This window comes from Cyanistes caeruleus, chromosome 5 (genome assembly GCF_971803275.1).
Source record: "Cyanistes caeruleus chromosome 5, bCyaCae1.hap1.1, whole genome shotgun sequence".
Taxonomy (NCBI): Eukaryota; Metazoa; Chordata; class Aves; order Passeriformes; family Paridae; genus Cyanistes; species Cyanistes caeruleus.
The window spans coordinates 5,706,123-5,772,214 of NC_141705.1; the positions used below are offsets into that span (position 1 = coordinate 5,706,123).

The following is a 66,092-nucleotide window of genomic DNA, read 5'->3' on the forward strand; positions in this document are numbered from 1 at the left end:
TTTGAACTGCCTTGGGACCATCAGTTTCCATTCCCAGGGAGTTGGGATGGGGCAATCACTGCCATGACACACAGACCCCTGTTTGGAATGGGCAATGAGGGCTGGAGAAACAAAGGTTTGAAAGAAAATTTTGGGAAGAGAAATGGCAGGAGATGGGGATGCAACAGGCTGGATCCTGGATGGGGGCTGAACTGTGAGCACAGTTTTCAAAAGCTGCATCTCTAAGCCTGGCCTCCAAATCTGGGAAGTACCTGAGCAAGGATGCTGCCAGAAAAACCAGGAAGGACATTTATCTCCAACATCAGCAGCTTCCTTCCTTCTCCCTGGCACAAACTTGAGGACCCCTTTAGCAAACCCAGCACCCATTTGACTGACTGAATATCCTCATTAGTGCTCCTGACAGGGTGTAGCACAAACCCAAGATTCTTATCCAGGCATTTTTTTTCCACCGTGGTTGTGATTAGAATTTAGCAATATGCTTTTTCCTAGTGATGCTACCTTGTATATGTGCTCTGAGAACTCATCTAGACACACCCCCCATCAGTGCAGCAAAACACAGCAGAGCAGTGTGGAAATCAGTTTGAAGAGCCCAACTCCAGCATGGGAAGACAGGAAAATGATGCTTTTTTCATAAGAGAAAATTATCAGTAAGGCCACGAGGTTAATTTTTAAGTGGTGTAAAAGCACACATTCTCCTTGAGAACATCTCCATTCTCATGGTCTTGTTTTCTTCAAAAAAGTCAAACTCTGTCTCCTCTCTGAGGTAAGCAAGTATTTTTCCCTATTTTTTAACTTAAATATTTCTGTCCTCTAAAATTGCCACAAGTCAGCTACACTTAGCTACAGTGGAAATCCCAAATGCTGCATGAGCTGTGATCAGCAATGCCCCACACCAGAGCAGATTTGCAGAAATTGTGGCCCATTCTACTTCCCCGTATCATCTGCTTGGAGCTTGGCCCTGCCAGACATCATTTTGCTAAATCCCACAGAATTCAGATGATGAACTCCTTGGGGCAGGTGCTGCTGTGTCTACATAGGTCCTGCCACCAGCAGGTCTGGGGATAGTTGATATTACTGTAAAATAAGTTCCTTTTCTCATTATTTTTGACACTTTAGCTGTATTTGTTAAAAAGGTCTTGCCTATCCCTCAATACTGCAAGGATGTCCTTTAAAAGGAATACCTTTTAGGTGTTGGGGAGAGGTTTCTCTACACCACCTACTCTGGGATAATTTTAGCATCAATTTAGAAGATCCAGTCAGATCACTAAAGCCACAGCAGACGGCTGTCAGCCCTTTCCAGGTCTGGGATCGGTGGCTCTCCATTGCCATCTTCAGGCTGGGAGCAGCCTTGATCCTTCCAGAAACCTACAAATCCCAAACGGACACGGCAAACTCAATTCCCGTTTAGCCAGCATTAGCTGAAATTGATGGTCAAAACCTGGAATAAGTTGTTAAACGTAAAGGAGTGGAAGGAGCTCTGCAAGACTGACACTCAGCTACCCTGGACAACATGGATATTTCCCTCCCTGTAAGTGCACAAGGTTTTAGAGAGTAAATTAACACCAACCATGCTGTTTGACACACACTACTTCTCACTGAGAGGCAAAGTTTTATCACCAAGTTGTCTTTAAAGTATACAAATTGAAACTGCCTGAGTGGTTTTAGCTCTGTAGCCTTCATTGTCCCCCTGCAAAAAAAACCTTTTTCTGACAATGATAAAAGCTGAGGTTCTTGGGAGATTTTAATCATAATTTGTACTTAAGGAGGTCTTTGGCAAACTTTTCACATCTGATAGACATGGTGGTAGGTTTGGTAGAGATGAGGTTTCCAAGGCTTTCAGGGTCTCTGATGAACAATATCACACAGCTTGGAGCGCCAAAGAGCTGTAATCACAGAACAACACAAGTAACACATCCTAAAAGGAATCAAAAAAATGTGGAACAATGTAGGTGCCCTGGTCCAACAGGGCCAGCCTAGGTGAGGCTCCTCAGACCCAGCATTGTCACTCAATGAGCATCCATGCCACTCCCCCACCTTGCCAGTCTCCAGACAGTGTCTGACCACCATCACTGTAAAAAATATTCTCCCAATTAGATCTGGCTGGAAAATAACTTTCTAGGAGCCCAGAAAATCACAAAACCACAGAATGGTTTTGGTTGGAAGGGACCTTTGAAGGTTGTCTTTCCCAACCCTCCTGCATGGAGCTGGGACAAATGCTGCTACTGAGAAGAACACTCCAGCAGCCAAACTCTCAGGTCTCACAGTAGTTTGGACCAGGACCCACAACTGTTTATACATTTTTCCCACTGCCTCAGTCCCTGAAACCCCAGCTCTCAGGGCCAGAATGGATGATCCCAGTGATTACCACAGCCACCCTAGCACCACTCAGTGACTGGACTCTCTCCATCGCGGTGTCCATCGTGCATCCTTCCCAAAGGGCAGCCATTGTGCAGAGATGGGAGATGACCAGTCCAGCCTCTTCAGGAAGATGCTGTAGCTGTCTGCATACTCAGAAACCCAGCGGCTCCTGCAGAGAACACGGAGAAGAGGATAAGGAGGGGACCTCCACCCTGTGCTTCATGCACCAGGACAAGGGACCTGCCTCCCTCTCTGCACTTGACCACCCAGCCAGGAATGTGTGTAGGGCAAACAAAAGCACATTCAGGTGGCATGGGGAAGAGGGGGAACTGCCTGTCTCCATCAGGAACAGGGCAGATGCTGCAACACACACGGCTGCCATCGGGATCAATCTCCCGCCTGGACCAACCGTTAGACAGGCACAGTCTCCACCCCAAATATAACTCCAGGATCACAGATTAAAATCTGCAATGCAGAGCTGAAATAAATCTGTGTTAGGGGAAGGTGGGGGGCATGAGGCAGCGGGGAAGAATTGCCTTTCCAGTGAGAAATGAGAGCTCAGGAGCAGTTTATGCCTGTTTGGTTCACAGTGTGCAGATGAGTCACGTTGCAAACAGCTCCTGCCCTGTTTGATTTGAGAGAGCCCTTTCCCAGGGGAAGCCTGGGCATGGAAATGATGAGACATTCCTCCTGCCCCAGCCCCATGGAGATCTTCTTTCCACTGTGATGAGGCTGTCGCAGAAGTTGTCTCCCCATTCCTCTCAACCCTGCTGCAAAACTTTTCAAGAAAAGGCTGATCAGGCTTTGGAAGTGGATTTGTCCCTGAGGGAATTTCTTTGGGCCCATTGCATAACGTGGACAAGGGAAACACCTTCCAACTCCAAGCAGCTCCAAAATCTCCCTGACCTACTCCTACCCTGTCCCCCACTCCCAGCAGCCACCCTTTGCTCCCCACCCCATTTCCCCCTTACTCATTGAAGCGGTTATCTTCAGGGAAAACGGGAGAAGGCCTTATCTCCTCTGTGTAGAGCGCACCACGGACTCCTTTCCAGTGCTCAAAATCTTGCTTGTAGGTACTTTTCCAGTCGAGGTCAGAGTAGTCTAGTGAAAGACAGTCCAAATGATTTAAAGATTTATTTTTTTTTGCATCTCTGTCTCCTATATTGAACAGTCTGAGTGTTCCCCCTACCCCTGAACTCCATCAGCTCTTTGTGCTTCCAGCACTCCTGTTGGAGTTACCATGATGAAGGGATTAACCAAGGGAAAATGCAGTAACTACTTCCCTGATGTAGATAAGGTCATTTAGAGAGATTATTCAGCCCTTATTTTCTATAGCCTGTGTGAGGGAAGCCACACAAGGCAGACCTGGAAATGATATCTTGTTATCTTCCTGTCTGGATACTGACTTGTCACCTGGTATAAATCTTCCCATACTGTCTGTTTTCTTTTCCATCCTGTCATTCACCAGGGACTAAACCAAGGAAGAGATTCATGGCTCACTTAACCCCTAATTGAGGATCATCACAACTGCTGTGATATCTTCCCCAAAAATCCCTCTGGGAGCTGGTTTGAAGAGGTACCATCTCCCATCTGACTCTCCAGAGATGTCTTATCTGTGTGTGTACAGCTTGGTCTGTGTCCTTCTGGTCAGATCTAACTGGGGATAAACATGCAGGGAAGACACACTAAGAAGAGCCACCCACTGTAGACAGATTTTCTGGGTATTTTAAAAATTACACTTTCCTATAATGAGTCATTGGTATTTTTGTTGTTTTCACTGAGGCTGAGGTTACAGGTGTCTCACACGTGCATGGCCATGTCAGGCTGTTAATGCAACCCAGCATTCCTGCCTTATGACATTATTTCCAGGGAGACCACATTGAGCAGGGCTGTGGTCCATGGGATGGGCTGTCTGGAAGGTGGGGTGAAAGAAACACCATTTACAACACTCCAACCTCTTCTAGAAAATAACTGTTTTCCTTTGCCCTGCTTCTCCCCATCAATGGACAGATGGTTACAGGGGATCTGTGAACCCTTTCTGTGTCACTCACTTTCACTTCACCCTCCTCAGTTTCTTCTGGAATCACATTAAAAAGCATAAAGCCAGGCTGAAGGCCACCAGTCATTCTCATGGGGCAGCTGCCACAGCCTCCATCCACTGACCTCTCATTAAAACAGATGAGCTCGTGTTCTTGGTTTTGTATTTATCAGCATTGTGCAGCCCTTCCAGGTACAAATCCTGGGCGAATTGCTGGTAGGTGACCAAGCCCGTGGACGGCAGTTCCTTCGGCACCAACGCCTCTGAGACGTGGGAAGAGAAGTGAATTAGTCAGGAATCACCATCAATTACTCACCCAAATCCTACCCTTTGGATAGGGTAAATTGAAGTCCATCTGGCAAAAATTAGGGGAGACCCAGTCAACTTTAGCAGAGCTTTGATGAGGTGCATCAATTTTGGGGGGTTCATGACAACAAGTTGAGGAAGGATTTATGTTGGTGCAAAGCAAGAGGAAGGAGCCCACTGTCTCCACATTGCCCTGGAGTGCCAAAAGGAGACCCTCTGCAGCAGGTCTGTGTGTGAGAGGGAGAAAAACTGCACTGCTGGGACACGCAGGAGCAGAGCAGGAAGGGAAAAGCGCAGGAGCTCAGGACCTCTGACCAACAAACCAATATGATTTTGCAGACGTCCTTTATTGTTTACATTATACACTTATTTATACATTCTAAAACTGCTGTTCACGTGATCACACATCTTTTCATTGGTGCCCCTATCCTGTCCACGCGCTCTGCATACACCCCTCAGGGCACAGGATTGGTTACAGTCCAGGTGTTCCACTGCCCTCTGTTATCTGGCTCTTGTGGTCCTGTTTTCTCGTTTTTCAGCCTCTTTTTCTTATTTTTAGAATAGCTTATGTCTCAGCAACCTTGAGAAATTCCAGAGGGACTGATAATAAACTCTAAATATAGTTTGGCTGGAGCACATCACGGCCCAAGCTGTTTGGATACATTGCTACAGAAAAGCCCACAGGACTTTTGTCATTAGCATATGACAGCTTCAGATGGGTTTGGTAAGGAGATCTTTGAAGGCCTCAGGTGTAAGTGGAGCCCATATGGAGACACATCTGTCTGAGATGCTTGTCCAGACTCTCCTATTGAGTGGAGAGAGAAACCCTGCCAGAGTTTACTTCACCTCTCTGTCAGGGTGGCATTAAGCTACAGGAGATGGCAGTGTCTTTGCTCCCCTCTGATCATGAAAGGATCCAGAACACAGGCATCCCACACTGGGAGAGATCAGCTCAGGGAACAGTGAGGACATTCCTGGCCATGTTTCCTGTTTGTTCTAGGGTACTACTCAGCAATTACACCCTCTTCACTCTCAAGCAGGAGCTCAGAGAAAAATCCCCATGCTTTAGGATGGTTGTGCATGGCTGAGTGATATTTGGTGACCAATCCTTTTGTTTTCCTGACTTCCATGAGAATTTTAATCCAAGCAAGCAAGCTATTAGATGGTGTGGCTGCAGCCTGGCTAGCAGCACCTTTGCTGCATTTGCTGTCAGACAGGCACCCTTAGCAGAAGGCATTTGAACCACTCAAACCCTTCACACCCAACCAGAGTCCTTTTCCCTCCCTGCAATTCTACAACATGGGGTTGACTGCATCTCCCTCTATCCCAACAGAACTGTGAAGATAAAACCCTTAAAGACCCTCGCTAGGAAGTGGCTCTTTACACACCAAGACGTTTCTAGAACCCCAGCTCCCTCTGCCTGTGCTTTGAGCTGGCCTGGGAGCTGCAAATTCGTGGTGACAGGGTGCTGTGCCCATGTGTGAATTCTTGCCAGGCTCAGCCCAGCACTGAGGCATCATCAGGATGCTGCCATCCATGTGTGTCCAGCCAGCAAGGACCAGGGGCTGGGGGGCTGGCAAAGGCCCAGGCAGACAGTCCCTCAGGCTGCTCACCAGCAGTTCCACCATCAGGACTTACCTTCAGTTCTAGCTGACAGAGGAGGAATGGACGGGCAACAAGACAGGTCGTGCATAGGCTCAGCAAGAATCTCCAGTTTCCCCACCCGTCCTGGTGTCAGGTCAGAGGCGTAGCACTCTGGAAGGTAGCACTTGGATACTTCTGGAACAGGAGGGAATGAAGGTTTCTGCAGAAAAAAGCCCCATGTGAATGGAGAGGCAGCAGCTAGGGAGGGCAGCTGCTAAAGCATCGTCAATTTGCCCACAGAAAGCCCAGAGTTTCTGGGGATACAGTGGCCACAGAGCAACTCTGTGGCTCTCACTGACTCACAGGAACTGGCACAGCTTCCTCTGTCTGCCCATCTTACAGCTTGGGACTGTGCTGGGCCCTGGGTGGGCAGTGGCAGGGAGGGAGCCCTGGCAAAAGCAGTGGGAGAGGGAAAAACTCCAGGGTTCATGTCAGGGAAAAGCTAAAGGGGATTCTGGTGTGGCTGCTGCCTCCAGCTGCACACCACAGCTCCAGATGCTTTTAAGGGGTTCAGAAAGGGATTCTCTTGCTGTGAGCTCTTCCAGGCTGCTGGGCCAGCAAGGACCATCCTCACAGGGTTTGTGTGTTGTTGTTTTGGAACTCTGAGGGTTTCTGTTTGTCCCTCAAACTCCAGGGTTTCAATCCCCTAATGTTTTTCCTTTTCCAGGCTGGCAGTAGGGAAGGTAGAGGCTGCAGAGCTACAGGAATTACCTGTGTCTGGGGGATTCCCCACTGAGGATGGCCAGAGCTTCTCCTGAGGTATCTCCAGAGGGACAAGAGCCTCCAGGAGACCCTGCACCAGCCAGTGCTTTCTTCCTTAACCCAAGGAGTTCCCCTTCCCCTTGGGAGTAGGTTAGTGCCCAAAATTTCACAGATAAAAATATCACAGTTGTTTTACCCACTTACACAAGAACAAATCCTATCAGGGCCAAGAGGGAAACATGAGCCTCCTGAGTATCTCATCATCACACTCCCCAGTGGGACAGCTTTCTTTGGCAGGCCTTTGGGAATTAATAAGGAGCCAAAGGGAGCTGCAACCCAAGAGAATCAGACACAGCTTCCTCCCTTCCCGTCTCCCAAGCTACACAAGCACCTCCACAGAAAGCGCGCAGCCTTTCAAAAGTAACATTTAAGTGAAATAAACAAAGGAAAAGGAGAAAAGAAAAAGAAACTGAGCTGCACGGCTTGGAAAGTGCGCTCCAGCAGGCAGGGGTTAAACCCTGCCCTGGCAGCCGGGCTCCTGGAAGCGGAGCAGCCACCTCAGGCTGGGGCTGCCCGGGAAGCCCTGGCCAGCCCGGAGAACAGCGGGAGCCCCGAGCAGCAGCGCTAATGAAGGCTGCTGGCAGCGGGAGAGGAGAGGAAGAGGAAGAGTGAGAAGAGAGGAAGAGGGAGAGGAGAGGGCTCCCCAGGCTGCTGCCCGGGCGGGGATGGCAGCGGTGTCCGCCGACAGCCCCTCTGCCCCGGCGGGCACCCTCACACAATGATTTCTCTGTTGTTGCCTCCCCGTTTTCCTCCCCAACCTCAACTTTTTTTTCCCTCTCTCGTGAGCGTACGAGCCCAAAGCACTCCGGCAGCCGAACATGCCCCCCACCACCTCTCCGCAGTGGCCCAGTGCAAACCGCAGCTGTCCCCACCGCGCTGCCACAAGCAATTAAACCAGGGCAGGCGGAGCGAGGCAAATCAGATTAAATAGCTCAGGGGGTCGCTTGCACCGCAAGGAGATTAGAAAAAAAACAACCCCAGCTTCCCCACAGAAGTCTTCTCAAGCCCGTGTGAGGGCAAGGAGCCATCTCCATCCCAAAAGCAAGGCTGTCCCGGGATGGGTCTAATCCCAGCCGCACGGGGAACGAGCGAAGCCCGAGGCTCGGGCATCGGCTCAGCAAGCACTCGGGGGTGCCCTGACTTAATGAGCGTAATTAGCATCGCTCCCCAGCAGCAGCTTTAGCAGGGTGCAAGGGGGGGTTTCCCGCAGGAGGGACGGGGAACAGGCCGAGGGCATTTGGGCCTGGTGGGAGCAGCCGGGGGCTCAGGGCAGCGCAGGCCGCGCCCGCTCCCTCAGCCCTGCGGCACCGGCCCCAAACGCAGCCGGGCCCAGAGCGGGCATCCAAGCCTCGGGCTGGGCATCCAAGGCAGGAAAAGAGCACGGTACCGGTACGTGTGCCTGGGTGGGTGAGTGATAATCGCCGTGCCAGCCGAAGTCCTTCCGATACGTGCTCTTGTACTTGTCCAGCGCGGGGGGCAGCTGGAAGGAACAGAAGGCAAACACAAGGAAACCACTAAGCTTCGGGGGAAGCCCTTAAACGTGGTGATACAAACCCAAAACGCTCCCTCATAGCTCAGGAGAGGATGAGCTGCTCTTCTGGGCCACCTGGGGCCACTCCAACAGGGCAATTCCTTGCTCAGTTAAGCCCCAGGCAGGGTGGCTGGGAAGGTCCTACACTACATCTTTCGGCAATGGTTTCTGGGGGTCTTCTTGTCCCAGGATTTCCCTTGCAAAAAACACCTTCCTCCTGCCTTCCTCAAACCTCCTCTGAGTGCCCAAATGGCCCCAGGCAGAGCATTAATACAGAGCTGCTGAAATACTTTGATCATCTGCTGAGGTCCAGTGTCACTCAGGTTAAATCAGCACATGCTTCCATCTTGTGTTTCAGTAGCATTTGCTATGTGCTTATCACATATTTAAAGAGCTGGCTAATGTCACTACTCATTCTGCAAAGCCATTGGAGAAACTATGGAGGAAAACTCTGCCAGGGGATGTAAAGCCAGAGACACCTGCTCCAACATCAGAAATCCTTGCAGTGCAAATTTCTGGAGATGGGGAGGATTTTAGGGAGAGGGCACTATCCGTGTGTTTTGTCCCTCAGCAGGTACCATGGGCACCACTGGAGCCAGGAAGGCTGGTGGGATGAGCCTTCAGACTGCCTCCAGAGCTGTTTCTGTGCTGAAACATTAAAGGTGGTAACTCATCAATGCATGACAAGGGCTGGGGGAGGTGAGCTCTGATTTTGGGTGTTACTGTGATCTCCACTGTTACACAAACACATCCACCACACAGGGGTGGCTTGGCCAGCCCAGGCGCTGCCATGTCCCTGTGATTAGGGACACTGCAGCAGCACACGGCACCTGAGGGAGGGCTCTGTGTGCCTTGCCAACAGTCACCCACTTTGGGCAAGGAGATCTTTTATATTCTCAGTCCTTTTTTTCTAACATTTCACTCTTCTCCCCCTCTGGGCTTCCCAGACCAGTGTTTGCCTTTGACCAGGATGCAGAATTCCATTTTCACCAGTTCCTATTATCTTCCCAGACCAGCAGACCCAGCCAAACCCATTACTGAAACACCAGTGAGGATGAGAGTCCTGTGTGTAGTTCACCTTCCATGGCTTTGCATCCCTCATTATATCCATGGTGACTCAAGAACCTGGATGAGAAAAACCACTCAGTTAAAAACCAGCAGACCAGATCTTCTCCTCCATCCCACCTCAGGGGATAGGAGAACTGGAGACCTGAAGCTGGCTACTGGCAGGAGGAAGGGGATTCAGATGGGGCTGAAATACTCAAATTGGCAGACTATGACTGATTTCAGCCAACTTCAACAAAGTAAAATATACCCAACCAGAATGTACACAGATGGACACTTCAGGGGATGCAGTCTGTTGGAACCCAGAAGGGATGAGATGGAGGCATCCCAGCACCAGCAACCCCAGAGTCACCCAGAGGGTGAACAGGTGTGACTCCCTGCTGGAATAGGGAGCATCAGTGATGGCATCCAACAATGCCTGTGTGGTCATTGTGTTTCCAGGGTCAAGGGAAAACTCCATTGTGACACCACTGAACCACAGAACCCTGGAGGCCTTGGTGGAGGAAGGGGAGCCTGAGGGGGTTGGTGTTGTTCCTTGGAGGCAAAAGCACCCCAACAATCATGCTGCGGAGCTGTTACCCGCTTTTTCAGCTGCAGCCAGCCATGCTGGGGACACGTGGCCAGGAGAGGGACAAAGCCTGCCCTTTGTGAGCTCTTGAAGCCCATCCTTCCATAAATCCTGCTAAAGAGATGAGCAAAAGGTGGGGAAGCTGAGGAGAAAAGGACATACTGTGTGGGTGTGCTGAGCAGAAGGAAACAGCATCCTTCCCTCCCTGCATGGAAGGATGAGGAGCTCTGCAGAATTAGGGCAGGCAGGGATCTCCACTTAGAGGGTGGCTGAGGACACCTGAACTGTCCCCTTCAGATGCTGCCATTCTCTGATGAGGCACCAGGGAATGCTCAAATGGAGTCCTCTGTTCCATGAGTAAAAGAGGAACACCACACCGGATACACAGAGCAGTATCTAGTCTTTAGAAAACAGTATTAGTATTTAGTCTTTAGAAAACACCAAGCCTTGACCAGGTTTGGATGCTTTTCACCAAAAGACTAATCTTGCCTAATTTTGGGTGTGCAGAGGGAGGACACCTCCCTCTGAGCTGATCCTTCCTGACTTCCTGGCTCATTTAGGACAATTCATGTGACCAGTGCAGATACACAGTTGGGGCTGAAATAAATCCAGAGACCCAGGTTTTGTGAGCTGAATCTCATCCAAGGGTCCAATTTCTGTAGCTGCACATGAGCCTAGTGCAGCCATTGGTTCAGAAATGAGATTTTCTGCCACTACAGCGATGCAAATAGTCGTGAATGCTGGTGATGAGCCAGGAAGATGAGATCTCAGCTCCAGGAGGAGAGCCACTCATGGACCTGTGTTCACAGGCACCGTCGGAACGAGCTGAATTCCATGAGTTATTTCTGTCTGCACACTGTTACCAGTGTGCAACTGCAGCCCAGGGATGCTCTTGCACAGGCTCTGCACTGGTGTCAGAAAAGAGGAGAAGCCCTTTGTCATCACTGCATTTTATGCAAATTAATATTAGAATAAATAATACAACAAGGAAAGAAACTATTTCCAGAAATGTGAAACTCTCATGTTCTCCTGTGCTTATATTAAAGGGATTACACTCCATTTCCTTCTTAATACAGCTAATGCTCTATGGGAAGCCCTCAGGCCAGGGATTAAAGCACTTATTCAATTAATTAGGAACAAACTTCTGCCTTAAAGTCAAACACACAAATATCAGTAAGCCCTTGAGAGTGTCTTCCTTCCAGGGCAGAGAAAATGGATCCTATTTCTGGTGTAAATGAAACCAAGCCTGCAATCTAGAATTACCAGGAATAATAAAAATTAAGAAGAATCACTTTTAAAATGCCACTATTCTATAACACAGCAGAGAAAAAACAAGACACTCCCATCATCTTGGAACTCAGCATTGGAACCCCCATAATGGGGAGCAAAATCAGGTCCTACAAGGATAATATAAATGAGATACAGTTTTAGGATGTAACATTGGTAATCAGCTCCAAGCTGCAGGCACAGCAGTGTTTGGGAATATTTGAAGTTAGGGGTGAAATTCTGGCCCTGGTAAACACAAAAAAAGAAAATGCTTATTCAGTAGGATCTGAATTTAACCTAAGGTGTCTGATTCATTACTGAGATAGGAGAAAATTTCCAAAACCTGGCTCCAAATCCTACTCTTTCTTGATGATAGCTTGATCCTTCCGTCTTCTCGCAGGCACAGCTCACATGAAATTAAAAGGCATTTTGCCAGAATAGTTTATGCAGGAGCAGCCCACTACTGCTGTTCAGTTTCTCATTTCTTCCTCCCAAATATCAAAAGATGGGGCTGATAGTTGCCAGCATCATCCCAATTAGAAGTGGATAAGAACCAAACTCACAGCTCTCACTTTCCTCTGCCTCCAAGAGAACTTGCCTCCTCTTTGCTAATGCAGATATGAAGAAAGCTGTGCCCTGCATGGCTGCTCTCTGTGTAGCTATCTGCACATCCCTGAGAGAGAAGATAGTGCTGAAGACCAAACAAACACCTGCAGGAGGAAATTACTATTAGTAATTGGTTTATTTTCACAATACTCAAGGGAGATGATGGCTCAGATTCCCAGAGTCAGGAGCTCAAACCATTCACCTGAATGGCAGTGCTCCTGTTTCTCAAGGCAATGACAACTCCAAACATCCATGAAGGTATTCAGAGGGTGCTGGTGCTTTTGGCCTCTCCACATTGTGCTACATGCATGCAGAAGCAAAGTACACATCAGCCAGGACCAGAAACTCAAAGGCAGATATTTATGTGTTTGTGCAGCACCTTGGGAGAATCTGCCAGTAGGCCCAAATGTGTGATAGCTGAGCTCAGATGCATTAAAATCAAATAGGAAGACTTTAAGTTAGAGTCTAGGACCTCACCTATAATGTAAAGCAATGAGATTTGTTACCTGACCTGTGCAGATCCTTCCTGGCATCCTGCTGGTCATTCCCCCTTAGGTCAGAGGTACCTCCATGCCTCTGGAAAGTCAATCTCACACTCTCAGTAAGACTACAGTTGCATACAGGACATGATGCAGAGATAGATTTCACCTCAGGTTGACCCTAATTTACCATTTTTGCTGTCTTTTTCCACCTGTGAAACACAAGAGTTCACTCCAGGTCTGTACTGCCCTCGTGCAAGGCACCGCTCTGGCCACTGGCAGGATTTGGGGGAAGCATCTCAGCTATTAACAATTCCATGAACAAAAACATGGCCAAGGAGGACATACCTCCCTGTCAGCCTAGCCCCTGACAAGTGCTCCTTGGGCCAGGAATAAGATTCATTGCCCCCATGAGGATGTTGAAAGAGGGAAGTGATGGGTAAGCAGGACCCCCAGCTCGTAGAAGAGGCAGGGTGTAATCTGGGAATCTCCATTCAGGTTATCACCACCAGGAGACAAAGTGCAAAGAGGGGGCTCTTCTTCAAGGGACAAGTGTTGACAGCCCATTCTGTCAGCAGGAGGTCAGCCACCCATTTGGGTGTAAAAACATGAACTTTCCTGGCAGTGCAGCAGTCCAACATGGGCACATTTCCCATTGAGTTATTTATTTCATCCTTCTCTCCTGCCTTCCTCATAAATTGGTGGGGCATTTATGCCTTCTTGTGAGCAGAAACAAGCAGCATCCTTCAGCCAAAATCGGAGGCCTCTGTTGCTCTTCCAGCCACCTAAAGCATTTACAGGACTGAGCCCTCAAAGCCAAGCTCCTTGTTGCACAGACAGTCCTCTGTGCAGAAGACAGGCAGCTGGTGAACTCAGTCGTGCTGATCCAAATCTTCGGGCAATTCTGCTGTAACCTGCTAAAACAATCAATTGTTTGTCCCTGATAATCCCCCAAAAATCATCCATCAGCAGAGGGATGGCTGAGATCTCATCACTGCCTATGCGATGTGTCCTGTGATATAAATCATGGCATATTTATGCACCTGTGTAAGGCAAATACATATAGGTATTGTCAGAGAGCCTAAATCTGCTCCCTAATGCCGTTGTTTAAACAGCCCTTTAACCACATCACTTTTCTCCTCGTTAGGTTAAGTTGCTGGAGGTGAAAAAGTCCTTCCAAAATGGTTTTCACTCACTCACTCAGTCCAAAGTAAACATGCCTCTGGGACCATTATGTGTATCAGGTATCCAAGGCTTTGTTAAGAGCTTGCCTGTTAGGTAAATTCTGCTTCTCTTTCTCTTTGGAAGAAGCAGGTTAAAATTAGAGACAGGCTCACATGAGTAAAGCAGAGCAGTGTTACAGAGAAACAGGGAAAACAGACAAAATTCAGAGCAGCACACACAAGTGACCCAAGTCTGGGGAGTCTCTTGATCTAATATAACTCTGGTTACAATATGACATTGACTTGATTTACGCCTGTCACTTGTGCTCACATTAATCAGATCTCATGGTCTGTGCTGGACATTTTCACCGCAGTCAGCAGAGCCACCTTATGGAGCTAAGGGCCCAGAGTAACAAGCAGGAGCCTTTGCTATTAGGACAAAAAGAGGAAATGTGCATCTTTAGCACATCATGAAAGCCCTCCAGCTTTGCAGGGCCACAGGGCTGGAGGAGCTCCTGGGCTTTCCTTGAGTGTCACCTTGCATTACAACTACATCTGCTTCTTAAAGGCAAGTCTGGCAGGACAATGACCACTCCAAATCTGCTCATCCAGACCCCATCCACACCTGACTGCAGTGAAGAGGAGCTTTTCCATTGACTGCTCCAAGGACTGCTGGCTGTGCCACTGGGGGATTCTCTCACTGCAGCCATTAGAACTGTTCAGCTGATGATCTAAACTTGTCGGGGAGAATAAAGAAAACACCTGCTTCCAGTGACAGGAAAAGTAAAGTGAGATCAAACAGAAGCAGGAGGAGAGAATTTAAGCAATGCAAGAGGTGGCTGCATGTCATTTCAGAAGTCACCTTTGGTCTTTGATCTGTGCTTAGGAAGCGGGCACCTCCTGGATCAGATGGCCAGTGGAGAAATGTGCCACTGAAGGCATCCCACCTTGAAGTCTCAAGTGTTTGCTTTCCCCAGGGATCCTCCTTCTACTTCCGTCGCCGTGTAAATCATCTGCCCTAAGATTTCCTTTAGAAAAGCCAAATAATACAGGTTAGGGAGCAGGGAGCAGGACTTGTGTCCTCCCCTAATGCCAGGATCATTCACTGTGATGAAGTTGAGCCTTCTCTTTTAAAACTATTGCACATGCACAGGTAGGTTCCCTAAAGATCAGGGACTTCTTATAAAAGCTGCTATGCAAAGAAAAAATCCCTGTCCCTGAAAAGCTTACAGTCTAAACACATGAGACAAATCAAGACTTTGAATGGAAGGATTTTAAGGACTGAGCACTTTGAGACAAAGCAAGCTACAGATCACACAGAAAATCTGTGGCAAAACTGTGGATAAATCCCACTTTGCTGAATCCTCACTTCTGCTCTTAACAGCTCCTTGGAGCACTGCCTGGCTTTTGTTAACAAAGCATTTGTTTTAGCAGCACACTTTGGGGAAATAAAACACTGTGCCATTTTCATGTGGCAAGAACATGCAGCATCTTTCTGAAGGCCAAGATTCATATCAGGTGTGAATGCAGATATTCACCAACCCTGGGCATGCAACAAAATAAACCCTCTGCATTTAGTTTGTTGATGCCTTCAGTGAGTGTTAACAAGTGGAAAAATCACGGGCAAGAGAGAGCCTGGTCTCAGGTTACCCCATAAATTGGTTAAGGCTGCAGAGGGGATTACAGTCCCAGAGCCATCTTAAGCACAGAGATGTCATTACGGCAAAATCAAAGGTAACCATGGGGCTTGGCAGGTAACTGTCAACAGCCACGGGAAAAAGCCAGCCTGGGAAGGAGCTCCACGTCAGGATGAAATTCAGTCACCTTTATTTTCATTTCAGGTGAGGGGTCAAGCAGAAAAGCTATCCCCAGCGGCCTTTATTTACAGTTTTCAAGGGAGCGGCTGATGAAGCATTTAGAGGAAGAAGGATGAACCTGCTCTCCCCTTGCTCAGGGAGACCAGCCTGATGACAGACAGGGGATGCTGTAATGGCACAGGAGCTGGGAAGGAGCCTTTTATGAATGAAATGGCCATGGTGCCAAAAAAAAACTCCCAGTGATTTGAACAGGGTCAGGACTTCTTCAGTAATATTTGAAGTGAGCCCAAGGAAAATATCTTCCCACCAGGACACTTTCTGTAGCACAGGAGCTCACCCCCAGCATTGGCAACAACAAAGAGCCCCATAAGCAGATTTCAAGGCATTTTTTCAACTTTTTTCTTTTACTTTTTTTTTTTTTTATCCATCCTCCCTAGGCAACCAACCTGAATTTTTAGAAAATCGCTATATTGTACTTTTTTTCCTTCTAGACATGTTGAGAATTTGCTATAAAAGCCTTGCAAGGTTTTTGTGTTTCTCTGGATCTCTTGCTGTTGAATAGAGAAGCTATAAATGGTTTTGTGTTGTCAAGTGTAATAAAGAATGGGATGAATAAAAATTCGAAAGAAAAGGTTTAAATAAAGTATATGTGATTGTAAATGATGAAAATATGGAATGAGAAATCCTCCTCCAAGTCGAGGCAGGATTTCTCTTCCAAAGCAACAGATTGCAGCCAAGCACCCAGATAACAATCGCAAGCAGGCACATCAGCCCCGAAAGAATGGGCAGGACATAGGCCATCAAACGAACAAAAGAACGGGCCCGGACGAGATATCGCCGAGCCCGAGCATCTCCGCCCTGACCACCTGTGCTGGAGAAATGGAGAAACTAGACAAAGGAAGAGGAGCCAGCCGAGATAGCCATCGGCTCCAGGATGGGTGCCACCACTCCACCCTAATGGCCCGGACCAAAATGATATCAAAAAGACATCCTGGACCTCTTTACATATGAGGAGCCTCTGCCCAACGTCTATTGACTCTATTCTCCAGTGCCAGGAAATCTATTCTTCGAACAATCAAGAACCTCTTAGCAAAGGGTGCCTGCTTGGAATTTGGCCTCGGGACACAAACTTCCTATAAAAACCCAGGCCAAAGGACTCTCAGGCGTGGATTTGGGAGCATCTATACCTTGCGTATAGACCCTGTCCACCCAGCGCTGCGCTGCTTATTTTATTGTGGTTTTTTCTCTTTGTTCGAATTTATTATTGTTTGATAATAAATTTTCTCTTTTATATAACCCGAAATTGCCTTTGCATTTATAACAGATTGGTGCCGTGACTCGGATAGGAGAAATTGCAGGAGAATCTCGCTACCCAGGACGGGTACCCCCGCTGATTTTAGCGGCCTGGTGAGCCGAGAACCTCCGCAGCACATTCCTATATCCGAACCAAATTTAGGCTAAGGAAAAACCACAATAAAAAGGGAGAAAGGATCCAGAGAGCTCGGGAAGGCGAGGAGCCTTCGAGAAAGCCGCGGCTTGGTAGCTCGTAAAAAGTCATCTGTGCACGAAGACACCCTCGCAGGAAAATAGCTGTAAGTACTGTGAGGTTGAGCTGGTGATTGGGCGATTGTGTGAGACGTGATCTGATCACGAAGCGAGTGCGGACTTCAAGGTCGCGGTTCCATCCTCCCGCGAGGGAATTGGCCGGCCAAGAAGGAAGCGATTCGGTGTGAGAAAGGTCTCTCTTTACACGATTGTAAAAACCTGGGACGAAGGAGGTCCTGGGGGACCGATCACAGGAGGCTGAAAGGGGAAGAGGACGTCCTGTCGAGCTCGGGAATTAGTAAACCCTTTCAGTCAACGGGCCTAGGCAAAGGTCCAAGAGAGAATCGAAGTGCTGAATACAAGAGACTCCAGTACAGCTAACTGCGAGGTGAGTATTAGCAAAGACTTTGATTCATCTGGTAAAGGTGGAACGAACACAACGCAAGAAAGGTAAGATATTTTTCAATATGGGACAAAGAAAAAGTAAGATGCAGAAAAAGGGTAATGAAAAGGGTCCCTCTGAGAGAGAGAAGGGATCACTAGACATCCCACCGGAAAGTCCCTTAGGATGGATGTTAAAATATTGGGAAAATTGCCCTGAGAGAAAAAAAGAAATCTAAGGCAAAAATGATCTGGTATTGTGCCGAGGTCTGGGGAGGGCAAGAACTGAGAAACCACCTCACTTAGCCTGTGGTGGGCACATTTGAAAGGTGGACGTGTAACAAGTATATTTGCGAAGTATAGAGCAGAGAAAAAGTAAGCTACAAAGAAAGAGCACAGGGAAAAATCCCTCCAATCCGGAGGAGAGATCACCAGACATCCCGCTGGAAAGTCCCTTGAAGTAAATGTTAAAACACTGGGAAGATTGTCCCCTGAGGAAAGGGAAATCGAAAGAAAAATTAATACATTATTGTATAGAAGTTTAGGGAAGACAGGAGTTGAGAAGTCACCTTACTTAGCCAGTGTTAGGCACATCTGAAAAAATAGACCTGTAATAAGTTGTTCTCCTATGTGGAGAACAAGGACCCCTCGGACCCCGAGGAGAGGGAATATGCTAAGCTCTGGTTAAACGCCAGGGTAGAGCTGTTCCCAATGAAACAAAAAGAAAAACGTGAGTCGAAAACTGAATCTTGGGAACCCCTTGACCACTTACCTCCCCCGTACCATGGACTGGCTGGGCCGTCGTCCCCAGATCAAGTGGTGCCTTCAGCACCTTCGGGCCCCCGAGACCAACCCACTGGGATGCATGTGTCTCAAGCGGGAGACTCGGTGCCGGCAGCGATGCTGGCAGCCCTTCCCCTTTCCCCGCCTGCAAACACCGTAACCACAGGAGTCTCTTCAGAGGTTTCTCCGGCACAAGGCTGGGGACAGCTCTATCCGTCCTTGCCGGTCCGGCCGCCACAGCCGGGACCCTCACACTTAACTGAAGGGGTCCCTACCGGTAACCGGGTGGCAGGGGAGTTCCCACAATCAACAAAAGGGAAAACCCCCACAAACCTCAGTTCCCCTCCTGCAAGTAGAACTCGTTTGAAAGCAAAAATGATGGGCGAGGAGGGGGGGGGAGAGAGTAGTGAGAATGAGCACCGGTTGTTCCCTCTCAGGGAAGTACCGACAGCCCCGGGAGTGATTGGATTTGTGAATGTTCCCCTTAACTCCGGGGATGTGCTAGCGTTTAAAAAGGAGGTGGGGCGATTGTTAGACGATCCTTTAGTGTGGCTGAAAAGCTGGATAACTTTTTAGGAAGTAGTATTTACACATACGATGATCTTATGGCCATCCTGAGATCGCCTGTTTAATCAAGAGGAAAGAGAAATGATTAAACAAGCCGGTATCAGAGACTGGGACCGACGCAGTCCACAGGGGACACCAGGTGACCAGAAATGGCCTAGCGTGAGCCCGAGCTGGAATGCCCAGGGAGGAGGGCAGGCAGAGCATGGTGGATTTAAGAAACATGATTGTTCAGAGAATAAGAGAGGCAGTTCCCCGAGGTCAAAACATTAGTAAAGTGTTCGGGGAATGCCAAGGGAAGGAGGAATCGCCCACGGAATGGGTAAAGAGGTTACGGCGAAGTTTTCAAATCTACTCTGGAACTGACCCGAACTCTCCCGTGGGGGAAGTCTTACTAAAAACACAATTTGTTGCCAAATCCTGAGAAGACATTAGGAGGAAATTAGAAAATATTGACAGGTAACAAGATAAAAGCCTCCAAGAGCTTCTGAGGGAAGCTCAAAAAAAAATATATATGAGAAGGGAGGATGAAAAACAGAGACTGTAAGCTAAGGTTTTGGTAGCTGCGGTCAAAGAGGTCCAAAAGCAAGAACAAACACAAAGTAAGTTTAAAACACTACCTAGAAAACAGAAAAGCACTCACAAGGCAGCCCCTACCCCACGGAGAGAGCTCCCCGAATGTTACTACTGTAAGAAAGTAAGACACATTTAGCAGGATTGCAGGCAAAGAAAAAAAAAAAAAAATGAAAAGATTTTTCAAGAAGATTAGGGCTGTCAGAGGCTCTTTAATTTGGGGACAAGAACATCCAAAGAGCCCTTGATAAAATTAAAAGTGAGTCCCCAATAGCAAGAAGTAAGCTTTTTAGTAGACACTGGAACAGAGAGGTACTCTGCAGAAATTGCCAGAGGGGTGTGTGACAAGCAAAGAAAAGTTTTTGTAATTAGAATCAAGGGGGATCCTTTCAAAGTATCTGTAATAGAGATGTAAGAATAGAATCGGAAAATAAAATTTGTTTAAGAAATTTATTGCTTGTAGAAAAAGCAGATTATAATTTATTAAGAAGAGACATGATTGTTGCATTAAGAATTAATATCGTTGTTAAAAACTCTGAATTAGTAGTAAAAATATTCAAACTGACTCCCAAAAGACGAAGAAGAAATTAACCCTAAAGTGTGGCACTCAAAAGGAGAAATAGGGAAATTAGATATCAAGCCTATTAAAATAGAAAACAAAGACCCTGAAGACCCTATAAGGATCAAACAATATCCCATCCCGATGGGAGGGAGAAGGGGATTAAAACAAGTAATTGACGACCTCCTTAAAGAGGGTACCCTGAAACCCTGTATGTCTCAGCATAACACCCCCATCCTGGCTGTAAGAAAAACAGATAGCAGTTTACGATTGGTTCAGGACCTCAGAGCTGTAAATGTTAGAACCCGAACCAGATTCCTGGTGGTGGCCAGTCCTTACACTTTACTGAACAGGCTCTCACCTAAAGATGTATGGTATAGTGTAATCGATTTAAAAGATGCTTTTAGACTTGCCCTCTAGATGAAAAGAGTAGAAATTTCTTCGCCTTTCAGTGGGAGGACCCGGACACAAACCGAAAGCAACAGCTGAGGTGGACGGTCCTCCCCCAGGGGTTTGTAGAATCCCCAAATCTGTTCGGACAGGCTCTGGAACAACTACTCACCCAATTCATTCCAGAGGAGGGGACAAAATTGTTACAATATGTAGATGACTTGTTAATTGCCGGAACGACGGAAGAAAAGGTGAAGAAAAGCACGATTTCTTTACTGAATTTCTTGAGACAGAAGGGGTTAAAAGTATCTAAATCCAAATTGCAATTCACAGAGCCCGAAGTAAAATACCTTGGTCATTAGATATCTCAAGGGAAAAAGAAATTAGACCCTGAGAGAGTAGCAGGGATTCTTGCACTCCCTGCCCCAAAAACAAAAAAGACAGATAAGACAATTTTTGAGGCTCCTGGGATATTGCAGACAGTGAATTGAAGGATTTAGTGAAAAAGTAAAATTTCTGTATGAAAGGTTAAACACTGATAAGTTGAAATAGACTGAGCAAAATGAATTTAATTTTCAGAAATTAAAGGATGCACTCATAACTGCCCCCGTACTAACTTTACTGGATACCAGTAAGAATTTCAATTATTCGTAGATGTGAATAGACAAGCAGCACAAGGAGTTCTGACCCAAGAGTGGGCAGAAAAAAGAAGCCCATAAGGTTTCTCTCAAAATTTTTATACCCGGTTAGTTGGGGTTGGCCTACTTGTTTGCAAGCAATTGTGGCAGTGGCTTTATTAGTAAGAGAAGAAAAAAAAAAAAAAAAAAAAAAAAAAAAAAAAAAAAAGGGTAACTTTCGGAGCTCCCTTGATAGTCTACATGATGTAAGAAATATCTTACAACAAAAAGCGGAAAAGTGGTTGACTGATTTGAGGCTTCTGAAATATAAAGCCATCTTAATCAGCTCGCCTGGTTTAGAATTAAGAACCACTACTGCGCAGAATCCTGCGCAGTTCCTGTTTGGAGAACCAACAGAGAAACTATTACACAATTGCATTGGAACTGTGGAATTGCAAACTAAAGTTAGACCAGATTTAGAAAATCAGGAGTTAGAAAGAGGAGAAAAGTAGTTTATAGATGGATCCTCGAAAGTTGTTGAGAGAAAAAGAAAGTCAGGATATGCTATAGTGAATGGCATATCAGGAAGCATTGTGAAATCAGGCCCCCTGAAAGCAAGCTGGTCTGCACAAGCTTGCGAGCTTTATGCTCTCCTGAGAGCCCTCCAGGGGTTGAAAGGAAAGAGGGGGATCATCTATACAAATTCGCGGTATGCTTTTAAGGTAGTACATACTTTTAAGAAAATTTGAGAAAAAGAAGTCTGATAAATACGAAAAGAAAAGAGTTAATCCATAGGGAAATCATTCGACAAATTCTACAGGCTGTCAGAGAACCAAAAGAAATATCAGTTGTCCATGTAAAAGGACACCAAACAGGATGGCAGTTCCACACCCGAGGTAACAACCTGGCAGACAAAGAGGCAAAACGAGCGGCTTTGTTAACCAATCTGCAGAAAAGAAGACTGATTCCCCAAAGCACAACACTGGGATTTGCCATACACCAAATGCAGCCTGGGGATAAAATCCTGATCAAAGCTTAGAAAGAGCTCCCCCTCAACCCTCACTAGGAAGAACCGTTTCTCGTCCTCCTGACCACAGACACAGCTGTCCGGACTGCAGAAAGGAGCTGGACACACTCACCTCGAGTGAAAAAAAGTAACGGATTACAACTCCCCCGAGGGGAAAGTCACCACACCTCCGAGAGAGCTGAAAATCAAACGCCGGCGTCATCACAAATGACAAGTGACGACCAGATAAGTTGTATTAATCCTGATTGTAATTGTTTTCCATTTATCCACTTCGAGTGTGCTTATTGTAAACAGATTTGGGTAGCCCACTGTTTAGGAGGGTACAAACCTAAAGGATTGTGCACAAAGTGTCTAGAGAAAGAACAGGAGGAGACTAGCCGTTTCTTAACACTTGCCACCTGGGCGGGGTCCTTGGAACTAAACTCTCCTGAGTGGTTCCTATTGTGCCAAAAGGGGTTAAGAGGCCAGTTAGATTCCAAAGCCAAGGCTTTAGAAATCGAGGGCCGAAAAACAATTAAAGTTTAAAGTACTGTGTAGGACAGACCCAACTAAATCGTCTCGGTGAGCTACTTTCAAAAAAAAAAAAAAAAAAAAAAAAAAAAAGGCACGCCTTAAGGACTACCAGGGCCCCTGAAGACAGTCCCTGCTGCCGAGAAGATGATAATCCCCGCCGTATGTTCCTATACGGGCGAAGGGCAAGGCAGAGGGATGCAATGGTGGGGAATCCTGATAGTCCTGAACCTAGCCGTGTGCTTAGCCGAGGGAATGAGTCCCAAGGTACCTCCAGGGGGAGAGTCCCCTAGAGAAGTGTGAGCAGTGTCAGACTGCCACAGAAACCGGACGAAAGATTGACTGTCCTCCAGAACTGCAAAAGGGGATGTGTTTTTCCAACAGCACTCAGTATAAGATCTGTAAATTAAAGGGGGAGGTCTGATGTTACCGCTCAGAGGCAAGTTTTAAAGACGGGCAGTTTCAAACTCCTGAAAGACAAAAGATCAAAACTACCCACTTCAGGTACAAGAGAGAAGTGGGAGGGATTCCTCCGATTTCAATTTATAGTCAATGTAATAAGACCATCTAGATCAGAAGAAAAAGACAATCCACCTTTGTAGCATATTTCAAAATCAATCCTATGTTACAATAAAGCGAACTTGAAAACGTGTACTATAAGTGGAAAAATGTATTAAGAAGATAGAAATTTAAAACATGAAACAAAAGCTTCCTTCAATAATGAACCAATAATTTTAGATTTGTTAAAAAGTGAAGTTAACCGGGTATGTTTACAATTTGACCAAGTATTCTGTTTCTCCAGAGATGAAGACGAGTTAAATCCTAAAAGCAAAATATCAGACTGAGAGAAAAGTGAATGTGGTTAATCTCACACTCATCCCTCTGTAAGATTGAATAAAATAATACGAATTTTTAATGTAGTCAAATTATTAGGTGGGGGACTGTAATAAAGAATTGGATGAATAAAAATTCGAAAGAAAAGGTTTAAATAAAGTATATGTGATTGTAAATGATGAAAATATGGAATGAGAAATCCTCCTCCAAGTCGAGGCAGGATTTCTCTTCCAAAGCAACAGATTGCAGCCAAGCACCCAGATAACAATCGCAAGCAGGCACATCAGCCCCGAAAGAATGGGCAGGACATAGGCCATCAAACGAACAAAAGAACGGGCCCGGACGAGATATCGCCGAGCCCGAGCATCTCCGCCCTGACCACCTGTGCTGGAGAAATGGAGAAACTAGACAAAGGAAGAGGAGCCAGCCGAGATAGCCATCGGCTCCAGGATGGGTGCCACCACTCCACCCTAATGGCCCGGACCAAAATGATATCAAAAAGACATCCTGGACCTCTTTACATATGAGGAGCCTCTGCCCAACGTCTATTGACTCTATTCTCCAGTGCCAGGAAATCTATTCTTCGAACAATCAAGAACCTCTTAGCAAAGGGTGCCTGCTTGGAATTTGGCCTCGGGACACAAACTTCCTATAAAAACCCAGGCCAAAGGACTCTCAGGCGTGGATTTGGGAGCATCTATACCTTGCGTATAGACCCTGTCCACCCAGCGCTGCGCTGCTTATTTTATTGTGGTTTTTTCTCTTTGTTCGAATTTATTATTGTTTGATAATAAATTTTCTCTTTTATATAACCCGAAATTGCCTTTGCATTTATAACATCAAGTCAGAGCATCTACATCCATGCTTGAAAAAATACCAGAGACTGTTGTGTGTTCTGAGCTCACATCCACACAACCCAGCCAGCACTCCCAGTAACAGACTGGTCCCATGGAAACTGCCCACTGGAGAAGTTTATAGCCTCTGAGCCATGCCTGGGGATGGGAGAGTACTGTAAATCCCAAAACATGCCTGGTCCCTGCTAATAACTGGACAGCACAGACTGCTGCAGGTGATTGCCTGGCCCATGGCATGGTGCTGCTCAATGCAGCAGCCACTGAGTTTGTTCTGGGCATCCAGTGCTCTCCTGTGCTGCTCTCAGGGAAATGGAAGATGACTTGCAGGGGAGTTTTTAAGTCCTCTCAGCTCACAGCTGACCAGCACGGGGATGAGGGGGTGATGGCATCACACAAAAACCCCACAAGGCACAGTTCCAACTCCTCCACAGACTGTGGGCTGCAGCCAGGCCATTCCCAGAAATCCCCACCCAGACAATGAAACAGACAACAAAGGGTGAAATTTATCCTTTTCCACATAGGCACTGGAAACCTCCCTTCACCCTTCCTCCTCTTTAAAGACTTAAACCCAACCAGCAGCCAGTTTTGCAAGGGTTAACCATCATGAAATGAATGTGGAGAGACAGTCCAGGACTGTAATCACTTATTATTTTCAGGTAATATGCTTTATCTCTGACTAATCTCCTCATCTGGAGAAACACTGACTGCAGACAAGAGTCACTGGGGTTATCTCTGATGATGGGGCTCCACGGGCTGCTGGCTGCGAGGGACCGAGGAGAGGCCAAGGAGAGGACTTCAATTATGGCCTGAACTATGCTCTGGTAGCTGAAAGGCCATTGTTTAATCTACTAGAAATCATCTATTTTAGCAGATAAAGGGATTACTTGGGTTTTCTTTTCCCCAAGAACAGCATGTTATTCCAACTACTAATGGAACATTCGGTATTTAATTAAAGAAAAAGCACGGGGAGAAGCAACACAGGCATCAACATCACTTCTGGGGAAATTCAAATTGATTGTCACCCTTTGATGCTGCTCAATCACCTCTATCTCACTCACCCTTCCTACAACCCAGATTAAATCATCTGGTTCTCTCCATCCTGAACATTTTCTTTTGTTTTTTCTAAGGGATCCTATCCAAAACTTTGGGACTATGTGATGTGAATTCAGCAGTCTGCAGGAATCTCCTGACTTGTAAAGAGCCAGGTTACGCTCTCCTTGTCAAGAGGAGATTGTGGAAATTTGATTTTGCCTCTTCCACACGCTTGGAGTTGCTTGCTGTCTGCCTGGCACTTTAGAGTGACCTGGTGACACAGGTCCCATTTTTGGAAACTCAAAGTGGCTTCATTGCTTGTGGATGAACTGGAACTGCTGCATGCAAAAATCTGCTCTTTGTCTCTTTTCCCTCCCAGTTCCCTTGTCTTTGCCATCTCCATTTTCGGAGATGTTTTCCCTCTATTTTATGTCCCACAGACTAAAGACCATAAAGGGCAGTTAAAAGTCATTCTCAAGTGCTCCTCTGTGCTCAGCAAGTACAGATTCCCTTTTTTTTATGTCCTCCACCCCTTCCATCCACAGACTGTGGACCCAAAGGGTTTCTGGGGAAATATTAGAGGCATGTGCAAATGCAGGGCATAAGGGTCCACACCTCTGTTGAGAAAATTGTCAACTAACAACAAAAAATCCAAATGAAAAGCAATAAACTCATTTCTGTTAACATCTGAATCTTAATCCTCTTCCCTTTACCAGAATAAAGAACAGGCTATGCTCAAAGAGATTATCCATCAATGCAGCAGTCAGCTCTTCCTCATGGAGATGACTTTTTGTACATGCTCCTGCTGACTATCCCAGTCCTGGCACACCCCCAAAATCAGTGACACTTCATTGCAAACACCAGCTGCCTTTTTTTGTTTTGCCTTCCTGACCATTCATTTCTTTGCACACAAAGCAAGGACAAGGACCAACTGAGTAGCCTGATTTTCTTCTTCCATAATTTTTCTGTGCATTTTGGTGGCTGTTTCAGTTGATCTTTGCCTACATGTGCCAGCTACATCCTCCTTCAGGTCTCTGTATAGTAAAATGACTCAGACAAACGGGGCTGTCCATCTTGTCCACCCGGCTGCTGCCTGTCCGTGCAGTTCTCATCCTTTCTCCCTTTCCTCCTGGTCTTTGCCTGTCTCATGCCAGTGTTTGATCTGCATCATGCATCACGGGACACAACAACCTGGCTGCAGATGTGATCATCTTCAGGGTTGTGATCATCTGTCTTTGCCCAAAGTCTTTGGTGACTGTAATTCCATCCTTTGCTTTCTACAGGCAGCTCCAGAAGTTACTGTGAATTATCAAGTCACCCTGTCTGCTACCAGTCATTGTGTTGAACCAGTTGTTCAGCTTGTTCTTGACCAGCACAGCTGACCTCACCTCTTCATAATGTTCTTCAGCAGCTTCTTACACATATCATATAGCCCTAGGACACTCCACACACCTATTGCAACATGCCAGGTCAAATGACTTTTTGAAATTGTGCAACTGAAGAGATGAAGTGCTTCTTGATATCTCTGGACTTGCCAGGGATCAGCCTCTTGCACTGGTTTTGCTGTACTGTCCCTCTTGCTTTGTAGAAATGAATCTACCATCTGGCTCCTGTGGCAAGGAGCACGGTGAGGATCTGCTTGGGGATCAGGAAACACACAACATTTCGAAGGTCTCTTGTAGGAACTCACATGCTAGGAACCCTTTTCCTTGTTTAAGGGATCTTTTCTTTCCTGATAACATACAGGTGCACTGGTTGGGCCAGTGACCCATGCCACATCAATCCATTCTCAGCCCCTCAGAATTCTTCAGTCTCCTGACCTTTAATAGAATTATAGAATGGTTTGTTTTGGAAGAAACACTAAAGATCATCCAGTTTCAACACCCCTAGCATGGGCAAGGACATTTTCTACTAGACCTGATTGTTGTCAGTCCTGTCCAACCTGGACTTGAACACTTCCAGGGATGAGGCAGGTTCTCCAGCCAACCTGTGCCAGAGCCTCACCACCCTCACAAAAGATTTCTTCCTAATATCCAATCCAAACCTGTCTTCTGTCAGTTTAAAGCCATTCCCCCTTGTCCTGTCATGACATGCCCTTGTAAAAAGTCCTTCTCCAGCTTTCTTGTAGGCTCCCTTCAAGTGCTGAAAGGCTGCAATAAGGTCACCTCAGATCCTTCTTTTCTCCAGGCCAAACAATTCCAATTCTCTCAGTCTTCTTTGCACCTTTGCTACCAAGATCTTTTCGTCAGCCTCCTTCTGAAGAATTATAATCTCCCAAACTCTGAGAATCTCTAAATATCTTGATGGCTCATCTTTAAAAACTCTGGTAATATTTTCCCCATCTCTTCAGCCTGTCCTTCTTTGAACTCAGGGAGATCTCTTCAACATTAATCCAGAAGACCTCAGGGGAAACCCAGGTCTTGCTCTTCCTCTCCTTGCTAATTTTTGTCTTCCTGTGTGCCAATCAGAGCTTTTCAGCTCTGTTGACTGTTTAGTTTTTGCACTTGCTCTTCTTTTTGCTTAGAGAGAGTCTCTAGAGCCTCATGAGAGCCTGCAGGCCCTTGCCATATCTGTCCTGGTTAGTATTGCCTTTGCCAGTTTTTGCATGTGCCAGTCAGTCACAAATGGCAGTCACTGACACGAGTGGTTCACTCCCAAGGTCAGGTTTAGGCATGCCTTGACTGGTAGCAAAATCACCTGAAATTCTTCAAAGAAATCAAGGAAGTTCTTCCTCTGCATCAGCTGTAGGAGCCATAGAGATGTGAGCCTCAGGGAACCTGCTCCACAGCCCTGAACAGAAAGGCTGATTTCTCTAAGGTGACAAATCTTGAGTTTACCAGGTTTGGTTTTTTGATTCCTGCTGATGCCTCTCTTGTGCTTTGCATCACTGCCTTAAAACAAGGATTTTCCATGTGGTGTCGCTCCCTTGCCTGTCCACCTGATTTTCAGGAGCACACAGGGTTATGCTGGAACATCTTTAACTGGCTCATTAGCAGTGAGATTTTACCCAAACCAGTCTCAGACTCCTGCTTCTGCTGGCCAAAGCTCCCATTTAGCAGCAATCCTTTTGCTGGACCACTTCCCCTCATCAGACACAGACCAAGTTGGAGAAACCAGATAGCCAAGAAGAGTGAACAGAGTTCAAAATGTTTCATTAGAGTAGCCTTTATGGTGTCACTGTGGTCAGCTCTCTCTGTGTGACCAGCTGAATTGAGCTCCTTCTCTGTCCTGCTTCAGTTCTGACCCCTGATTTCTGCTCTGACTGTCCTTTATCCTCAAGCTCCAGCTCTTGCACAGATATTTATAGACTACAAACAAATCACCCATAGTATTCCCTTCCTGTAAGCAATTAAAGAGAGTTCCTTGAGAAGCTTCAAGGCATAGCTGCACATGGTGTGGTGGTATCTGCTCACAAACATGGTCCCAGTTTTCATTTAAATCCCATAGGGTATTTATATTGTATTTAACAGAATAATAAACAACTTCATCCCTGTTATTTTACCCTGCTACTCATGATTTTATAGGTGCCATTACAATTTATTATAGCATCAATATGGAGTTATTATAATTTCTCATTTGTGTGCCTCATTCACCACAAAAGCCCCATAAGGAACAGCTGATTGTTCTCAAGAACCACAATAGCCTTTTAAAAAATTATGAATTTTTGATACAGACTCCATCATCTCTTCAATATAAGCTTTTTTTCCTAAATGTGTCCTTTTGCTTTTCCATATTAAAAGACACCCTGCCCATTTGCCCCCCATTCGCAAGCAGAGATAGCTCTGTGTCAGTGAATTGCTCTCTTCTTTATTTAACACTCCATAGCCTCAATTTTAGACTCCTTCACATTTGATAGACAAGGATCCTTTATTTTCCCCCTAAAACGATGACAGAAACAGAATAATGAACCAATTTCCACCAAATTTCCCTGAGAAAATACTCAAGGATTAATTTTTCAAAGCAAAATTCTGAGATCTTGGTTTAACCAAGATCCACTTAATAATATGGTTTATTATGGATGGTTAATTCATATATGGTTAATATATGACTTAATTCACATGACTTAATTCATATATGGTTATTATGAACCATAATAATGGTTCAACCACTTAATTTGCACTATGGTGATTTTATACCAGTTTGTAAAATCCACCTCCAAGACAGAACTAATCAAACACTTTTAGAAATCAGTTACATCAAGAGTTGCTCCCTCTTGCTGGAGAACAGCAAATTAATTTGACAAGGTCTATTTTCTGTCTACACACACTCATTGGCATCAGTTTCATTGCCTTCCTTCAAGAAGGAAATTAATCATTAATTAGGAGATGCACCTATACATTTCTTTCCTTTAACAGTGAAGGGCTGAAAGTCTGAACATCACTAAATCATTTGTCCAAAGCCTTTAAATAATGAGCCAATATCAGCTCTCTTAGTGCTCTAAAATCCTCCCAGTGTCCCAAAATTAAAGCCAGCATTAATGGCCCACACAATATGTTCCTGGTTCAGAGAGTTCTGAAACCCTTGGCTGTGAATTACCAGGACTGGCTGATCATAAAATAGTTCATTTTTGTGGTTGCTATTTAACATAACCCCTAGTTATTAACAGAGCCCAAAATGTTCTTTTGCCAGCACTTGAAACTAACACACTATCTGATTTTTTCTACTCCAGACAAACATGAGAAATTTAATTTAATACTCCTCTGTTTCCTTGTGGTGGTGGTGATGGCAGCCACTGCCTTTATCTACTAATAGTTTTCATTATTTTTACCTTAGCTGACCATAAATTTATGTTTTTCTGTTTCTATTACTCTATCCAGAGTGGAGGTGGCTTATTCAGATGAATTAGGACCAAAAGACTTTGCCCTTTACCTTACCCTATAGGAGTCATCACTATAGAATAACCAGCCTAAACTCTATTTCAAATGTCCCATTACACACAAAAAACATTTAAAAAGCACGGAGATGATTATTTCAGCCTAGGTCAATTTCTTGCTTTAGGCAGGAGGGAAGAAGCCCCTTGCTCAACATTCCTCCCAGAAAGGACACAACCCAATAGAACCAAGTCAGGCACACCTCACTGCCAAGTGGACTTTTTTTACCATTGCAAAAATAAAATGAGGAAGGGTTAAATTCGTGTGATCAGGGTGAGGATTTTAAAATACTTTTTATGAATCTTAAGGCTGAGGAGAGGCTGGAGGAATGCAGGGTGCTGAGAACTTCTGCAAACGTGTTTCCAAACCCCTGGAGTGTGTGCTTAATCCAGCCACAAACAGGTGACTTCCTTCTGTCTCCCACCAGGTTCCTTTTCGCCCCAAACCACTAAAGTCAGGCTTCCTTCCCAGTTTTGTTAAAATCACTTCAGATACACAGAGTTACTGAAGCCTGGCCACATCCCTGAGTCCCTCAAAACTCTGAAATTCCCACTTGCAACTGTCTCACTCCCAAGGTGTCTGTTTAATCCCACTTTTATTAGGAGCACAGCTCCGGGTAGTTTACAGGAGTTACAAACAATGAAGCTTTTATCAAAACTTCAGCTAATCAGTCGCTAACAAGCTCTCACTCATGAAGGGGCTAGGCTAAAGCTAAAGCTAACCTGAGGGGATAAGGAAAAAGGGGAAAAAAAGGATTGGGAAGAGGGTGTTCTCAAACCGGATTAGTGCCCCAGTCAGCCACAGAAAGTTGGGTGAGCACAGCAGCCATAAAAAAACAGCGAGAAGTGAACACAGAGCAGACACTGCTCCTTTCAGCCAGGGTGTTTGCTCCCAGCAGCCTCAAGTGCTGCAGCAGCTACGACTTGTGATGAACTGTGATTTCTTCCTTGCTTTGTGGCCAGGTCCAAGGGCTCCGTGACACTCAGCAGCGTGGAATTGCACTGAGAAAATGTTAATATAAATAATCCAAAAGGTTAACCCTCAGTTTGCAGCCTGCAGAGTTTAACAGAGACCGTGAACTCGAAACCAAACCAAGCCTGTTGTTGGTAGCCTGAACATCGTGGGATGAGGACAGCTGCCCAGGACACATCATAGAGTCTGAAAAATCAAGAGAAGGTTTGAAAACCTCTGATCTTATCATTAGGTGGCAAAGTTAGATCTCCAGAACTTCAGTCCAGTAGATGACTAGATACAGAGAGGGAGGAATATACATTATTCTCTTTAGGTAAGGGATAAAAATAACTTTAACCTGTGTACACGTACACAGAACACCTTTCCCAAATTCACAGCAGTGAAACATCTATCATACACCATCAGATATTCTCTGTTAGCCATTTGCAGGACAAATCAGGGGTTGAATGAAAAAAAAAGATATGTTCTTATACCATATTAATAGGGAGGAATATCCTTGGCTCTAAGGAAGAGAGGGATACTAGATCTTTAATTTAATTTGAGATGCTCTTAGTAAATTCCTTATTATTCTCGAGTGTGGAACCACTGGAGTACTTCAAGAGAAAATATAACTTTTCCATCTTGCCTCTGAGGATGAAGAACTCATTCTCAATTTCACTGATCACTCTGGAGAAAGATATAAAAGAATTTTTACTGAGCAGATTTAATGTGGACCATGGAGTTACCACCCCAGTTAGCCCTGGGGAAAAAGCAACACTTGGATTGCAAATGCAGCCAAAACAAAACAAACCTGCAGAAATCTGGAGCCATTGAAGGGATCCTGGTTTAGCTATCCTCCTGGTAAAGCCAATATGGGCTGTTGTGTTCTGTTCACCCAAGACATGCCCTGTGCCTAGAGCTCAGCATCCTTAGGAAACGGAGAGAGGTCCAGGTGGGTGCAGGTGTCTGTTCCCACTGCTGGGCTGGGCACTCAGGTCTGAAGCATTTTTGGGTTTCCGTGTTCAGCTGCACACACACCTGAGATCCACACCAGGAAAGTGGAGCCTGTACCTACACGTTCAGAGGAGCAGGGCCTCAGGCACAGCCCGTGTCTTCCTGCAGGGGGAAAAGTGCTTGCTGTGTGCACAAGGACAGGCACAGCACCTAAGGCAACAGCAGGGACAGCACCAGGCAAGGATGGGGAAGATCTTGCTCTCCTGCAGCACTTGGGAAGCACTGAAACATCTCCAAGGCAGCTAGCTGGAGAGGTTTGCACTTAATCCCAGCTGACTGGGCTTACAGCTCAGCCCAGCTCAAGGTGCCACGGGCTCCTCTACCCAGCACACCTCACTGCCCACTCACAGAGCCAGCAAAGCTGCTGAAACACAGCCCTAAATCTGCTCCCAGCGATGGACAGTAGCCTCAAACTCTTACCTTGAAACTGATTTCAGTTTTGTGCTTCGTCATCTCTTGCCAGCTCCCCAGTGCATTTCTTCAAGGCAAACATCTCCCAGAGGTCTCTGGAAAAAAAGCAGCATTTAGAAAGCAGAGGCAGAATGCTGGATCTCTTCATGCTCTCCTCGTGCCTTGGCAGAAGGGAGAAGCAACAGGTCTGTACTGAGAGCTGATGATGTTTCGAGGCAACCCTGCATGCTACTTGCAGGATAAATGCATTAAGAAAATTAAATGTTTTTACAGCCATCATACCATCAAAGCTTTATTCTCTCCACTCTTTAAATTAAGTGTTGGTTTGCATATCCATGCCATCCCAGCTATGTAATAACCTCTCTAAAGCTATTTTTGTTTCACATTCCTTATTATTTGGTAAAGCAAGCTGGAGTTTTCTGAGGACACGCATTTTTATTAGAGCTAATTCAGCATTATTTTCTAACCCGCTTCCTTTGTTGGAGGCAGAGAAATCAGCTAAGGGAAGCTCGAAGGCAGCACTCCATGCCTGTGAGGGAAACTGCCTTCCCTGCATCGCCATAGCCGGGCTGTTCCTCTAGATGGCTCTGCCTTTGCCCAAAAAACATCAAATCCCTGGAGCAAAAACCTCAATTTCGAGCGATACAGCGATAGCACTGACTGCTCCTCTCCCTCCTGCGGTGATCGCTCGGGTTTCAGCCAAACGGAAAACACAGATTTGTTGTCATTTTAGAGAATAATATTTTCGGCTTAGCTCTTCAGAGTCAGAGGGGGATTGCTTTTTAAAGTCTACCTGTTTCTTGTCTTTTAAATGTCCTTTCTAGCTGTGATTTCCCCGTAAACTGCTTGGTTTGGATGCCTGCTGTCCCGTCAGACTTGAAACCGGCATTTTCCAGCGCGACCCTGCTCTAAAAAAGATGAGGAGTTGTTATAAATCTTAAAGAGAAGGAAGCTGAGAAGGGAAAAGACACCTTGTGGAACGTAAAGTAAACTTTTCTCCTGCTGTTCTGGGTATCCGAATACACACGGAAAGCTCTTTCCCCAAGGGATGCAAAATAAAATCAGCAACAGGAACAGTGACGGCAACAAAATAACAACAGAAAAAGAAAAAAAACCAAACACACGCACACACACAAAAACCCAAGAAAACAAAAATACCCTAACGAACCCCCCAAACACCTCTCTTTATGATTAAAGGAGAAAACCCCAAATCCTAAATCTTTAACCCAGTCACTTTAAAGTTACTCAAAAAAAGTTTGTTCACTTGTTTTAAAACGAAATACGAAGTTGGAAATCCTTCGGCTATTATATCCCTGCTCAAATCACACGGGATGAAAATTTGGGGTTGGAAACTCGGGAAAGTTTCACTGGTTTACATGTGCTTTTATAACTATTTTATGGAAGACATAAAATGCAAAGACTTTTCCCAAAGCTCCTCTCTGCCCCAAATCCTGTTGTCAGACCAAGACACCCGGCGCTTGCAGAGAGCACTTCGTGTATACACCAGGAAAGGGCATTTTTTGGCATTTTTACCAACAGAAAACTGAATAACAACTCTATTTAAGAACGGGGGATGACATGAACATCTCATGTATCTGGTATTTAGACAAAGTCTCTAAATTTTCCCGCACCACTGACCATATTTGTGTTACACGTGTGCTTTGCCCCGGACCAAAAGATTTGCCGGAGCTGGCCCCTGTGTGGATCCCGGTATGAACACCGAGAGCTTTTTCTCTGCAAAAGGATGCGCTTTCCTTCAGGCTGCCCAGAAGAACTAAGGCGAAAGTAACTTTTATTCACTAAATCTCGCTCCGCGCCCTCCAGCCCGGTCCGCCCGCGGTACGAGCGAAGATGCCGGTGGTGTTTGTTTGTTTAATTTCGGGCAATTCCTTACACAAAGCAATTCCTTATCCAGAGCTAATGAACTGCGATCTCAGCCCCGGCTGTTGAGAGACGGGAGGCAAAACTACACTTCAAGAAGAGAGTTTAAGCGAATTCCTCCCTTGGCGTTCCCGTCGGGGGAACCTCAGCGATGCTCATCCCGCTCCGACCTGAGCGTCGGGGCCGGAGGGATCGGGGCCGACGGCATCCGTGGGGAAAGCAGGATGGCAGGGGCAGCGCCGACAGCTCCGGGCAGGGGGCGGCCGCTGCCGGGGGGACCGGACAGCGTCGGGAGAGACCCCCGGGTCGGGGAGGGGAGGACGGGCACAGCACGGGGGGCGGGCCCGGCTCGGGGATGCTGCCCCCGCGCTGCCGGGAGCCAAATCCCTGGCGCCTCCCGCAGCTCCCCCGCCGGTCCCTCCCCCATCGCCGCTCTCGGGGCCCGGCCTTGCCCCCCTCCGCCTCCCCGGCCGCCGCCGAGCCGCGCTACTGGCTGCTCCCTGCGCGCCGCCGCCGCCCGCCCAGCCCCGGCCCCGGCCGCGGGCGGGGAGTCCGGGCGCACGGCAGCGCCTATAAGGGCGCCGCGCCGCAGCCCCCCGGGAGTTTTTGGTCTAGGGCCACCGGGGCCGCGGGGCGGGGGGTGTCGCCGGGAGAGGACGGGAGCGGGGGGGAGCGCCGGCCGCCCTGCATGGCCAGGGATTATGAGCGCCGGTGAGTTGCAGCAGGCGCAGCCCAGAGCCTCGGCGCCGGCGGCCGCCCCCGCGCCCCCGCAGCCCCGCAGCGCCCAGGAAGCCCCCGACATGGCCGTGTACTGCAGCGAGAACTTCAGCGTCTACCCCCAGCCCAGCCTTCACCCGCCCGGCGCCGCCGCCGCCGCCGCCGCGGCCGCCGCCGCCGCTGCCGCCGCCGCCGCCTCCTCGGGGCAGCGGGCGGGCGGGTACGCGCTGGGGGACTACGGGGCGCCCGCCAACGCCGGCTACCTGTGGGGCATGAACAGCCCCGCGCCCTACCTGCAGGGCCCGCCCGGCGCCGCCGCCGCCGCCGCCGCCGCGCCCTTCCTGCCGCCCGCCTCGTACGGCTGCTCGCGGGGCGGACAGCTCGTGGGCTCGCCCCCGGCGCCCGGCTCGCCGTCGGCGGGGGGCGCGGAGCTGAGCTGGCTGAGCCTGGCCAGCCAGGAGGAGCTGCTCAAGCTGGTGCGGCCGCCCTACTCGTACTCGGCGCTGATCGCCATGGCCATCCAGAGCGCGCCCGAGAGGAAGCTCACCCTCAGCCACATCTACCAGTACGTGGCCGAGAACTTCCCCTTCTACAAGCGCAGCAAAGCCGGGTGGCAGAACAGCATCCGCCACAACCTCAGCCTCAACGATTGCTTCCGCAAGGTGCCCCGCGACGAGGACGACCCCGGTGAGATGCCGCGCCGGGCGGGAGGGATGGCTGGGCAGCGGGGACCGGAGGGTGGGGTGCGGACACCGGCACCGCCGTGAGAGAGGGACGGCAGCCCCTGTCCCCTTCTAAGTCGGGCGCTGTCCTGACACCGCGCTCTCCGTCCCCTCGGGGCCAGCGCTATGATGAGACCGGCTTTATCCATCCCTTCTAGTCGGATGCTGTGATGAGACCGCGCTCCCCCGTGCCCTGACCCGGGCGCTGTGATGTGACCGTCCCCTTTCGCTCCAGCCAGACCCGGCGCTGCCCCGCCGAGGTGTAGGCGGTCCCAGCCCTCGCCCCCTCTCTGAGCAGCCCGGGAGCGCCGGTTGTGCAAGGCCCGGCTCCTTCTGCCCGTGATTCACGGCTCCCCTCCCTGCCCGCCGCTGTCCGGGCCGGTCCCGGGGCACAGCCGGTGCCCGGGAGTGGGCGGAGGCGCGCCCGGACAGCGCTGGTCCGGCCCGCCGGGACCGGGACGTGCCGGGCTGGAGCCGCTCGGGACGTTCTGGGGTCAGTGCACCCGTCCCGGCCGTGGGCAGGAGGCGAGTGGGGACAGCTGATGCCACCAAGGCTTGTGAGAGAGTCAGCTCTGTGCTGCTTGCTGCAGTCCCCTCGGTGTGCCCGAGTGTGCCTGCCCTCCTCTCCATCACCTTTTCTATGAGCTATGGCCCAGGCACTGCCTTGTCACCCAGTGCTGAGATGGCAGCAAGTGCCACAGCTTCTGTGAGGCAGCCAGTGCAAGGGAAGCCCCTCTTCATGTTCTCTTTGGCCAGGTCTGAGATAGGGGTGCAGATCCATTTGTGCTTTGGGATGGGGAGGTTCTCTTCTGTGTGGCCTTAAGGTTCACGTAAGGGCATTGGAGGGATGGAGGTGGGAATGTCCTGGAGACAGGTTTTGGATCCCATGTGTACTGGACAACAGAGGGAGGACGAACAGGTGCAGGAGAGGTGTGGGTTCTGTGCCAGGTGGACAAGACATGGATGCTGTCGCAGAAGTTGACGTTCTCTCTTGTGTCTCCTGTTTTCCACCAGGGAAAGGGAACTACTGGACCTTAGATCCCAACTGTGAGAAGATGTTTGACAATGGGAACTTCCGTCGCAAACGCAAGCGGCGCTCTGAGCCCAACGCCCCCGCCACCGCCTCTGCGGCCTCCTCTCTGGGGGGCCTGAAGGCCGAGGAAGAGCGACCCATCCCAGCCACAGGCAAACCGTGTGGAAACAGCCCACCCCCAGAGCTGGACCCCTCACCCTCTGCCAGGGACCATCCCAAAAGCTCCTCTCCCTCCAGTATCATTTCATCCACCCCTAGCTGTCTCAGCACCTTCTTCAGCGGCATGAGCTCCCTGAGCGGCGGAGGCGGCCGGCTGACGGGGGGTCTCAGCAGTGACCTGCACCACAGGAACTTCTCTGCTGGACAGCTGAGCAGTGGCACTTTCACCCCTTCCAGCAGCTCTTCTCAGGAGGTGCCTTCCCCAGACCAGCTGCAGCGGGTCGCGGGACCTTCCCCCGCCTACTACAGCTCCTTCCACCCCAGCAGCAGCAGCCAGGGAGCCCAGTACAACCACTACTACAACTTCACAGTCAACAGCCTCATCTACACACGGGATGGGACAGAGGTGTAGGGTGCTGGGGCAGCCAGCCGGCCAGCGCTGCAAAGGGAATGGGAGTTGGACCGTGCGCTTTTGCAAACAGCATTTCAACGTGGACACTTCCCAGGAGTTCCTCCAGGAAGACTCATCTTCTCACCTTTCAAAATGAGAACACCCCTTAAGCACCAGCAGAAGGCAGATGCAAAGTTTTTTCCCCATACAGGAAAACATTAGGTCATGTAGATGGTTTGCCATCTAAATTCTGCAGGCGTGAACTGAATTAATGTTTTCAGAGGTTTCTAATCCTGAATGTAGAGCAAGAAGTTAAAAAACCATAGCCATAAAGTGGTATTGGCAAGATCCAAGCGTAGACATCCAGTGAGTCTTAGAAGAGAGCAGGAAAAAAAAAAATGAAGAGATTTCTTATGAAGTGCCTTGTACAATGTATTAAAAAAAACTCTTCTGCCAGCAATTGCCTCTGTAAGCCCTTGCTTGTGCCCTGATCTGCAATATGCAGTGCATGGGGGGATGCCCTGTGTAAACACCCACCCCAAAACCTCCCCAAACCCACGGAGGGTCTTCCTGTGTCTGGCATATTGTACAGCAGGGCTGTGTCCTGTAAAACAATCTTCTTTCCCCGAGCTTAGTACCAAAGATAACTCTAGCCATGCAGCTTTAGCACAAGAATAAACACTGGGGTATTTTTATACATATTTGTACGTAATGTAACTCTTCTGTACATACGTTTCTATGTGGTTTTATATTTGTAAATTATGCTCTGGAGCTGTACTTATTTATAATGTGTTTTAAACTTTGTTAAAGTTTATTTTACTTTTTTTCCCCCCTTTTTGTTGTTTTATTTGTTTTGAATTTTTTGTTGGTTTTGTTTTCGTTTTTAGTGTATTACTGAAACTTTTCAGGCTGAACAACTGTTGGGAATAAAATATTAACAATTGTTATATATTGGCCTGGTTGTTCATCAGTATGTTTGAAGTATTTTAAATCTCTGCGGGAGAGAGGTTTTTCTTTCCCATCATTTGGGATAAAAGGTGTAAAAATTTATGAACGATTTCATCTGCACAGTAGGGTGGAGAGAAACCTGCTTTGCTCCTGAAGGAGACCCATCTGAGCTGGTTTGCAGTTGCTTGGAGTCTCACTGTGCAGAGTGGGCACTCTTTCGTTTTTGTTTGTTTTTCTCAACGAGCTGAATCACAACTGGCCTTTTTCAGCCCGGTTTAGTAAAAAAAAAAATACAAACTTGCAACAGTAAGAGAGGCGGGACTGGTTCCAGCGCGGTGCCAGCTAGCAGGAGCCTCAGTCCGCTTTGCAAATGGGTTTCTCTAATGGGATTGCACCTGCTCACGCTGTCAGGCCAGTGAAGAGGTGGCACCAGTCAGCTAGAGGGCCAGACAGTGCCTCTGGGAATCCTTCCTGATTTCCTGCTGCTGGGAAAGGAGAATCCATCATCCAGTAGCCATTAGGCTAAACAATCAACCCCTCATTCCTGTGTGTTGGGGGCTGTGTGCACTTAGAGCATAAATGTAAGTGTCTTCATGAGGAATGTAGCATGCACAACGAAGTTAAGCATGAAATTGCAGCTGTTTAACATACAGGCATCTGCCGTGATTTAAGGCCGTCCCTGCAGGGTATTCAGAAAACAAAATAGTTGGCAGCGCCTCTGCACTGGCTACCTGCAGAACATACAGGGCAGTGATGCAAGACAAACCGCTGGCCTGATCCAAAATATAATGAAGCCATGACGAAACATCAGATGACTTCCATGTGCTTGGGATCGGGACCAAGTGCTTGCCCCGGCACTGGCCAGCCACCCTTTGTGCAATCGCTGGGACCAGTGGGCGGGTGGCAAGTCCTGCCTCTCCCCCCTCCCCCTCGCCCCTTCCCAGCACAGATACCATCTTCCTGGCTTTAGGGGTAATTCCTCCTGATTTTAATTCCATCTCAGGTGATGCAGTGGCAGCGATAATGGGAGGGAAAGGGCAGACTAACACTAGGAAAAGGACAAGGTGGTCAGTCTTGTCCTGTTTCAATCCCACCAGGTGTGGAATAGCTTTATTTGGATTTTGGACTGCTGAGTTTGAGCTAAGAGCAGTGGAGGGATTCCCAATACCTCTGAAAGATGAGTAAGTCAGGAACTGCCTACTTGTGTATCTAAGTGACCACTGCAATCCTTTCTCCCCTCTGCCAGCCTGCTCTCAGACCTTAGCAAGTGTTGAGCCAATGCAGGACACTCGTGTGTGTCCAGCTCATGTTCTTCCACTCAGATTTTTTTAATTTATCCTCTTCCATCAGCTGTGTTACTGCAGGCATTACCCCTAAATGTTTGAGGATGCAGAACCAATGGCAAATTCACGTTGCCACTTCCATCAGCTCTATGTTTCTGCACAATACCCATAAACTTCTGCTCCTGAGGATCCTAAATCTGACAAATTTGTATTGGAGGGTGGCTAGCACCTGGCAGTATGTCCTCAGCAATATCCCATGGCTCAACAAGCTTTGTACCACTTCAGTTGGCAGGGGCATAGCCAGAACCTGCCAGAGCACAATCAGATAAGGGCTCACCCAGCACAGTGCTCCAGCCCTGGTCCTGAGGGATGGTGGTGGGTTCAAGAAAGGCTTTGGCAGGTCTGACTGTCCCCAGTGCACCTGTCCAGCCACAGGCACCAAACCCTGCTTTCTCCAGGGAAAGCATATCCTTAGCTGGAACCAGGGAATGTGGCCCCTCCTGCAAAGAAGCTGCCCCTGGAGTGCTCAAGGGACACTCGAGAGGAGATTTCAGCAAATAGGCACCCTGCACACTGCAGAGGGGACAGTGAATGAGCTAATGCAGCCTTTTAGGTTTCCTCCTGCCACTGACAGAGACTTCTTTTTAGCAAATCTTGGGAGAGAGAGGGCAAGAGGATTGATTTTAATGAAAGGCACTTAAAAGCAGCAGGGCTTTTGTCATGGGTTTAGGGATTTACTGAGACTCCCCGATTGAAGGAGGGGGAAGACAAAGGCAATTAGCCTGCTGTCCCACCCTGAGAGTCCCCACTCCCCTATAAATGCCAAGGCCATGCCTGGATCGGGCAGTTCTCCATGACAATGAGCCTCTCCCCAGCCCGGGTCAGATGATGGCCCAGAAGCCCCGGGCATAGCCCACTCCCAGGGAAGTCAGCCGAGAATTGTCCTTCCTTGGGAAAAAGGCTCAAACCTCAGACCTTCATCCCCTCTGCTCTGGCAGCCTTGGGGATTACCCCATAAAATATGTTCTTCACAGAACGTCTGGCTTTAGGGGAGCAATGATTTCACGCAGATTAGCAGGTAGCCCACGGATCCCAGCGGCTGGTCACTAAAGTTAAGCAATGATGACAAGAGATGACAAGAAATCTCATCTTTGCTCGTTTTCTCCACTCTTTTGAAGCACTCGGAGAGGTGTCTCCCCAGCTGTGGCACTCTCCGTGAAACCACGCTTGTGCTGATGCCTGCAAACCCAGCTGCCCTCTACCCCCGCACCACTCCCAGCACACACAGCTCCTAAAAAAGGCACTCCCCGCCCGAAGAGAAGCGCGGTCCAGAGGCATTTCCAGAGATGCGTTGGATCAGTAACACAGATGCTTGCTGGCTCCTACGTGTGGCTCTTCTCCAGCACGGGGTCGTTTAACTCTGCTCGGCGCTGGCCTTATGGAGCTGCCAGCAGGGGCTGGGGCAGGCACCCACTGCAGGTCTGCACTTGAGCTGCTCCGCAGTACAAAGGCTCTGCCAGCACAGCTGGATCAGCCCAGTCCCCTAGAGGAGACCCAGCTCCCATCAACAAAGGCAACCCTGGTGCCAGTAAAGTTAAACCCCCCAGCCCCAGCAGCAGCGGCGTTGCGGGGCGGTGGGAGGGGATTCCAGAGGCAGAACAGAGCCATCCGCGCTGGGTTTCATCGCCCGCCAACTCCTTTAGAAGTGGGGCTTCAATTACTGCCACTGGCCATGGATTGTGGTTTGCTTCTCCTCTGAAGGTGGAGCCTTTGATTTGCCCTGTCGCTCACCAAGTCCGTGGAATTTGGCCACAGTGTGTTGTGCCTGTAAAGAAGGTTTTATTGCTTTTTTTTTTTTTTTTATGCTGATCAAAGGTGATTTTTCCCAAAATTTTTTAGGAATAGTTCGAATGATACAACAATGTTCTAGGAAAATACAAGTATCCCTGCCCTTTCCCTCTCTGTATTTCTAGAGATAAAAAAAAACTTCATCAGACTTCCTGAGATAAGGCCCTACGAACCCTGCAGATCTCACCTGGCTCTGAGTGCCATGTACCTAAATTCTGCCCAGCTCAAAAATGGAAACTGGTCCTGTCAGTCTGGTTCTGATGGTACACAAAATAAGAGGGAAAAAGACTCATTTTGTAGCTTGACCAAAGAGAGTCAAGATGAGAATCAGGTCTGGCTGATAGTCCATGAATGGCTGACACCTCAGCTAGAAATAATTGTGTCAGATGGAGACTGCAATCATTGGGAAATTGTTATTTCTCCTTAGCTTTTGGAGAGTAAAAAGACTAGTTTTACTGCCCTGTTAGAAAATCCCTTCAAAACTAATTTTTATTACATTTTTTTTCCCCTGATTGCTGAAAGAAGGAAAACATGGATTTGCCTTTCTTTTTTGTCCTGTTTGGCAGAAATCTCCATCAAGCTGAATTTCCTCCCCTGTTCCCCCCCTCAACATTTTCTATTAAAAAGAAAGTTGATGGAATGTTTTTGACCAAAATTACTGAGCGCAATATTCACCTGGGTAAGGTGACGAGAATTTGCCCCTCAAGGAATAACTGAAGTGTAATGTAAAACATCAAAGGTGTTATTTTTTTTTTTTTTTTTTTACCTTATACCTGAGCTATCTCTGAATCATATCAAATAATCTTCTCGTTTCATAACACTACACAATGCAGGCTAAAAGTGTATGTGATCTGCTTTGTGTACTGCTGAATGGATGATTAAACTGTCTAACCTGAGGGATAGTCATCCAGGGCCTGCCCCAAACACAGTGAAGTCAGGGGAAAGACTCCCACTGACTTCAGAGGGCTTTGGAGCAGACCCATAATCAGCCAGGCTCTCATATACTTCAGGTGGTGTCTATGAGACTGCCCCGGGACACGTAAAAGGAGCTAAAGATTGCACATTTGTGAAATGAAAGTTGTAGGCCTGATCCAGGCAATTGGCTGCCCTAGGAGAGCAGAATCTGCCTCCCCATCAGCCCCAGCTCCTTGGATCATTTCCCCTTTCCTGCAGCCCATTGTGTCTGGGATTTATTGACAAAGCAAAGCTCCCGCCGTGCAGCCGATCCACGCTTGCAATAGCAGGGACACATTGGGTCAGGACTGATGGGTAACCTGCCTTCAGAGCCTTGAAGGGGTGCTGATTTTATATCTAATTAAAGTAAATAGCAGAGCTGAGCTGGGCCATTTCCTTCCCAGGCCAATTTGGAGCGTGGCAGAACCCACACCTCACCCCAGCACTTGAGGGCCACCACAAAGAGTGATCCTGGAAGGCATGGGGGTAGTGCCCCAACTCCAAAGCAGTGGAGGGGTCAAAGTGAACACAGAGCTGAACCAAGCTTGGGCTTCTTTGGCAGAGTGAGTGATACTCAAACAGGGATAAATTACATTCCCCATGTGTGGAAATGACGTTTACACTCATGTAAATGTTCTTCTTGTCTAGACAATGGACATCTAATGAAGCTGTCAGGCAATGGGTTCAAAGCAGACCAGAGGAGGAGGTGTCTTACAGGTGATGCAGATACCCTGGGATCTCCTTGTTTCAGGAGATTTGGCCTCATCCTAAATAAAAAAGCTGGCTAAGTCAGGGCAGACAAGTTGCTCTCTGCAGGTGCCTGAAAAGCTAATTTAGGCCAAGCTTTTAGACTCCCCCAGGGCAGGAATTCATGGATGTCTGCAGATATGGGACATCTGTCATGTGGGGTGGTGTATCTGGTTACAAATAGTACCATGACCACCAGAGATGAAGGTTTCAAAGCAAGACACAGCCCTAATCCATAGGTGAGCATCCTTTGTCATGGGAAAAGAAAGCTCTTGCCAGGGAATTCTTTGAGGTGGGATAGGAAGTTTTGATGAGCTTTTTTACTGTCCTTACTTTATTCCTGTTCATGCACTGCTGTAATGTGTGCAATCACCTTCCAGCAATGCAACATGATCAGTGTATTCTCTCTTGCCTCCTGCTAAAATTGCTTGTGAAGTGTAAAGCTTCTGGATTTAGTGACCTACTGAGACACTTAGATGCTCAGAAGTCAATGGGATGGAATGGGATTCATCCAAGTGTGCTGAGGGAGCTGGTGGAAGAGCTCACCAAGCCCCTCTCCATCATTTATCATCAGTCCTGGGTAACTGGGGAGGTCCCAGCTGGAGGTGCCAATGTGACACCAATCCACAGGAAAGGCTGGAAGGAGGATCCAGGGAGGTACAAGCCTGTCAGCCTGACCTCAGTGCCCAGCAAGGTTATGGAACAGAACATCTTGAGTCTGATCACACAACACAAGACAGGCAAGGGATCAGACCCAGCCAGCAAAGGTTTTGGAAAGACAGGTCCAGCCTGACCAACCTGATCTCCTTTTATAACCAGGTGACATGGCTAGTGGATGAGGGGAAGGCTGGATGTGGATGTGTCTACCTGGGCTTGAGCAAAGCCTTTGACACTGTTTCCATTCCTGGAGACCTTGCTGACCACAGCTTGGTCAGGTGTCCAGGGAGGTGTCACAGTCACTGTCCCTGGAGGTGTTCAAGGAAAGACTGGATGTGGTACTCACTGCCATGGTCTGGTTGACGTGGTGGTGTTCAGTCAGCGGATGGACTCAATGATCTCAGAGATCTTTTCCAACTTAATTGTTTCTGTGAACATGTTTTCAGGAAAATACTATTTCTTATTTATCCAGTCTGCTCTCCTATCCTCCTAGAACAAGTTCTTTGTGAAGGGCAGCCTGGCTGGAGATGGCAGGAGGTGAGAGCTTTGGTGCACTGAAATTTGCAGCTCCACTGTCCCCAGCACCTGAGGCAGCAGTTTTGAAACCGAGCTCAAATCATTATTTGGTCAGTAGCGTCAAAACCATCAGAGTCTCAGTGGCAGAAAGCTGGACAACCATTTCTGGGCAGCAGGAGAGCAACACTCCTGAGAGAGCTGTGGTGAGATGCTCTGGCCTCGTACTGCTGAAGCTTCATTATGGCCCTCATTTGGACCAGAGATCATCCTCAGGTTCAGGGAAACAGATTTACATTCTGGTTAAGACAAAGTGAGTTTGTGGCTTTCACAAGCAAAATGAAAATAAACCACAATCTCTTCAATCTCTTCAGACAGAGCTCTTAGCTCATGGGAAATGTGGGGGGGACTTTGTCCCTGCTTGTGTGTAAACCCAAGTGAGCTGATGGGGAGCAGCTGGGCTCTGTAGCTGAGGCAGCTTGTGACTAAACGTGAGTACAGGTTGTCAAAAGATAATAAGAGCTGTCATACTTTGGTATAGAAAAAATTAGTGTCTTCCTCCTCTCCAGCATTTGTCCCTTATCCTTGGCAGCACGGTGGGGAAACAGACCTGACACAAAACCAAGGAGACCCTTCAAGGGATGGAGGAATGTGTTTATTGTGATGGAACAAGGGATGGTATTTATTTTCACTGTTTCAGGCAGGGAATATGTGAGCAGTGGGAAAACCACAGCAATGAGCATGTCATGAATGTTAAGGTCATTTAGCACAGTTCTGAATGCTGTTTTATTCCAGAGAGCAGCTGCTTGTCACAGTGTGAGACCTCATTCCCTACCCTGAAAAGGTGACAATCCGAAGAGACAAGTATGACTGAGGAAGTGTTACAGGCCCTGTTTTACTGCAAAGGGTCAAGGAACATCACGGGAAAGTGATTTGTTAAAGGTCACACAGTGCTATGGCAGAGTTAGGAGTTAAATCCACACCTTGCAATGCCTCCATCACTAAACTGTCCCTGCTGAGTCAACCTGAAACACCCTGACATGGCTCCAAACTCATCCTTCCTTTGCACTGTTACAGGAAATCACAACGAATCCCAGCATTTTTTGCTGAAATCTCATCTGTAGTGGCTTTACACAGAGGCACGGGTGCTGCTGGGGAAACATTGGCTCTGCCCAGGAAATCCTGCAGCATTTAATCTTCCTCCCTCCAAAGCCCACAAGTAGTGACCTGCACATCCAGGGATTGGTCCTCTCCCAAGGGATTCTCATAGGATGTAAGACCTGATCTTAACCACAGAACAACTGGAAATGTTCTAAACCTGCCATAAATGATAATAAATAAATAATAATGCAGCTGAGAGCTGCAGCGACTTGAAACTTGTGATCCTTTTCCACGCATTACAAATCTGCCCAGGTTTTGCAGCGAGAACATTTAGTTTGCACACCACAATATTAGAAGAAAGGGTTAAAATGCCTTATGAACTGAATCCTGCTCTGGAGATCTGATAATCTAATTACAGCAGCTCAGGTCCCTTCTCTACCCCCAGTGCAAACCTCTTTGCATCCAGGAGTGATACCAATCTGATTCCACCCAGTTTGAGCTCTCTCCAAGCAGCAGCCTTGCTCGCACTTGTGCAGCTCCATAAAGACACTGCAATGCTCTAAGGCCATCCATTCTTCCTGTTCCTGAGGGTGGAGGGATATTTTCCCCCCAGTTTTTGGTGACAGATGAGCTCCTAGGCTCTGGTGAAATGCTTTGGATGCAGGAATGCCGTATTCCTCCATGCCACGAGCAATCTATTTCCACTAGAAGTTAAAGGATGCTCAGAGCTTTTGTGAGGAGGATGCTGGAAGCAGGAGGAAGGATGATTTCTGAACTGACTTATGGGGAATAAAACAGAGAGTACAATGGAACTGGAAAATGAGCCTAGTATCTTCAGCCTAATCAAACAGAAACCATGGGAGAGACAGACACAGATAACTACTCCCTGGGGTAGAAGAGACCAAGAGATGTTGTGGAACTTTGTAATGATTACCAGGCAACTGGTGTAATGAAAAATGTATATCCAATGGGAAACTTACCAAAAATAGAACGCTATATAAGTGCCATACAAGTAAAACCCTATATAAACTCCTTGTACACTCAATAAAATGGGTTTCTGATCTCAACTCAGCTGTCCCCATCTCTCAATCGCCAATACTGACCTCTTTTCCTGGACAAGTCACCATGTCCAGATCCTCACCTGTGAGGAGGTGTTGGCTCAGTAAATCTAGGAAAATATTTCAATTTGCAGCAGAGGAACTGCCCCATGTCCCAGATGTGACTCCCTCCCTGAGCTCCCCTGACTGTGCACAGCCCATTTCCCCTGCTGCTGACAGGACCTGGCCACCTCTCTCAGGTGCAGACACCCACCTGCAGACAGGTGTGATCCAGTGTCTTACCTGCAAGCTGCGTCCTGCCCTCCCTGCCCACCTACATGCCTGGCTCACAGATCCTCACCAAAACTCCCCAACTCTTTCCAACAGAGGGGTTGGTTTCACCAGCTTCAGGTGTTTCCAGCAGAGAATGTCAGATGTCTACATCTGAGCTAATCACCCTTTGAACTTGTAGAGAAACTGGGGTGATGTACCTGCCTGTATATTTTTTTTTTAATTTTTTTAAATTTTTTTATGTTTTCTTCAGGAATGGATACATTGGTCCCTAGATCCCTACTGCCAATGGAGAGATTTGCTTTAGTTGGCTCAGTTCCCTCTCCACAGTAAAATAAGTGTGATTAAAGTAGTCAAGGGCATGAAGGGCAGGGGAACAGTTGTACTTCACCAGGCCTGGCCTTCAGACCCTGCTGCTGCAAGGATGTGGGGGGAAGGAGGGGTTAAACAGGATAAGACAAGCTCATCAGGAACCATTCATTCATTTCACTGCTCATGGAAGAGGTCCTTTTTTCCTTTTGCTCCAAAACCTACAGGAGCCACTGTGTTTCTCAAATTGTTGAAGGAATGAGGCCAAGTCCCTCTTCTGATGCAAATTCCTTTGGATGCATCCTGCCATTCACAGTATGGACAACTTCATTTTCTCTGAAAGCAGCACAGGGAGCCACGCTGGGCCCAGGGTGACTGAGTGACACCGAGAAATGGAATTCAATGGCTCTAATTGTGAAATGCTGCTCAAGCAGTGAAGAGGAACAGCCCACAAGGACCCTCCTAACCAGTTGACTTTCACTGGAAGGATGCAGGCAAATTTGCCCAGTTCAGGTTTTCCACTGGCATTGCTGCTTGGAGTCTGTCAGCACCAGCCCAAAGACGTGAAGGGAAAATCTCCCTTCTTCCTTGCCAGGGGCCAGTGGGGGAACTCTGTGTTTTCCTCCACTCTCCTCAAGGTTTTCAGGCAAGGGGAAGAAGAGCCTCCCAAGCTATCCTTTCACATTATGTTTTCAAAACTTGCCTGGGGGAGGAAAATCAGGACTGGGCACACCAAATCACACTTGGATTTAAAACCTTTCTGGGTTTACAAAGTTTTCCCAAATCTTAACTGTGTTTCTAATCCTGACCTCTGTATTAAAATGTACTATATGTGTTAATTTAAAATTCTTTTCTTTTTCCACAATCTTTTTCAAGTTTTCCTGCACTCAGGCAGTAAATCAAATTAGGATGTTAGTAGAGAGCCAAATTTAATTTTCAGCTACAGACATTTTTCTCCTTATTTTTCTTTCTTTTTCTTTCCTATATTTTTATTTTTTTACTTTTTTTATTTTTTTTATTTTATTGTATTTTTATATTTTTGTATCTTTCTTTCTTTCCTTCTTTCCTTCTTTCTTTCTCTCTCTTTCCCTTTCTCCTTTTCTTCTTTTCTTTTCTTTTCTTTTCTTTTCTTTTCTTTTCTTTTCTTTTCTTTTCTTTTCTTTTCTTTTCTTTTCTTTTCTTTTCTTTTCTTTTCTTTTCTTTTCTTTTCTTTTCTTTTCTTTTCTTTTCTTTTCTTTTCTTTTCTTTTCTTTTCTTTTCTTTTCTTTTTCTTTCCTTTCCTTTCCTTTCCTTTCCTTTCCTTTCCTTTCCTTTCCTTTCCTTTCCTTTCCTTTCCTTTCCTTTCCTTTCCTTTTCTTTTCTTTTCTTTTCTTTTCTTTTCTTTTCTTTTCTTTTCTTTTCTTTTCTTTTCTTTTCTTTTCTTTTCTTTTCTTTTCTTTTCTTTTCTTTTCTTTTCTTTTCTTTTCTTTTCTTTTCTTTTCTTTTCTTTTCTTTTCTTTTCTTTTCTTTTCTTTTCTTTTCTTTTCTTTTCTTTTCTTTTCTCTTCTCTTCTCTTCTCTTCTCTTCTCTTTTCTTTTCTTTTCTTTCTTTCCTATTTTTATAGTTTTTCTTTTTTCTTCATCTTTTTTCTTCTTCATATTCTAATCCTTTAGAATTAATAATCTTCCCTTTCTAATCCTTTATAGAAGTTACACCAGTACCTGGACTCTGCTCCTCTGCACGTTCCCCTTTCTTGTGTAGGCTGAAACTGCTGGAGGCAGAGGTGTGGCAGTGATGTTTGATCTAATTTCACATTAAAACCCTTCCATCAGGGGCTGATCCCCCCACGCACACCTTCACCTTGAAGAGCATCCTGCTCTGTCAGTGCTGTGTGGGAGCCCACAGGCAGGGAAAGGTAATACCTGCTGCAAGTAGGGCTGGCAGGATCAGTCCTCCAGCAGGCTGCCATCCCCACAGGGCATGAAATCTGTAGCCTCCTCCAAAATAAAGGTGAACGTGATGGCACTGCCTGTAGACAGTTCATGCCTCAAAGCATATTCTGGTTCCAGTTGAGGATGAAACCTCACCAGAGCCAGGATTTTGCCTGTGAAAAAACACACAGGATACTCCCTCTGAGGAGCACCTTGGAGCTGCCTGTGTTGTTGCTATTACTATGAGGGCAGAATTAGGCACTACCCAGCACCTGAATCTGCAGCCTTTTGTCCTCCCAAATGCAAATTAATGGGAATTATGCAGTGACTGATGATATAAGGCAGAGAGGCACTTGCTGTGTCTTAGGGACTAACAAAGATGACTCAGGTGTGAGGAGCATGCACTCCCTGAGCTGGCAGGCAGGCTGCAGGATTGTCACTGCTGCACTCACTGCAGTCAAATCCTTCCTCTGTGTCACTGTTACAAACACTGAGTAATTTCCTCACAAAATGTTTTGAATGTCACTAGATGGAAACAGCACTTCAGACCTCTTTTCTGCTGCTCATCCCTGTGCCTGGTTATTTATTAGCTCAGTTCTCATCTCCGGGAGCTCACAGGGATGCCTAGCCCAGCCAGACAAGCTGCCCTGCTGCAAGCATCTCCAGGGAAAGCACAACCCTCTCTCAGTCAGGTCTCCCACGGGACTTCTGGGCACTTGCCCCTTGATGGAGGAGCCAGCAGCTCAGAGGAGGAAAGGCTGGGAGCAGCAAAGCTTGGAATGCTCTTTACATGGCATGTCTGTGCTGGGGACAGGTCATGGAATCACAGAATGGTTTGGGTTGGAAGGGACCTTAAAGATGATCCAGCTGCAGCCCCTGCCATAGACAGGGACACCTTCCACTAGACCTGGTTGATCAGAGCCCCATCCAGCCTGGCCTGGAGCACTTGCAGGGATGGGGCAGCCACAGCTTCTCTGGGCAACCTGTTCCCAGTGTGTCTCACCACATTCACAGTAAAGAACTTCACATTTTAGGTAGAAGCACAAGCCCCTGCCTGTGGAGGGTCACTTTATGGGCAGTATCCATAGCAGGGAAGGCAGGATAGGTCATGTCTGTTCCCAAGGCATGAAGAGGTCACCCAGCCCCATCTGACCACAGGTGTGGTAGCTGGAAGAACCTGTCCCAGGTCTGGTCACTGTAGGGCCTTCAAGTTTTCCTTTGAATAGGTTCCCAGTGGAGGCCTCCTCTGTGGTGTTTCATGGGCTGTTCACTGGCCAGTGGAGAAACCGAATTTTGGCTCCTGTGGCCACAGGTACCACCACCACCACCACTGGTGAACACCCAGAGATCAGTGCTTCTTCAGCCCCTCCTTCACCAGCAGGTTGGATTGGGGTATTTGGACATGGAAAAGACATGGACAGATATGAGAAAAAAAATCATCAAACACCATTAAAAAAGATCAGGGAGAGAGTGAGACACTCAGAGTGATTCAGTGTGAATAGCATGGCAGACAAGCCAGAGCCATGACCAATTCCTAGAGGTGTGAAGAGTCAAAGGACAGGCATGAAATACAGAGGATTGTGTTAGTAGCTGTCACACTAAATACAGTCAGCTGAAGTAGAGTCATTGTTCCCCAGCTCCTCCATCTCTGCTGTTTGTGAGAATTTTAAAAACAACTTTTGCTTGAGACATGAAATGGCCCACTGGGAGAACACTGGAGTTTTTCCAAGGAAGAGTGGTTTCTGTACCTGCTCCTACCTCTTCTAACCATTTGGCATTTGACATCACCTCAGTGACGAGCTGCCTGCCATGTGTCTCCAGCTTTCTGAGGGTCTGTGGCTGTTTCACTCTCCTCTGCTATCCCCACACTGAGCACAGGAGTCCTTTTCCCAGCAAATTGAGATGTGTGGCAAAGCCTGGTAATGTGCTTCATGATCATCAATCCATTTGTCTCACCAAGTGCTTTTCTGGCTTTATCAGGGCTCTTCAGACTATGGGGAAGGACAGTATTTCCCCTCTACATTAAAGGGGTAAATTCTTGAGGAAGCAAGAAGGACTTGCACTGAAATTACTGTCAGGGACCATGTAGGGTGGTGTCTTCATCAACTGGAGTGGCTCCAGCACCTCAATGTCCTTCCTGAACTGAGGGCCCCAGAGCTGGACACAGCAGTCAGAGTTTGGCCTCACCAGTGCTGAGCACAGGGGACAATCACTGCCCTGTCCTGCTGGCCACACCACTGCTGGTACAGGCCCGGTGCCATTGGCCTTCTTGGGAAAGACTGGCCACTGCTGACCAGCACCCCCAGCTCCTTTTCTGCTGGGCCACTTTCCAGCCACTCAGCCCCTGGCCTGCAGCTCTGCAGGCTGATGTTTTGGCCAAAGTGCTGGACCTGGCACTTGCCCTCGTTGAACCTCAGAGCACTGGCCTTGGTCCCTCATCCAGCCTGTCCAGATCCCCCTGCAGAGCCTTCCTGCCCTCCAGCAGATCAGCATTCCCACCCAGCTCGGTGTCATCTCCAGACTGACTCAGGGTACCTTCCTCCCCTCATCCAGATTGACAATGAAGACATTAAACAGAGCTGGCCCCAGAACTGTTCTCCTGGAGAGCACAGTTGTGATGCTCCACCAGCTGGATGTGGCTCTGTTCCCCCCGTCCCCTGGGCCTGGCCAGCCAGCCAGTTTTTCACCCAGCAAACTGTGCACCCATCCAAGCCATGAGCAGCCAGCTTCTCCAGGAAAACACTGTGCAAAAGGGTGTCAAAGGTTTTCCTAAAGTCCAGGTAGACAACATTCACAGCCTTTTCCTCATCCTTAGCATGTCACCTTGCCAGAGAAGGACATCAGGTTATTCAAGCAGGACCTGCCTTTCACAAGACTATTAGAGGAGTCACTGCTGCCTCTAGACTCTATCTCAATTTAACTGAAATTCATCTTGGACATTTCTTTTTGGTGGGTTACCTCAGCAGTGACCCTGTCCCATTCATATTAGGCGTAGTCCTACTTGTGGAATAGTCCAGTTAGCTGTGGCTCTAAGGTCATGGCAAGGTGGCAGTACAGTGCCATCAGCATCCCAAATGTCCTGTGGCTGGATAACACCCAGCCACTGTCAATTCCCACAAGGACATGTGGCATAACCTGGACACAACCTGAACATGTGCCATGGTGGCTGGGTACCCACATCTTCCCCTGCTCCCATGTCCTGCCACCATAAACACAGATAATCCCCAGCTCATGCTCAATCAGTTCTTCTGAAACCACTTCATGGGCTTGAATTTAAGCTCTGCTTTATGACCGAGGGAGCACAATCCTTGCAAAGCCCCAGTAATCATAATACGTGGAGGCAGAATTGATACATGTGGGCTTTTTCTATCACTCAATTAAATGGTTAGTTTATGCAACATGCCGTCTTTTTGAATCAAAGCTGGGTCACTGTTAGGCTGAGGTAACATTAATTATTTTTCCGCTTGTCGGATCCCATGAAAAGGATGTGAAAATGGCCTGTTTATGAAAGAGTGCGGGCAAAGGCTGTGAGCTGATTATGTCAAACATATTCAAAGCTTCCTCTGCAAAAGGGATTGTGATCAACAAAGCATAGCCCACACCTGCACCCATTTCACAATGAAAGTTGTTAGGACCATGAACCTATTGGGGGAAAAGAGAAGTTGCATTAACCCTTCTGGGGAACGGGATCCTCCACTGTAGGATTTACACACACACAAAGTTGCTTTCCTTATTCCCTCAAGTGGATCCCGAGAACATTACCCCAGCAGCAAAACCAGTCTTTCCAGCCTAACTTTTTCCATGCATTGGCTTTTTTAAGATGGATGGAGCCATCAGTTTGATGCATTTCCTCCTGCTCTTTGCTGAGTTCCAAAGGGAGCTGCAGAGAAGAGCTCTCTGTGCTGAAGGAGCAGAAAAGCAGTGCAAGCTCAAATTTCTGTTCAGGGCAATCCTGGCACCCTCAGGGCAAGTGCCTATCACAGGGATCACACTGCTGGAGTCAGGCCACCTCCTTAATAAAAAATGTATGTGCCTGGAAGGCAGGAAGAGCGAGAGGTGTGCTCTCAGGGAAAGCTGAACTGCATCCCAGCTGCAGGGTAGTTACCATACCCCATTTTTTAAATTTACACCATTTTCCTGCAGCCCTGCTGGTTACACTACTGCTGGATAAGATGGTCTGAATTCAGCAGTGAGCCTGGCTGGAGCAGGAGGTTGGACCAGAGTTGTCCTGTGGTCCCCACCAAGCCAGGTGATGCTGTGATAGGTAGAGCTGTGTCCTCATGAATTCTCATGAGATTCTTGGGACTCAGGACAGCCTTGCATGTGCTGCTCTGTGGGGGAAGATGGGGCAGAGCAGTGTGCCAGCATCTCTCTCTACATGCTCAGTATCTGCTCTCACTTTCTCATTTGGGTGGCAATGCTCAAGAAAACAGATTTACAGCAAGTGTGACCTCCCTGGCAGCCTGTGATGAACCCTGGCCAGGTCACAATGCAGGCTCAAAAGGCAAAGTGGCTGCATTCACCTCACATTTTCCTGCAGCACCCCAGGCACTGTGCAGGAAAGAGCTCAACATTCAGAATCCTGATATCTGGCCAGAGATACCATTTTTTTTTTGGAGCTCCCAGAAGGTCACAGTCCCACCTGTGTGGGAATTTTCAGCTCATCCTGTTGGCTGGTACAGATGAGCCCTCCATGAGCAGATGAGCTCAAACAAGCTCCTCTGAAGCCATCTGATGTCAACCATGGCACACAAGACCCACCCCAGGATAAAGATGGTACTAAAAATTCAAGTTTCTGTTCATGCCTCCCGTGGTTCAGCAGATTTTCCTGGCTCTGTCCTCTAAATCCTTTCTGGCTCCTGTGCCAACTCAGTATTGTCTTACAGCAAGACCTGGGACAATCCTTTAATTCAGCAAAACTTCTACTGATTAATGTAAGAATTCTGCCTTAATAGGGATGCCATAGACTAATTGCATTTTTTCTAATTAATGCTCCTGAGGGGAGATCTAAAAATGTCCTGCTAAGCATCACATAATATAAAACCAGATTAAGAAAAATCTCCACCTGATTCTTACCAAGTTTGAAGTTTTCCCTGATTCATTGCATGATGGTAAAGAAAATATTCCTCTTGTAGGTATTAAGACACTTACAGAATGATTTTCTCACATATGGTCATGTAAAATAATGTTGAAATAACTCCACCCTGACTACGAAGCAAAAGTAATTACACAATAAACCTCTAAAACTCTCATGTTTTACATCTTCAGGTTGGGTTTTGGAGTCTTTAAAGATGAAATACTATAAAAACTCTGGCTAAATGCTCTTTGGTTGGGCTCTAGTCTTATCTCTGGGCCATGGGAAGTGGAAATGAGTAAGAAAGCAAAGAGCAGTCAGTGACTTAGGTAAGAAGGTGAGGAGGTAATTTTTCATTATCAAGTGCTCTCAAAGATACTTTAACCTTGTTTGGAAACAAACAATCAAACAAAACCTCCAAACACATAATCCAGCAATCCTCATAATTAGCATGGAGCAAGGAAAAGTGAGTTTGGTAAATAAAAACTCAGCTAAGAAACTATTCTTGATTAATATGAACAGCAGTTGTTGGAATAATTGTTTTATTTAAAAATCCTTCTTTTTTTCTTTTGACGATTTAAATCCTTTCCCTTAGGAGTTTAAAATAGCTTCAAATATTTAAAAGGAGCAGAGGGTGAGAGCACTTTAGTTTAACAAATTCTATGAGCTCTTTCGAGAGCATAATGGAAGACATTATAAATGATGGAGAATAGTCCCTATTTGATTGTAATTATGTAGAAATACACTAGATCTCTCAATATTATTTGTGAGGGTCATTACACAAATCAGACTATGGCTTTCTGCACAATAGTTGGTTCAATCATGAGTACACCTCTTTAGAAACCAGAATTTCCCACTTGCCAGATATTCTCTTGTTTAAATTATTTATTCCTAAAGCTTTAATGAAAAGCTAAAATACCATCATTTTCCTGGAAATTACACCCTGCAAAATGGTCATAAATGGAAAATGCCAGCATGTGGACATATTTTCAATACATTTTTTCCAAAATCTTAGTGTTTTAATGCATTAAATGATACTTTAAGCCAAAATGTTTGATTTAGACTTTGACATTTTTTCCCATTAGGAAAAAAAAAAATTAAAAACGCTTTATAAACTAATAACTATTCATGACAATTTTGTGGTGAGAAAACGGCAAGGTAAGACCAAAACAGCTTTTAAAGGGGTTTAGTTATTTGTGGGAAAAATGTAAACATGAGCCCTGCTTGAAGAAAAGTTTCTGTTTCCAGGATGTGGCATTTACGAGCAATCCCCTCCTCTGGCTGAGGGCAGCTGCTAATGCCAGTGGCCCTTGGCAGCCTCTGCAGCTTCTCTCCCCACAGTCTCTCCTGCAGGTGGGACTTGGCCAGCTCCAGGCACTGTGAAATTGTGCTGGTGCTGTGGACACCAGTGCAACATGGCCAGCAAGGCTTCTTGAGCAGTCCCTGCTGCACCTGGAGACTCTTTTTTATTCCTGAAAATGATTTCTGCTCCTGGAGTACCAACCAAGGTGCAGCCTGCTCAGGGGCCAAATAGGTGACACTCATCTGATCACAGGCAGGTGTCTGCCCAGCCCCTTCCTCCAGCCCCAGGCTCCTCTTCTCATCAGGGGAGGGAAACTGGATTTCTCAGAGCCTCTTTAATTCAATATCTGCATCTGACTGATGAAACAAGCCCTACTTGGCAGCTCAGGAGCAGACAGCTTCCATACAGACATCTGCAATTAGGCAAGGTGAGTGCTGACTATCTATCCACAACTGATTTGGCTATTCCTCTTTCTTTCCCTTGGAAAACCACTGGAACACCCAACAACCAGTCCAGGAACAGGAGAGCTCCTCAGGCACTGCCCATAACATTTATCCACTGTGGCATCTGGGACATCACCACCTCGAGCTGCCTTTCCCCAACCTTTTTCTCTTTCAGCATGGAACCAAAGTAAGGATTCAAACCCTGTAGTAGCACAGATATAGGAACTACAGTATGTATATAACTCTTATGAGTTAAGCTAAAGTCTGTAGGGGCCCCTATTACACCTTCTTATGGCTTTGACATATGTGCTCTGAATTATTTATCCCCATGTTCGCTTCACACCCTTGTGGAACAGCAGGGACCCCTCACAGCCTGGCTCAGAAGGTCCATAGGTGATGTCCACAAACCCTGTCCTTAGTCTGGGATTAGGAAAATGGCATTCTGACATGAGTGAAAAGCAGAAATGAAGTGTTATTGTCATCTTAGATTACTCAGCAGCCCAGATAACACCAGCATGTCAGAGGGAAGAAGAGGGTGGACAATTGTTTGTAACCTTTCTCCTCTCTGGGGGTGGTTTTTCATGACATGTGGTTTGTTTTGTTTGTTTTTTCTTCATTGGAGCCGAGTTCCAAACAGGTAGTGAATGGAATCAAAAGCTACTTGATTACCTTTGGATTTTAACCTGGAGTTGTAGCTTCTGCACCTCTTTGTAGTTCTCCTTTTTCCACATCTTTCTCCAGCATCTCCAGTGGCAGATGCAGTTTCTTCTCAAAGGAAATGCCAGCAGGACATTTTCCCTCTCCTCCAAGGGCTTGACTCATAATTATACATGGAAAGATACACAAGAGATTATAAGAGGAGTAGCAGGCAGCCAAAACCAAACTGATTTATGTATAGTGTGTGACATATGGCAACATGAGACAAGATCTCTGGCTTATGGGCACTCTGGCAAGGCATGAGGTGCATCCTATGGCAACACCTTGCATTTGCAGAGCTCACATTTCTGCTGCTCTGTCCTGGGATTTTTTCAATTCCTCTTCAGGGCCTCAGTGAGAGGACCCTGATCTTCCTTGGCCAGTTCTGACTGATCAGACAAGTGCACAGGTGAGAGTCACACAGCTTCAAGGGATAAAGCATCTCAGGGAACATTTTTATCCCATTTTCACAGAGTGTAAATGCAGGTTATCCTATTTATCTACCTCAGAAGGGAGTGTGAGGACAAGTCAGTGTTTAAAGCACCATGTAGTTGTTGGTTATTTTTTCCTATTGTCATGAAAAGTCAGAACTTTTTTTTTTTTTTTTGTCATGAAAAGAGCAGGCAGCCTGGCTCAGATCTCCACTTTGCCTGGCCCAGCCATGTCTCCAACAGGACCAAGAGCAAGAGTTTGGGAAAGGGTTATCAGGGTAAATCAAGACCCTTGTCTTTACCTTTATGTAGCCTTCACTTGTTTCCCACTAAGCTGCAATAATAGCAAAGGATTGACTATTGCCTTAATTGCCTTTCCTTTCTTTATCCTCTTTCCCTGGAAATGAGTCACCACGTGAGACAGGGAAGTCAGGAGGTATCTGCTGTCAATGGGAAAAGCAGCTCTCAGTCAGAGGCAGTGGGGAAAACCTGCTTCCTACAACCAGGAAGGGAGTGGAAATTTCCATGGGGTTGGTGCTTGTGGGTCCCACCAGTTTTGCCTGCAAACCTTCTACCTTTGATTCCAAGGTCTCCTCACAATGGACTTTTTAATGCATCATTCTGCCTTTGATGACTACTGCCAGATTATTTTTCTTATCTGACTTAGGGAAGATCTGACAGGATCAGTTAGCTAGCTCCAGGGTAGGTTCTTTGAAAAGCAATGATTTAACAGGGCTTTCTTTTACCTCCTCTTGGGGTTCTCAAACTTTCTGGTTTATCCAGCTCTCTGATACACAGCACTGCCCTCAGCAATGCCTGGACAGGCTCGGCCGAGGTGCTGGCACAGCCTGACCCATGGCTGTAATTCCTCCCTCAGTGGGGCCATGAGGATGTGGAGAGCATCTCCAAATGCAGCCCCAGGACAAGGGAAAGCCTCTTTGGGCAGCATGGAGGTCCAGGGTGCTTGGAGTTAGCAAGGGGGTAAGCACTGAGTTAATCTGCACTAAAAGTGGCTGCCAGAAAGCTCTGGCTGTGCACTCCTCTCCCCTTTTGACCCCTGCACAGCCCTTTGTGAGGGTGGAGGGAGAAATGATCCCCACTCAGCTGGAGCTGGATGCCAATAAACACTCACTGCTCAGCTGGCTCCGCTTGGTCCCGAAGCTGCAGGGTTCTCTGGGATGGAGGGGAGGCCAGCAGCCATCCCAGACAGCTGGGACCCTCACAGGAGGATCAGAGGGACACAAAGCCTCAGCAAACACCAGGCAGCTGTGTCTCCTCCATGGGAAAAGGGCTGCATTGGGCGCTCCGTGGGGAGAGGTGTAGCTGGAGGAGCTGTGGTGTGGGACCTGTGGCCCTGTCAAACACAGAGTGGCTCACGGAGGGGCCGCATGCTTGAGCAGACCCGAGCAATTCACAGTCAGAGCTATCAAAGCAATGACCCAGCTCCTGTAACACGCTGTCTGAAATCGTGCTCAGAAACTATAACACAAAATTTTAATGCTCCATTGTGTCGTTACAGACAGGCCAACAATGATGTTTTACATCTACACGTCATCTTCCACACCAGAGAATCCCATTGGGAAGGTCTGGAGCGAGTTCAGGGAGCTCTGGGGGCTAATGGCATTATGTAAAATGTCCATACAGGCACACAGCTGCTCAGTGAAGTATAATCTTGGTCTTCTTCCAAAGCTGGAAAATTTTTAATGGGGGAAGATAATAATTTCACATACCGTGGACACACAGAGGATTTTGGATTTACCAAAGTTGCCGCCTGTGCCCAAGCTAATGCTCTCCCTGTAGTTCTGTTGAGTAAAGGGCAGGCAGAGACATCCCATCACCATCCAAACCAGTGGAAGGAGATGGACAAGACCACTGTTCATCTGCAAGAAGGTGGAGAGACACTCCAGTGTTAGGATGACTGGAAAGCCCTTAATGGAAAAAAGGGAGCCCAGGCAGGAGAGAGGAAAAGAAGTTATGGGGAGAGGGAGGGGGCTGTGGGAAGAGCACAGGGCTTGCAGCAATGGGGCTGCCTGTCTCCTGGGATGTTTGCCATTTGTCCAGATTGGAGCTGGTGATACAGCAAAGCTCTTTCTCTATTCATTTTTTGTTATTCAGACAGATAGAGCGTTTCTTTGGTTGCCATATAGAATGAATTTCAGATCTGATGCCAGAGGATATTCGATATGAGATCTAAACAGCACTGTGTGTAGATTCATAATGCTGTCTGTGCTGGAACATGTTGCAAGACTTTGAATCTTGCTCTATGCTAGTGCCATCATACACACCTTAATGCAATCAAGTGTAACACGCCCTGCTAAAGAAAAGATGTGACACCCTTGCTGTAAAGCTAACAGAAAACTCGCCAAAAGGGAACAAAATCCCGTTTGGCAAAGCCTCAGTCAGCTCAGGGGAAATTCAGCATTGAGAGTGTGTTAGTGCTCACAGTGCCCAGAGCAGAGGGTATGGGGGAATTCTCAGAGCAGAAAGGGAAAGGAGGCGTTGGCAGCAAGGTGCTTTAGATAACATTGCTCCTGATCTCGCCTGAGATTCACCCTCAGCTCTGAGGATGGGAACAGCTCTCCTGGATTCACCTGCCTGGATAAAGAGCCTCTTGCCTCTGGCTCTGCACTGCCTCCCTTCCTGCCCAGGGAATTGCACTATAATCCCCACTCCTCAGAACATTTCCTTCATACAATATATTTGGGAAAGCCTCACATGGTGTACTCGTAATTAGGGAATATGGGCCATATAGAGTCCTCACACCCAGTGCAAATGTAGCTGAGCTGGATTCCACATCTGTGACAATCACCACATTCTCTGCCACTTCACACAGTGGAACCCTAAGGTGTTTCAAAATGTGTGTACCCATCTAAGTTTCTTCTCATGCAGGTGTCTGTCCCCCTCTGTGTGTTTGGCTGTTGCTGGAAGGAAAATCTTCTGCAGATTAAATACGGAAATCTACTCATGCAGAAATTAGGGTGTTCAGAACTCCCTGGATCCAGATCACTTCAGTTTTCTTGCCCTCCTTTTCCAAGCACGCTGTCATCTGGCTGTCCATCCCAGAATGGGAGGTAGGACATGCCCAGCAAAAGCCTTGTGCTGTGCAGGTGGAGCAGGGTGCCTTTAGCAGATTCTTCAGCAGACAGCAAGAGGGGAGTCGTGTATTAAAAGGTAATTGCTTTTGCATGGTTTCCTGTAATTTTAATCTTAAAGTGTGCAAAAAATAGACTAGATACCTTTGGTATATTTTTTGTTCATACTCATCATCTTCCAAATGATAATTCAGTATGCAGAACATGAAAAATTAGAGAAGAGATTCTGAGACCTGCCCAGACGTTCTGCAGTAGTGTGGTGATCTTTGTACAGGTCCAGCACTCTCTGCCATTCACTTCAGGGGGAAGACCATGGTCAGTTTTCAGCTGGCCCTATAAAATTAACTCAAGTGGTTGTGGTGGTGTCAGATTTGAATAGCTTGCAGCATCCAACATTTCTTTTAAGTGAACCACAGAATCATTGAATCCATCGTGGTGGAGAATGGGATTTCTGACATTTGTTTTCACTTTTAGATGTGCAGGATCTTCTGTCTTGCCATCAGTATGGACTTCTCCAATCAGACTGAGCATCATTCCTGTCACTTCATCCCTTAGCCTTTTTATAGGAGTGATCCTGCAGAATGGCAGCTCTCACTGAAGCTGGCGCTGGGAGGGATGGACACAGCAAAGATGAGGGGATGTGATGAATGACACAAGTGTCACTGTGAGTAACCAGACTGTTTTCCACCTTTTACTGCAAAAGCAGCTCTCCAAGCCCACAGCTGCCTTCCCAGCCAGCAGCCATTTCTTTTTATCAGGCAAATGAGGGTTTGACCCTGTTTTTCTGATGGTTCACCATTATGGGAGCTTTCACACCCAGAGCAATTTTGTGGTCAGAGCACTGGGCTAATAAGCAGAAAATTAAGTTAAGTTGTGGCTTTGGAAGAGATACCTACATACCCATGAGCCAGCTTCCCATCTAGAAAGTGAACATATTCATACTTTCTTACTCTATTGATTGTTTTCTGTGCTTACCCCAGAAGATGTCTGTCAGGTTGTTCTTTGCTTGTAGAGTAATTGAGAGGAGGACTCTGAATTTGGTCAGCCCCTGTGGCCAATACTGTACCTCTTCCCTCCCTCTGCACCAGCCCTCACAGCCCAGCAGGTAAGTTCCTCTACAATATGATGACAAAAATTAAGTATTCCTTAACACAAGGTCTGAAGGCCCATCAGCATTTTGGTGTTGGGAGGTGACTGCCTACAGTTGCTGCTTCTGCTGTGACACAGAGCTTCTGACCAGCCCAGAAACAGACTTCTGTTTTATTTGTTGATTATTAAAATATACTGGATTGCTGAAAATGAAAAGACACCTTCAGTTCTGGGCACAAGGAAGGGACAAGGGGTCAGCCATGGTGATGATCTAGAGTGTGAAAGCCCCTACATATAAAAGAGGCAGTTTTTTCTGTATAAGACAGGATCTCATGTATACTCAATGCACACAAAAGGGAGTTAATGGCTTACTTTTAGAAACAAAAAAATTCCTTTCCTCAAAACTTCTCTGAGACAGTAAATGGACTCTGCCTATAATTTTATTAAACACTCTAGATACTATTTCACATGCAACTTGACATATGTTGAGTTACTCTGCCCATCCTGTTCCTCACAATATCGTTAATGATTCGGTACAAAATGTACATGCACAGCACAATGAAAATGAACAGGGAGAACAAAGGAGAACCTAAATGCAGGTAACAATTAACTGTGGATGAAGAGCCATTATGACCACTGTTCAATGACCTGCAGACACCACTCTCTATTCAATAGCTGATTATTCCCCTCTTCAGCTGATCCTCTTCAGGTCCCCTGCTGCTTTTTGCAGCTTTTATACTCAAAAACTACTCAAATACTACTCAAACAACAGAGTAGTAAACCTCAACTCAGAGGCTGAATCTGAAGACACTCACATAGTGCCTTTCCTGCCTGCTGGTGGAAGCTCTAATTACAAGTCTGAGTTCAAGCACTGAGAAATTGATAGTAAAAAAATAAATCTATATCAATCATAACCTACAAGGAAAGACAGAACAAACTGGGATTGCTTAGCATAAGGAGGGGAGGACAGAGTGGAAATGGGCTATTGGCTTTTGAATATATAAAAAGCTGCAGTGGAAAAGAAGGGAATGGTCTGTTCTCTGTGTCCATGGAGCAGCACAAACAGCAGTGGTGTCTGAATTCCTTGTAACCATAAGGAAACACTTCCAGAAGCAAGGTCAGGACGCAGCAAGGTGGTTTTGCTGAGCAGATTGGGATGCCTGCAGTACTGGACACCTTCAGAAAGTCTACCCAGTTCACAGAACAGACTTGATGTGTGGAGATAGAGTTTTTTGAGTCCCTTACAGACCAGTTATGATGCCAAAAACTAATGCATTGCTTAGATAAATGAATTTCTAATACCTCTGCACCTTTTTTCCCTATAATTTTAAAATTGAAGATGGCATAATTCATGCCCCTGGATTGACAACTGTGATCAGATGAGGGGAAAAAAAAGAGCAGTAATAGGATTACCTGAGCATCACAGTTTGCCAGACCAGGATATAAAAGACAAAATTCATAAATCATGATAGAAACTCAAAAGTTTCTGAATCTGAAGAGGAGCCAAAGCCCTCTATTTAGTCCTTGTCTCATCAAACTGGTGAGCAAGAATGCAGTCATGCAATTCAGCAAGCCTTCAGCATGTGTGTGCACTTGGTATGTACTCAAATATGAATATATATCTGTATTTGTACACTCTAACTTTCACAATATTTTACTGATGGTAATGGTATAATAGTGAATACAGAGTGAAATCCCTGTTTTACGAAAAATATTTGTTCTCATTAAAAAGCAAAAGTTTATTTAACCATCCTTACAGTGATGGAGGTTCCATTCAGAACAGGTATGCAAACACATTTTAATAACAAAACTCATCTTTGAAATTTTAACTATACACATTTTCAATTGTGACCGTGTTAAGATTAGAGGCAAAATGATATTTCTTCTGATTTTTCAGATACTAGCAACGTAATGAATAATTTACGTGTCTACATTCTCTACATTTCTGATTACACAAAGTTAAAACTGCATGACCTATTCAGGTATGATGTAGCATTTATGCTGAACTGCATATTTTTAAAACCTTGCATAAACAGGAAGCGTGGAGATCAATGATCACTAGCTACAAAAAAATCACAGGTCTTTTGAAGCTGTGAGCATTAAAATGTCACAGGCTGCTGAGTGCCAGTATATGAACATTTACAGCCACAACACACACCTGATGATAATTTCTTATTAAAATAACAGTGGCTTGGTAGTGCTTTCTGTGAGTTATTTATTTTTCATGTGCACAGGTAGATTTTAGAGGTCCAGATATTACTGTGTCGTTAGGAAACTGACATTGCTGTACTGCTATTACATTTGTTATCACTAATGCTACTTGAGGACATGTGGGCCAACCAATAATGGGTTTCTGTGGTCCTTAATGAAGGACATTTCCTGAGCAATAGGCAGAATTTGCTCCATGTCAAAAATTGTTATATATTAGATGACAGTGGCAGCGGTAACTGCTTGTGATCATATGCCCTGAGTAGGTAACACTACACTGAGCTTTGTACAAGTTAACTTGTAAACATTCCTGGAGAGGGGGATTCCTCTTGGGAGTCAGCTTTGTAATGGAGAACATTGCTAACCTTGCCTTGGTTGGGAATTTATACTATTTCCAACTCCTTCTTCCCTCACCGAAGTACAAGTGCTTTCTGTTAAAATAATTCATTTCATGAATTGAATTCACTTGTACCTACACCAGAAATTCCTCAGCATCCTTCAGATGTCAGCATTCCTTACTTCCTCTCGTGGATTTGGTCAGCACCTGGCAAACTGGACACACCTTTTCCTCATCTTTCCCCCTAACCCAGCCTTTGCAAGGACTTTACACACACAGACTGACCTCAGCACTGCATGTCTGAGGTCACAAACACCCTGAAGCCTCCCTGTCCCTGGGAGCTGCTCCGTGCATGTTAAATTGATTTCAGCACACCTCAAAATTTGCTTTGCGATTTAAACACCAACTCTAGACTTCTAAACTTGAAAATTGTGCTTTAACTGCTCTTCTCTCCTGTTTCCCAAGGTGTGGGGCAGATGCAACTCAGTGGAGCTACACTGGTGCCATTTGCAGAGCAAAGAGGAAGCACCAGGATAGAATAACACCCTTGGGTGTGACTTCTGCAGGGTGATGACATTCCGTGTGCCTGTCCTGTTGTCCTGGGAAGCAGAGCCTGGATGCCAGATGTTGGCCCAAGTTCAGGTGCACAGAGGCCTGTGGAGCCCTGGTCACTACCAGCACTGCCACCACAGCCCTGGGAGGGCTGTCAGAGGTCTGTGCTCTCCAGGGAAACACAGAGCTCAGGGGCAGTGGAGCTCCCCAGAAACCTGAAATGAAGGACAAGTGTAAGGACTGAGTCCTGCGATTACTATTCTTTTGCTAATGTGCTTTGCGCTGTTCTCTTTATAAATTACTGAATTATCCTTAGGAACAAAAGGTATTAGGGTCCTTCAAGCTTCTCTCAGTTTGTGGTAGGACTAATTCATTAATGTGGCTCCAACAGGAATGTGTGCAATGTTCTTTCTAATTGGACATGACTGGTCAAGAATGACTTGGCCTCCATCCAGATCACACTGTCACTTATGCTGTATAATAAGCTACTACTACTGGCCCATGAATCAATTTTTAAACAATCTCCAGTAATGAACTTGGACGGCCCATTGTTGTTGACAAAGAAATGCACAGTCCTGCTATTGTCAAGGGGCTCAATTATGGGTTCTTGCTGATAAAATAGAGGAGGGGGAAGAGGGGGGCGGTCTACGGACAGTAGTGACAGACTGAAAGAAGTGTTTCATCTCTGGGGTCCTTACAGAGGATGACAAGCCAAAAGGTCAGTTTCATAGAGGTTTAACTTGAAATGTCTGAGGACAAAAAAGGCATCTAGAATCATTAGGAAATGTGAAGTTTGACTTGCACCATTGGAAATCCTTAATATATTATTTTAACTGTAGAACTGACAAACTCTTTGCCCACTGGGTGGGAAAGAGAGGTTAAGGAAAGTAAGAGCTTTATATTTCTCCAGTGGGGGGGAATAAAAAGGTTAATTTTAGTAACTCTGGGAAGAGTCTGTGAGGAAACTGTCAATGTTTCAGCCCATTTGCCATTGTCCTGAGCCAGCGGAGTCAACGCGGTTAGCGGGAGAGGCTGCTGCCGGCACTGCCTGCCGGGCGCCGAGCTCCCAGCGCTTTCCCCTCAAATAACCTCACCAGTCACCGAAATGTCAGGGCTCTGCCCAGTTCCCCCTGCCTGAACCAGCCTCATCAGCACGGCAGTGCTGCTTCAGCGCTGCACACTTTGTTCAGAATTACTCGCACGTTACTGGGATTCCCTGAGCCCGACGGCGCAAAGAGAAGGAATATCTCTGCAGCGTTTCTTAGCAGCTGGGTCTGGCATGGAAGGACATGTGCGGGGAATACTCTTCCTAGCTGAACAACACCTTGCAAAACAGGTTCCTTGTCATGCCCATGCGGGGCCACAGTTGTCAACTCTTATTTTTAAAGCTTTGAAAACACCATGTGAAGTCAGGGAGTTGATACCAGGTTTCTTCCAGCAGCAGAGGACACTGCTGTGATCCCATGCAAGAGAGCCCACCCAAGTTTAAAAAAAAAACCAAGCAGGGTGAAGATTTCCAAGTGAATATGTCCACTGGGCCCATGAGTAAAAACTTTCTCTTTCCTGGTGATTTCATCACAAAGATGGAGGAGAAGGGCACAGGGGGGCCTGCACTAGGAAATCCCACTACGTATTTTCCAGGAGGATGAGTCACTTCTCCATCTGGATAAGACACCTTGTCTCCATTCCCCAGCCACAAAGCAGGACAACTTGAGTGCTTTTGAAAAGCCAGCCTCGAGCAAGACCAGTGGGTGGGATGTGATGAGGAGGGGTCCAGCAGGGAAGTAGGGAATTAATCACACATGGAAACTTTACTGGAGCAGGAGTGAATCTGGACATGCAAGGCT

The 66,092-nt window shown here is 46.8% G+C and overlaps 2 protein-coding genes and 2 long non-coding RNA genes across 6 annotated transcripts; 3 read left to right on the forward strand and 1 right to left on the reverse strand.

Annotated features, from left to right (window-relative positions):
- Positions 1–1,723: 1,723 nt before the first annotated feature.
- Positions 1,724–10,124, reverse strand: LOC111928316 (uncharacterized). Of its 3 annotated transcripts, none has more exons than XM_023925710.2 (8): positions 9,982–10,124; positions 9,718–9,764; positions 8,496–8,588; positions 6,341–6,506; positions 4,522–4,659; positions 3,330–3,459; positions 2,366–2,527; positions 1,724–1,883 (listed from the first exon to the last, which is right to left on the reverse strand). In XM_023925710.2, the coding sequence occupies exons 2-7, from the start codon at positions 9,748–9,750 to the stop codon at positions 2,386–2,388; spliced, it is 702 nt and encodes a 233-aa protein (XP_023781478.2). In that variant the 5' UTR covers positions 9,751–9,764; positions 9,982–10,124; the 3' UTR covers positions 1,724–1,883; positions 2,366–2,385. The 3 variants fall into 3 exon arrangements, with proteins under 3 accessions (XP_023781478.2, XP_023781480.2, XP_023781479.2); XM_023925712.2 differs by having other exon boundaries at positions 9,960–10,124; XM_023925711.2 differs by having other exon boundaries at positions 9,955–10,104.
- On the forward strand, positions 7,892–28,768 carry LOC147652884 (uncharacterized). Its single transcript, XR_015286746.1, has 4 exons — positions 7,892–8,497; positions 9,214–9,338; positions 15,628–16,196; positions 24,231–28,768. It is a non-coding gene; the product is annotated as an uncharacterized LOC147652884 (long non-coding RNA).
- Positions 10,203–11,288, forward strand: LOC111928317 (uncharacterized). The gene is made up of 2 exons (XR_002864024.2): positions 10,203–10,405; positions 11,082–11,288. It is a non-coding gene; the product is annotated as an uncharacterized LOC111928317 (long non-coding RNA).
- A 6,333-nt stretch (positions 28,769–35,101) lies between the features above and the next one.
- Positions 35,102–38,636, forward strand: FOXI3 (forkhead box I3). Its single transcript, XM_086888573.1, has 2 exons — positions 35,102–35,804; positions 36,854–38,636. The coding sequence occupies exons 1-2, from the start codon at positions 35,102–35,104 to the stop codon at positions 37,441–37,443; spliced, it is 1,293 nt and encodes a 430-aa protein (XP_086744699.1). The 3' UTR covers positions 37,444–38,636.
- The last annotated feature ends 27,456 nt before the right edge of the window (positions 38,637–66,092 follow it).

What these genes read in the sequence shown, in the direction of transcription:
- LOC111928316 (XM_023925710.2), bottom strand. Translation starts at nt 9,750, where the DNA reads ATGGATATAATGAGGGATGCAAAGCCATGGAAG. An exon ending in GGGATGCAAAGCCATGGAAG is followed by an intron (nt 8,589 to 9,717) that starts GTGAACTACACA and finishes TGTTCCTTCCAG; the next exon opens with CTGCCCCCCGCGCTGGACAA. An exon ending in CTCATCTGTTTTAATGAGAG is followed by an intron (nt 3,460 to 4,521) that starts GTCAGTGGATGG and finishes GTCTTTCACTAG; the next exon opens with ACTACTCTGACCTCGACTGG.
- FOXI3 (XM_086888573.1), top strand. Translation starts at nt 35,102, where the DNA reads ATGAGCGCCGGTGAGTTGCAGCAGGCGCAGCCCAGAGCCTCGGCGCCG. An exon ending in CCGCGACGAGGACGACCCCG is followed by an intron (nt 35,805 to 36,853) that starts GTGAGATGCCGC and finishes GTTTTCCACCAG; the next exon opens with GGAAAGGGAACTACTGGACC.